Source organism: Salvelinus fontinalis, chromosome 31 (assembly GCF_029448725.1).
Source record: "Salvelinus fontinalis isolate EN_2023a chromosome 31, ASM2944872v1, whole genome shotgun sequence".
NCBI classification, from domain to species: domain Eukaryota; kingdom Metazoa; phylum Chordata; class Actinopteri; order Salmoniformes; family Salmonidae; genus Salvelinus; species Salvelinus fontinalis.
Genome location: NC_074695.1, coordinates 32,200,093 through 32,259,799, shown reverse-complemented (window position 1 = coordinate 32,259,799; position 59,707 = coordinate 32,200,093). Strand labels below are relative to the sequence as shown.

The 59,707-nt window shown below is 44.5% G+C and overlaps 2 protein-coding genes across 7 annotated transcripts; one reads left to right on the top strand and one right to left on the bottom strand.

Moving 5' to 3' along the window:
• The first annotated feature begins 2,667 nt into the window (after positions 1-2,667).
• On the top strand, positions 2,668-15,959 carry LOC129830049 (syntenin-1-like). The gene is made up of 9 exons (XM_055892226.1): positions 2,668-2,848; positions 7,280-7,331; positions 7,836-7,929; positions 9,890-9,990; positions 11,791-11,955; positions 13,369-13,544; positions 14,671-14,842; positions 14,936-15,027; positions 15,145-15,959. The coding sequence occupies exons 2-9, from the start codon at positions 7,281-7,283 to the stop codon at positions 15,197-15,199; spliced, it is 906 nt and encodes a 301-aa protein (XP_055748201.1). The 5' UTR covers positions 2,668-2,848; position 7,280; the 3' UTR covers positions 15,200-15,959.
• Positions 15,960-16,365: 406 nt separating this feature from the next.
• LOC129830048 (syntaphilin-like) lies at positions 16,366-58,728 on the bottom strand. Of its 6 annotated transcripts, XR_008755487.1 has the most exons (8): positions 58,394-58,727; positions 29,439-29,578; positions 27,917-28,015; positions 26,335-26,454; positions 24,067-24,177; positions 21,822-21,974; positions 17,121-21,442; positions 16,366-17,077 (listed from the first exon to the last, which is right to left on the bottom strand). XR_008755487.1 is itself a non-coding variant. In XM_055892221.1 (7 exons), the coding sequence occupies exons 2-7, from the start codon at positions 29,486-29,488 to the stop codon at positions 19,726-19,728; spliced, it is 2,250 nt and encodes a 749-aa protein (XP_055748196.1). In that variant the 5' UTR covers positions 29,489-29,578; positions 58,394-58,727; the 3' UTR covers positions 16,366-19,725. The 6 variants fall into 6 exon arrangements, 5 of the variants coding, with proteins under 5 accessions (XP_055748196.1, XP_055748197.1, XP_055748199.1 ...); XM_055892221.1 differs by having other exon boundaries at positions 16,366-21,442; XM_055892222.1 differs by lacking the exon at positions 58,394-58,727 and adding an exon at positions 58,032-58,134 and having other exon boundaries at positions 16,366-21,442.
• Between the last annotated feature and the right edge of the window lie 979 nt (positions 58,729-59,707).

The window sequence follows — 59,707 nt, the reverse complement described above, 5'->3', positions numbered from 1 at the left end:
TTTTGAATGCTGGCGGTGCTCTCACTCTAGTGGTAGCATGAGACGGAGTCTACAACCTACACAAGTGGCTCAGGTAGTGCAGTTCATCCAGGATGGCACATCAATGTGAACTGTGGCAAAAAGGTTTGCTGTGTCTGTCAGCGTAGTGTCCAGAGCATGCAGGCGCTACCAGGAGACAGGCCAGTACATCAGGAGACGTGGAGGAGGCTGTAGGAGGGCAACAACCCAGCAGCAGGACCGCTACCTCCGCCTTTGTGCAAGGAGGTGCACTGCCAGCGCCCTGCAAAATGACCTCCAGCAGGCCACAAATGTGCATGTGTCAGCATATGGTCTCACAAGGGGTCTGAGGATCTCATCTCGGTACCTAATGGCAGTCAGGCTACCTCTGGCGAGCACATGGAGGGCTGTGCGGCCCCACAAAGAAATGCCACCCCACACCATGACTGACCCATCGCCAAACCGGTCATGCTGGAGGATGTTGCAGGCAGCAGAACGTTCTCCACGGCGTCTCCAGACTCTGTCACGTCTGTCACATGTGCTCATGTGCTCAGTGTGAACCTGCTTTCATCTGTGAAGAGCACAGGGCGCCAGTGGCGAATTTGCCAATCTTGGTGTTCTCTGGCAAATGCCAAACGTCCTGCACGGTGTTGGGCTGTAAGCACAACCCCCACCTGTGGACGTCGGGCCCTCATACCACCCTCATGGAGTCTGTTTCTGACCGTTTGAGCAGACACATGCACATTTGTGGCCTGCTGGAGGTCATTTTGCAGGGCGCTGGCAGTGCACCTCCTTGCACAAAGGCGGAGGTAGCGGTCCTGCTGCTGGGTTGTTGCCCTCCTACAGCCTCCTCCACGTCTCCTGATGTACTGGCCTGTCTCCTGGTAGCGCCTGCATGCTCTGGACACTACGCTGACAGACACAGCAAACCTTTTTGCCACAGTTCACATTGATGTGCCATCCTGGATGAACTGCACTACCTGAGCCACTTGTGTAGGTTGTAGACTCCGTCTCATGCTACCACTAGAGTGAGAGCACCGCCAGCATTCAAAAGTGACCAAAACATCAGCCAGGAAGCATAGGAACTGAGAAGTGGTCTGTGGTCACCACCTGCAGAATCACTCCTGTTTTGGGGGGTGTCTTGCTAATTGCCTATAATTTCCACCTTTTGTCTATTCCATTTGCACAACAGCATGTGAAATTTAATGTCAATCAGTGTTGCTTCCTAAGTGGACAGTTTGATTTCACAGAAGTGTGATTGACTTGGAGTTACATTGTGTTGTTTAAGTGTTCCCTTTATTTTTTTGAGCAGTGTATATTGAAGTAGGTGCTTCCTGAGTTAATTAAGCAATTAACATCCCATCATGCTTAGGGTCATGTATAAAAATGCCCAGTTGCCCATTATTTTGGCTACCATGGCTAAAAGAGAGTGTGCGTGCACAGATCTTAACCCAATTGAACATTTATGGTATATTCTGGAGCAGTGCCTAAAACAGTGTTTTCCATCAACAAAACACCAAATTATGGAATTTCTAGTGGAAGAATGGTGTCACATCCCTCCAATAGAGTTACAGACAGACTGGTGTCTCCTGGTGGCTCAATGCTCTATTACGGCACTTTATGTTGGTGTTCCCTTTATTGTGGCAGTTACCTGTATAAACTTTCAGTCATAGCAAGCCTACGGCTACACAGGCAGCCCAATTCTGATCTTTTGCCCAATTACTGGCAACATTTCTGATCTGATTGGTCAAAAGAACAATTCTTGGCAAAATATGAGAATTAGACTGCCTGTGTAAACGCAGCCATAGAGGAGTGGCATCATTTCCCCACTGTCTGCACTACTCAATTGTCATACTTGAGTAAAATTAAAGATGCCTTAATATAAAATTACTAAAGCGAAAGTCATCCAGTAAAATACTACTTGAGTAAATGCAGGCTATCTGGTTTTAAATGTACTTAAGTACAGTGGTGGAAAAAGTACTCAATTGGCGTACTTGAGTAAAAGTAAATGCTATACATCAAATTCCTTATATTAAGCAAACCAGACGGCACAATGTTCTAGTTTTTTTAATTTTACGGACAGCCAGGGGCACTCCAACACTCAGACATAATTGACAAACGCAGTATTTGTGTAAAGTGAGTCTGCCAGATTGGAGGCAGTAGGGATGACAATGTGTAATATTGATATGTGTGTGAATTGGACCATATTGCTGTCCTGCCTAAGCGTTCGAAATGCAACATGTACTTTTGGGTGTCAGGGAAAAGGCATGGGTGTAAACAGTATATATATTCTTTAGTAATATAGTGGAGTAAAAGTAATTGTTGTCAAAAATATAAATAGTAAAGTACAGATACCCCCAAAAACTATTGAAGTAGTACTTCAATGTATTTTTGCTTAGCTAGTTACTTTACACCACTGATTACCTAGCCAATGCTCATATTTTTCACCCATTTATAGTTCCTGTCTGAGCCATTTATAGTTCCTGTCTGAGAACTAAATGCACATATTCTGTCTATAACCACCCCAGATTTCTCAATTTCAACATGCTGTACTTGCAAAGAAATTCATCATACATTCATTATGTAGCTAGCTATGCGTTGAGTAAGTAATAATCTTGTGACAAAATCAACAGCAGCTGCTAGGCGGTCATTGGTTTACGTCACAAGTGATTGACTTGCGTTTCTCGACCAGGAAATGAGCGGTGAGGTGACTCAGAATATCACTCTATAGCTCAGTAATATCACTTCTCAGCAGCAGTGGTGTCGTCCAAAATTCACAGCAGAAAAGGAGAAGTGTATTGGAACTATATTCGGAGATTTTTCTAATATATTGACAACCAAAACGTTTAAGGTGAGTTTACATATTTCCAACCACATCTCCCGTTTGCTAGCGTATCTAATTTAGTTAGCTAATGTAATTGCAATCGAATTTAAGTAATGAATAAGGGATATAGCGAGCTACGTTTGTAATTTTACCTGTTATCGAAGCAAGGTTGTGATTGGTGAAGCCAAGTTAGTGTTCACCAGCGATGTGTTAGCCAAGATTAGATGAACAAAGAATGTTGTCTTGATACGTTGATTTAGCTAGCTAACTGTCAAACCTAGCTAGTTACTACTAGTTATCGTTTACCCACAACTTTGTTTTCTTAGCTGATTAAGTCCTATATATTAGCTAGCTAACTAACGTATATGCTAACTAGCTAGCTAATATATGTGCCGTCAATATGGTGTCAAATTGTTAGTCATATTAAGTAATGATATTAAAGTTCGCCTAGCCAGTGAAGTACCTAACTAGCTAGCTAATGAACTAGATAACTAGCTAGTTAGCTAACGATAACTGTCGTTGTTTACAACTGTTCAACTCAATGTTTCAAACCTCTACTCGTGATATTATCTGATTTCTTGACACATTTTGGAGAATACAAAATGTCACACTAGAGATCTGTGTAGAGCTATCAGCTGTAACCTAGCTCCAGGGCCATATATTTAACGTTAAGAGACTTAGGCCAACTTTTAGAATGTTGGATATTGCTCAAATTCTAGACATTCAGTTACATAGCATTGTTTACATATTCCCCATGTAATGTTAATGGGGAGCTAACATGGTTGCCATAAAATGTTGAAATGTATCATCCAGAAACCGCATTGGCCCAACTCTAAATACATATCCATATATTACAGGGATCTAACTAGTGCTAGCTGTAACCAGGCTTACGAAAATGTGGTCAATAATAGGTTCAAGTTTGGCACAATGTCTACCTTCTGTTTTAGAATAATATCAGTCAACCTCTAGACACTGAAACAGGTTTATTAATATGTTTATGCTATAGTGCAGTAGGACTTTGAAGGAGAAGATTTTGAATGGGCAGCTAGGCCTATATCTTAAACGACTTGGTATATACTGGTTGAAAAAGAGGGTAAGTGCTGCCATAGTGGTGCACTGGCCATAACACAGTTCAAACATAGGTTATAACAGACATTGTGATCATTGTCATAGTTTTCCTCCTCCCCCACCATCCCTGCTCTCTAACCATGATTACCACAGCTCCCTTTCTCAAGCATGCCAATAGACCAGAATACGTTGCCAAGGGGATACCATTCCTCATGTATCTTGCCAATTCGTTCATGCTCAAGGAAGTGCTGAAATTTACCCCTCTGTTTGTTGCTGCTGCTGGACATATCGGGGTAGTGGCTAGACCAAAAGCCAGTTTACAAAAATGTGTGTTGGTATTTCCTGCAGAGCGACAGAAGTTGCATCACTCAGGATATTTTTGTCAGAAACACATTGTTCAAGACACACATCTTGTGTCCCTATTTGAGTCTTAAAGTTAGTCTATTCTTGTTAAGGAATTCCACCCACATCAGTCCTAAAAAAAACCTGTAGATCCTAGTTGAGGATGAAAATAATGTCATTTTCCAAGCTTACCCGGGAATAACCCAGCCCATGTTCCTGAATGGTGGAGATAAAAGGAACAGTTGAAATGAAAACCTGGAAAGTGCCTTGGTGCTCAATGACATAATGAAGTGTTTGTCTCCCTGGTCTGTGAATGGGATGCGTAGTGTTGTCTGGGCCTGAGCATGAAGTTTCCCAGTAATGTAATTGTGGTCGGCATGTTTAGATTGGCTCTGGGATTGTGCTGAATGTTCACATTGTTGTGCTTATTTTTATCCGTATTACTGTGTAGTAGGGTTATGTCTTTTCACAAGTGTGTGGTTGTTTTGTATGATGGTCTTTTAGCGGAACAAGGATTTGGTTGTATTCATTTGGCAGTGTTATGCATGTAGGAGTAAGTGTAATTTGCATCAATGTTGTGGGAGAGGGTTTATACATGTGTAGGAGTGTTTTTTTCATATTTTTCATTTAGTCATGTGTGTGTGATCTGTGGTCATGGTAAGTGTATCATTGCCTACCTCTAAGTTCCCATTTCCTGTTCCTAGCATACAGCAGATCTTGTGATCTTTTCACAAAAGATGGTGTCACTGTCAGTAATAGAGAAGTGACAAAGGAACAGCACTTTTTGGACTTTTCCTTTCTCAACCATATTCTAAAGAATAAGTTGTTCAATGTACGCATACACCAACACCTTCATCAGAAAAGCACAATAGTTAATCAATCAATAAAATGTATTTATAAAGCCCTTTTTACATCAGGTGATGTCACAAAGTGCTGTATAGAAACCTAGACTAAAACCCCAAAAAGCAAGAAATGCAGGTGTAGAAGCACGGTGGCTAGGAAAAACTCCATAGAAAGGCCGAAACCTAGAGAGGAACCAGGCTATGAGGGGTGGCCAGTCCTCTTCTGGCTGTGCTGGGTGGAGATTATAACAGAACATGGCCAGATGTTCAAATGTTCTTTGATGACCAGCAGGGTCAAATAATAATCACAGTGGTTGTAGAGGGTGCAATAGGTCAGCACCTCAGGAGTAAATGTCAGTTGGCTTTTCATAGCCGATCATTCAGAGTATCTCTACCGCTCCTGCTGTCTCTAGAGAGTTGAAAACAGCAGGTCTGGGACAAGGTAGCACGTCCGGTGAACATGTCAGGGTTCCATAGCTGCAGGCAGAACAGTTGAAACTGGAAGCAGCAGCACGACCAGGTGGACTTGGGACAGCAAGGAGTCATCAGGCCAGGTAGTCCTGAGGCATGGTCCTAGGGCTCAGGTCCTCAGAGAGAGCGAGATAATACTTTAATTCACACAGGACACCAGATAAGACAGGAGAAATACTCCAGATATGACAGACTGACCCTAGCCCCCCGACAAACTATTGCAGTATAAATACTGGAGGCTGTATCACATCAGGCCGTGATTGGGAGTCCCATAGGGCGTCGCACAATTGGCCCAGCGTTAAGCCTTTGTCCTTAAAGGCAAGGTGTGTTGAGTTGCATGATGATTAGTCATTCATAAGTGACAGGGCTCACACTCTTGGGCATGGTATCTACTTTAAACTCAGGTTTTGTTGAGTTTCTGCTGTGCCCTGTGCTACAGCTGATCTCTATTTACTCTGTATACTGAAAGTGTGTACTCAGTCGTGATGTCATTCCCTCTTTCTCTGCGTTTCATGTCCCACCTTTCCCTTTCTTTCTAAGGAGTGTAATATAAGTGAGCTCTTAGTTGTGCATTACCTCTGGCTGTACCACTTCTAGGAAAAGGGAATTTGCACTGTCATCCTGTTTCCCTCGCTATTCAATTAGGCCTAGATCCATTAGTTTTGCTCCGTCAGCCATGTGATGGTAGTTTTCCATGTTCATTATTTCTGTTTTATTTGTTTTCCAGCTTTGAGAGCGCAAGTACTTGTCTTTATTCACTCTCAGTATGTTGCATCACAGACTATACATATCAGGCCTGTCACATACCAAGCAGATACCACAAGCTTCCTCATATTTTTCATTGTTTGCTAATAGGTTTCAGTTTACCTTTCTTGGTTTTAGTACAGTTGCTATCAACTTTTTTTATGCCCGTCAATGTTTTTTCCTTGATAGTAGACAACCAGAGATCAAACCCGGCTCATTGAGATATTTTGGCTGTGTGCTCGTTCAGTGGGGACAAGGCAGAAAGCAGGTTGAGGCTTGCATAACATGTTTTATAACCAATGAAGTGCCTGAGGGATGGCTGTGTGTGAACGATGACACATTCTGCCTGCTGTGTGTGTTTTGACTGTTAGCTTTAGCCTAAGCTTTTAGGCTACAGTCAGTTTCTAAATGGTTAGTTGTAGAACTCGCCTAGCCTATGTGGATAATAAGGGTTTCTCTGACTTGTTTGTTTGGTCTTGTAGGCTGTGATGTTTCTGACCACCCACCTACTCCTTAGCCTACATCACATCTTTCTGTTACCATTAGCTACCTTTCTCTCTCTTTTTCATCTCACAATAATGAAAGGATGTGCAATGATGAAGGAAGGGTGCTGGATGGGCAGAAACGGCTCATGGTGGATTAGTGGTGAAACACTTAATTGAGAAACAGGAATCTCATTAAGAGCTTTATGGTACTGGAGTCCCAATGCCATTCCATGTCTGTCACACGGTCAGAGCTGTGTATGGTCACGGTCTATCGGCAGACAGACCAACTGCTGTGCCCTCCAACAAGCTGGCTGTGTGGTCGAGACTCCATCGGGCTGTTATCTCAAATAGGATTTCCCCCTCTGGACCTGTCCTCACCCTAAATTTCAGCTATTGATTCTCATCAAAGGTTAGCAGTTGATGAGTGAGCTCCCATTTGTATTGATGCAGTTTTTACTCTTCACATGCCAACACTTAAACAGTTTATTTTGTTTTTTCCCCCACAGAATGTCACTGTATCCATCTCTCGAGGATCTTAAGGTGGACAAGGTCATGAAGGTAAGGCAAACCAAGTATCAGACAGAATATTCAACCATTTTGAAGTAGGCTACTCTGAGTTCCTCTTGGCTGATCAAGTACTCTTCCTGATAACAATGAAGCTAGCGGGAGGCTAAAACCAAAATGAACATTTAAATGAAATCTCTTTGTTGAAAAAAGAGAGGAAGACAAATTGGAGCAGTACTCTGAAGCATACGCCAAGGTGTTCTAGGGTCCGTTACACTCTCTAGTGACGTTTTGTCTTCCAAATGTTCTAATGGATATCAGTCCAGCTGCATATTATTGTAAGGTGTGACAACGTTATTACCTTTCCTGTTTTTTCACTTCCAAGAAGAATGAAGCGGCTGTTCTTAATAAGATTTGTACTTATTTGCATGTGCTAGCTTAATGGTATTGTGTGTGTGTGTATAGATAGCCGGGGGAGAAGTCCTCTTATACTGTAAGAGTTGTATTGAGTTTCAGTATGACAACTTAATACACTGCTCTACTGTCTTTCTATTTTAGGCCCAAGCCCAATTTGCCCATACCACTGCTACGCCAGCCATCGCTGAGGGGACCTACCAGCCACAGGCTGCTGGCCTGGGGATACCATCAACAAGTAGGTCCCTGGCTCTGTGAGGCCTGTATCACACGTTAAAGATCACATACCATATTTGATAGATTCCCTGTTTGTTGTCTTCCTGCAGACCAGGACCCATATTCACAAAGCATCTCAGAGTAGGAGTGCTTATTTAGCATCTGTTTGGTCTTTTAAATCATAAGAACGGGACCTGATCCTTGATCAGCTCTCTGAGATGCTTTGTGAACACAGGCCCTGATCTCTCACTTTCTCCCTACTCTTCCTTTTGGCACTTGGTTTCCCTCTCCATCTTTGTCTCTGTTGGCAGTCTTCCCTGAATCAGTCTATCCTTAGAGGGCAAATTCCTGCCTGCTCTATCGTGTTTTGTGGTATTGAGGGGAGATAGATAAATGCATAGCGAGAGGATGGGAGTGAGATGGGGTCTTGGGCCTACCAGGGCAGTGAATGTCATTTCCCTCTGCTCCTACTCCGTGGCGCTCACTCTCCTCTCAGCCTCAGGGTCTTTGAGTGAGGGTGAAATGGGCAGGGAGACCGCAGTGAACAGTCCCTCAATGCACGGAGTCCGATTGGGGGAGGATGATGCAGAAGTACAAGATAAAAGGAAAGTAGAAGATGGACAGGGGGCCCAGGGGGAGGAAAATGTGTTTTTCTGCTCTTTTTCACTTGTTCTCCTCTTTCACTCTTGCTCTCTCTCACCGGTTCTCTCTCAGGATGGGATGTCCTCTGGGCTTTTGTTTTCTTCCAGTGGAGCTAGTTTAGGGTTGCCATGGAGAAGGCTGGCCTAGCAGCAGGGCTGAGGAGGGGGGAAGGGTGTTTTTTCTCAGGCCTGAAGGGGACAGACCGGAAAGGAGGTGAAGGAAATGGCCCTGGCATCATCACTGGACTACAGCTCAAACACAGCTCCCACTCCTGCCCCCCCTCTTCCCCTCCCCCTTCATAGGAAGAGGTTGTAATGATGCGTGTAGGCGGTGGTTGGGTGAATCACTGTCTGCAAATCCTTCTCACATACAGCATCTGTGGTCTGTGTGGGTGGTGGTCTCTGTGTGTCAATCATGTGTTCCTTTGCTTGAACCAAAAATAGTGCCCTATAGCCAGTATGACTTGTATGTTTATTGCTTGTGTTCTGTTTGACTGTCTCTGTCTTATCATATCAGTCTACCATGTCTTTGCATCTGTGTACCTTTTGCATGCATTTCCTTTCCACCCTTCCCACTGTGCTCTGTGTGTGGGTTTGACATAGCACAGGTCTCCTGTTCACTGGGCAGGTGTAATACTCTGAGGGCAAGAGCCAAAACATGTTGGTTTTACTTAATAAATAAGATTTTTTTTAAATTTACTTCCATTGTCCTCCAAGAGTTGCTGAATCTCCCCTCTACTTCAGTTTTCTCCTCAATTCATGCACCTTATTTGGAGAGAGAGAGGTAGCGGCATTGCGGGCACTCCAGCCCAGCCTACTCCTGCCAGAAAAGTGGAACAGGGAAACAGCCTTTTCTTTCAGAGCCATGAAGAGAGGGAGTTATGTCAGGAAGTGATAGCTGTGCTAAAGCACAACAGCCATGTTATTAGCAGCCTTCCTCCAGAGCAGAGCAGCTCAAGACTAACCCTGCTCCAGTGGTCAGTGTGACTGTGAATACAACTCATGATGTACTCCCCTGGACCCCACCCATCACAATGTATGAGCGTTCAATGCGTCTTATTGCTCATTATGTAAATATTGTAACACGGACTGAAGAGACATACAGTAATGTTCTTTTGTGTCAGTATTATGTTCTGATTTGTTGACTTCTGAATATCGCATGTTTATTTTAAGGGGATAGTTAATGCAAAATGTATATTGAGACAAATTCCCCTGACCTTGAGTTGTCTGAAGGCCCATAGGGACAAAATCCACATTAATCCATTGTTTACTTTTGCCACAGCCAGGAGTCATAATTAGCATCGTCCAAATGCATTAATGTATTCATGTGTTCTCTTCTAGCCCTGTACCCTAACCTGGAGGATCTGGGAGAGTACATGGGCCTGAGCCTCAACAGTGATGAGGTGCAGAGGAGCATGGCCCTGGTGCCCATGGCAGACAATGTAAGTATTGTGGGTAGTTTTAATCCACCAAGCACTACGAGAGAGAGCCCACCTCTTGTTGGTGTATGTCAGATGGTGTGTTTGTGTGAAGGATGTCAGTGGTGATCTCAGTCAGAAGTGTTTTCTCCTCATTGGCTGAGTGAGGGGTAAGAGGAGTTGTCTGTGGATGCCTGAATATTATGTAAGGTCTATATCTATTGCTTCTATCTGATGCTTAGATGTCAGACAGAATACCCCAGTGCCATCAGACCAGCTCACACAACACATCCTGTTTGTCTCTAGTGAAGACAGCACGGCCCTGACTGAAGCTTCCTCCGCCTCACAGAATAGGTTGCATTCAAAAGGGTATTCGGAAGTGCAGCTAGTAATTCAGAGGATGTAGTTAGTAAATGCAAACCATAAGGCTTCAACAAGAGATGTATGGTACGATTTCCCCCACCCGTACATATTTTGTCAAGAGTTGTATAAGAATGAGACATGTAGCCTAGTTTTTGGGGGGATGAGGGGGAGGCAGGAGGGACATTGGTTTTGGAGGCGCTATGAGACTGAGTCATAGAAGACTCTTTAGAAACCAGAGTGCTGTGTAGCACTGTGTTCCAAGAGCACCACTGACTCACTCAGCAGCAGCCTGGAGTGTGAGTGGGTATATGTGAGGCCTCTGCTCCCCCTCAGTGTGTAGGCCAGTGTGGGTGAGCTCTCATAGTGCCCTGAATTATGTCCACTCACATTTAGTTCTCTCATTCACTTTAGAACACCAAAAAGAAGATTCAAGAAAATGCCAAATAAACAATGCAGATTTAGTCTTCTAACATATGAGTGAGAGAACAAAAAGTAATGTCAAAAGCAAGTCTTATCATCTTTATTAAGTTCTAGGTGGTTTAATCCTCCTGGCTTAGCAAGTGGAAGTTCTCCAGGTGATGCTGGGAATTGAATCTACACTTAAAAAATATTTAAATGCAACATGTAAAGTGTTTGTCCCATGTTTCATGAGCTGAATAAAAGAGCCCCAACATTTTCCATATGTACACCAAGCTTATTTCTCTCAAATGTTGTGTACAACATTTACATTGAGTTTACCTCCCTGTTAATTAGCATTTCTCCTTTGCCAAGATAATCCATCCACTTGACAGGTGTGGCATATCAACAAGCAGATTAAAATGCATGCTCATTACACAGGTGCACCTTGTGCTGGGGACAATAAAAGGCCACTCTAAAATGAGCAGTTTTCACACAGCACAATGCTACACATGTCCCAAGTTTTGAGGGAGAGTGCAATTTGCATGCTGACTGCAGGAATGTCCATTAGAGCTGTTGCCAGAAAATCTCATGTTAATTTCTCTACCAACGTCGTTTTACAGAATTTGGCACTATGTCCAACTGGACTCAGACCACAACCGCAGACCACGTGTATGGCGTTGTGTGGGCGAGCGGTTTGCTGATGTCAATGTTGTGAACAGAATTCCCCATGGTGGCGGTGACTGTTTTTCTGATCAACTCCCCTACCTTGTTTTTTTTTAAGGTATCTGTGACCAACAGATGCATATCTGTATTCCCAGTCATGTGAAATCCATAGATTGGGGCCTAATTTATTTCAATTGAAAGATTTTCTTATATGAACTCTAACTCAGTAAAATCGTGTAAATTGTTGGTTGCGTTTTTATATTTTTGTTCAGTATACCTCCCATGGACATTCCATTCCAACTGCTTATTAATGTAGCATTCAATTATACACCTGCCATCTCTCTTCCAATCTCTGAACTCTCAATATTATCTGCCTGTCTCTTTCCCCACCCTCTACAGCAGGTGGCAGTGCCCTCAGGCATGGGCATCGGTGGCATGGTGAGTCCTGTGACTGGGTCAGACGTGGGGATCAGGAGGGCAGAGATCCGACCCGGCCTGCGGGAGATCATCCTCTGTAAGGACCAGGATAAGAAGGTCGGCCTGAGGCTGAGGGCCATCGACAATGTGAGTCGTCATGATAGCCTTACTTACCACCAGACTGAAGCTTGGGGTTATCTATCCTCAGGCCAGTCTATATCTGGGGTGCAGGCACTTGTTCTAAATCTGTCTAAGAAACTTAAATCCCCCCTAAAGCATCGCTGAATATTTATTAAATAAGCAGTCTAGCCTATATAAATGTACAGTGCATTCGGAAAGTATTCAGACCCCTTGACTTTGTCCACATTTTGATACGTTACAGCCTTATTCTAAAATGGATTAAATGGTTTTCTTCCCTCATCAATCTACACACAATACCCAATAATGACAAAGCAAAAACAGTTTTTTTTGTTGAAAATATCACATTTACGTAAGTATTCACACCCTTTACTCAGTACTTTGTTGGAGTAGCTTTGGCAGTGATTACAACCTTAAGTCTTCTTGGGTATGACGCTACAAGCTTGGCACACCTATATTTGGGGAGTTTCTCCCAAAGAGTTCAATCTTGGTTTCATCAGACCAGATAATCTTGTTTCTCATGGTCTGAGAGTCCTTTAGGTGCCTTTTGGCAAACTCCAAGCAGGCTGTCATGTTCCTTTTACTGAGGAGTGGCTTCCGTCTGGCCACTCTACCATAAAGGCCTGATTGGTGGAGTGCTGCAGATAGTTGTCCTTCTGAAAGATTATCCCATCTCCACAGAGGAACTCTGGAGCTCCGTCAGTGACCATCAGTTTCTTGGTCACCTCCCTGACCAAGGCCCTTCTCGCCCGATTGCTCAGTTTGACCGGGCGGCCAGCTCTATGAAGAGTCTTGGTGGTTCCAAACTTCTTCCATTTAAGAATGATGAAGGCCACTGTTCTTGAGGACCTTCAATGCTGCAGATTTATTTTGGTACCCTTCCCCAGATCTGTGTCTCGACACAATTCCTTTGACCTCATGGCTTTGTTTTTTTCTCTGACAAGGCACTGTCAACTGTGGGATCTTACATAGACAGGTGTGTGCCTTTCCAAATCATGTCCAATCAATTTAATTTACCACAGGTGGACTTCAATCAAGTTGTAGAAACATCTCAAGGATGATCAATGGAAACAGGATGCACCTGAGCTCAAATTCGAGTTTCATAGCAAACGGTCTGAATACAAATGAATACAAATATTTTTGTTTTAAATACATTTGCTAAAATGTCTAAACCGGTTTTCGCTTTGTCATAATGGGATATTGTGTGTAGATTGAGGGGGAATTTTAATTTAATCAATTTTAGATTAAGGCTGTAAAGTAAAAATGTGAATAAAGGGAAGGGGTCTGAATTCTTTACGAATGCACTGTATCTAATTTCCACTGCAGACCTAAGAGGAATGTTATTCCACTAGGGGGAGACTATGCAGTGTGTTGATGATTGATAACTCCAGTGGAACATGTTGTATTTCCTCTCCTCCTCAGGGAGTGTTTATCCAGTTGGTTCAAGCCAACTCCCCGGCCGCCCTGGGGGGTCTGCGCTTCGGGGACCAGGTCCTCCAGATCAATGGGCAGAACTGTGCTGGCTGGACCCTGGACAAGGCCCACAAAGTCCTGAAGGCTGCGGCCGAGACCCGCATCGAGCTCATCGTCCGGGACAGGTAAGGAGATGAAGCAGCACGTGTTGCACTTAGATGTAGACAGCGGGAAAGTGTCAGTAACATGCATGTCAGTCTCTCTTGGGTCTTTGTGCGTGGTATTGTTGTTTTGACGGTACTGAACTGTCTGTTCAATCAGTTGGCACACAGTTTGGACACTCATCGGTACAACACAAGACATGCAACCAGAGGTGTCTTCACAGTCCCCAGGTCTGTATTAACTACATGGAACTCTCTGCCACCCCGGGTAACTCAATCTAGCAATAAAACCAGTTTAAAAAAAATAACACAAACTACACAAAGGGGACTGTGAAGAGACACATATCTTGTATTATAATTTGCACTGTACTATGTATTAGACCTAGATATTGTGTTTATGTACTGACATGTAGGCTGTGTGACGTTTTAAATGTATGCATTTCAGTCCTTGACTAATAATGTTCTGCACTATGTATGATGTCATGTTTCATGTGGACCCCAGGAAGAGTAGCTGATGCTTTTACAGCGACTAATGGGAATCCTAATGAATACCGACCAACATTTTAATCAATCAAATGTATTTTATAAAGCCATTTTTACATCAGCAGTTGTCACAAAGTGCTTTACAGATACCCGGTCTGAACACCGAAACAGCTGAAGCAGAAGCACAATGGCTAGGATCAACTCCCTAGAAAGACCTCCAGAGAGGAACCAGTGTAGTCCAGTTTGATCAGTTTCCTGGATTATGTCATGGGGTTTTGGTGTTTATCAGTATGTCTAGCCATTAGGGGGAATGCTAATAGATGAGGAGATGGAGTGTAAAATGTCCTTAGTTGCTCTGTGCTGTGAAAATCTGACACTGTAGCTCTGGCCCCTCCTGCTGGACATATCACCACACTTGATATACTTTTTTGCTGTTAGGCTAATTTGTATGCAGTTTTTCAAAACATCATTCTGATCAAAGGACATGGGGGGGGAAAAAAGGCCAAAAGTCTAAAGCCGGAAAATAAAAGAATGGGCCTTGATAGAAAAGCAGCTTTAGGCCACTACCAACCCTAACCCATTTGAGACATTTTAGGAGGAAGTGGACTGCACTACTACTCTTGAGCATTGAGTACCTAATTTGTCTTTGTTTGTGGTATGACTTCAGGCCGTTCCAGCGTACTGTCACCATGCACAAAGACAGCTCGGGTCACGTTGGGTTCATCTTCAAGTCGGGCAACATCACTTCGCTGGTCAAGGATGGTTCGGCCGCTCGCAATGGCCTTCTGACCGACCACTGCATCTGTGAGATCAACGGCCAAAATGTTATCGGCCTCAAGGTGAGTTTTGACTTGTAACTGTTGACGGAGACTTCTCCATAACGATGAATGTGTCAAAATTGTCTAATGTATGCTAATACTCTGTATGGGCAGGACGCTCAGATCAAGGACATCCTGACCACCTCCCCTACAGCCATGACCATCACCATCATGCCCAAGTTCATCTACGAACACATGATCAAGAGGTAACCAGTCAGGCAGGAGCTGAGTGTCTAAGGAATAGCATTACACTGTTTCCTCAGATCAGTAACACTGGTAAAATACTTAAGTCATTTAGATTAATAGAATGTGTTTGTTTTTAGAATGTCCAGCGGTCTCCTGCGATCAGCCATGGACCACTCTGTGCCAGAGGTGTGAGGACCAGAACGTGACCACGTTCTCCTGTAGGAGGCCTACAATGTCCAGAGTTCCCATTGGGCCCCTAAACGTCCAATGGAGTTCTTTCTCTTTGGAAAAAACCTGTTGTATCAATCACCTTCAATGTAGTTCCTTTTCTACTTCATCCCTCTGTCTAGATTTACATTTCATCTTTTTATATGATAATTCTTGTAGTCAAATATTACATTGTATGTGGCATTGCATTGACCTTTATTTTAAAGACATGAACGTTACGAGTCCATAGCTTCCTTAAATATAGCATGGAAATGGATCATTGGCTCGTGAACTTTCACCCTTTGTGTCAAAATGCTGTAAAAGCCAATGACCCCCATGGTTGTTGATCATGACCCTGTTCCCCTATGCATCTGGGGTATTACGCTGGGTGGATCCACTAAGTGCACTTTCCACTTCCTGTTAGAGGTAGTCTTTCCTCTAACCATTTCAGTGTTTTGTTATTGTTCAAGTGGAGTCAAAATGAACTAGGAAATATGGAGAAGTTAACTCTGGGAATTGATTTGTTTGATGCACAAAGTAATCAACAAATAAAACACATCTAGGGTTCAATCATGTTTAGTGCATATATTCTGTGATTGATGTGCACAGCGTTTCTCTGAATGTTCGTTTGGTTGCATTTTTTTTGTAATCTTTGATAAATCACACAGCCATCATTCTGAATGCTAGAATCTAAAAGTTTATATACAAAATAACTAAAACAAATAAATAATCCTTCATTCTGCTATATCAGTGTGTGCCCTCCCTTTACTCAGAAGATATGTCCTTCACCATATCAACCTGTCTACTCTAGTTTAGAACACCCATCTTCTGCCTTGGACTACTGGAGGGATTAAATCACCTAAAATTGTACATAGGCCAATTTAATAACCAGCCATAATGCTTAAGTAATCTTGACAGTATTGCTCTAACGTATGGATGGACTCAGGGGCCACATACTTTCTCAACAGGTGATGTTATCCTTTAAAGGCTGCCAGAACACAATAGTGGAATGCCCATGAGACTCAACAAAAACCTAAAACTAATTTTACAACAACTTGGTTAAATTCCTTTTCCACAGCGATTTTAAAATTACCTCCATTCAGTGAAAACATTTGAAAGTACTTTGTGGATAATTGAACAGAAACACAGTGTCAGTTTTACATCATGCACTTTAATATGGGGCCTTTTGGTTTTGCTTTATACAGTATGGTGGGAGTGAAAATGCATTTGTACTCATGAACTGTGATGTCTGCACTGTACACACTATTGCCATTAAGATAATTGATCTATAGCTATTAATAATGATGGCTACTTGATCCCCATACAAGGCATTTAGGAGGGAAAATGTCCTTCAGGTAAAGATATGTCTCATAACCATCTTTGATATAGATCCCTTTACATCCAACATTATCTGACAATTAGACAAACAAAAAATATGATACTGCACATTCAATACAATACCCTCAGAGAAAACGTCATGATTTCCACCAAGATTGTACTGTATATCCCAGAGAAACCCACACAATCTCACATGACTATATCCTAACACATCCCAAATTAATGCACATGTACTGTCACAACCTCTGACCAACAATACAGTGCACCAGGTCTCCTTGGACTGAATGTATAAAAAACTATTTCTGAGGTACTACGATATCTTCCAATCACATTGTAAAATAAAGATGAGTGACATGGATGTAGGATACAGTAACAACCCTGTTAAAACACTGCTTTCCAAACAAAACACTCTAGACTACCTTTTTATGCTATATATATATAGCAATGACTTACAGGTATGTCCAAATGCGAGGTCTAGTGACCTAGCGTAAGCTCCAATGACTCCCAATGACCTACAGATATGACCTAGAGTAAGCTCCAATGACTCCCAATGACCTACAGATATGACCTAGCGTAAGCTCCAATGACCTACAGATATGTCCAAACTCAAAGTCCAATGACGCCCAATGTGATTTGGGTAGTTCTTTTGAGCTATAAATAAACCCATCACCCTGATCCTCTTTGTAGATGCTTAAAGCATTTCACACAAAAATAGTACACTTTGGGGAAAGGGAATTATCCCAAAAGACAGATACACTTTAACATCATAGCAGTGCATTACCAAATCAAATCAAGCATCCGATGGAGAGAGCTGGGCTTGTTAAAGTACTATGGTGGCAAGACCAGAACACCAGAAATCTAGTTATGCTTCAAAACCCAGGAAAATACAAAGACATGGGGCAATAACAAACAATTAGCATACGGTAACTATAACATAAGATTGACCCGTTAGCCTTTAGTAATTCACTTAACATCACACATTACACATTACTGTTTTGTTGTGCGTAGAGGTACATAATGAAGGGGTGTTGTTTTACTGTTCAAACACCAATGAAATTGCTTGAGAAATATAAAATAGTCCAGTACAGGTTTAACAAGCAATGGCTTTGTTTACACATGTAGCCAAATTCTGATATATTGCCACTAATTTGTAATTTGACCAATCAGATCAGATGTTTTTCCAATTATTGGCCAAAACATCAAAAAGGGTCTGCCACAAACAGGGGGGGGGGGATCTACACGCCATGTACTGTTGGGGAGACTTCAGGTGAGTCATCTATAAATGCATATCAATATGAATATCAATCACACTCTATTTTCATCATTGTGTTTCTGCTAGAGACATTCTCAAACACATTCACCTTACAGGAAGGAGTATGGCTTTTAATAAAAAATGCAGCGGCTTCCTGAACCACTTACACCAAGCAGGCTTTATAAACGGCAGGGGGACCATTCACAGGTCATGATGATGAAACATGAAGGGGAAGAACTACAGCAACGCACAATATCAAGACACTTTACAAATTCCAACAGGGTTGTGGAAAGTGTTCAAATCTAAAGCACATGACAACAGTGAAAGGTGTGTAAGACAACTCCAAGCATTTCATTAATTCACCACTCAATCTATTTTGTCAGTGCTGCTCGTGTGTTTCACTATTCATAGGTGCTGGAAGTCATTGTGAAGAGGTTAAATAAGCAAAAACACACACAGAAGGGATTGTCAAACAGCAGAAATGAAGAGGAATAGAGAAACAACACCACAAATGCACATCCAGCGCACATTCCAGAAAGCAGCAACACATTTTGAGAAACATATTCCCTATGGCTAAAACACTGTACAGGAAAATAAAGTTATGGACGGAAGGCAACAGTTTTCAGTGTTCAAAGGAAAATTGCACCTTTCCTTTGAAACATATTCTAGTATACAGTTATATCTGTTAGAAAGTATATTGAACACAAAAAAGCCTCAGAAGCAAAACTGTGGCCGCATTCGACTTCGTTAATACACAAACTTGACTTCAAGTAATTGCTTAACCTCATAAAGTGAATAATAGTGCAAAACATTGTTAAGAAATTACTAAAGAAATAAGATATATCCTGTTTCTTCTCTAAAGAACTCAATATACTTCAACTCAAAAAGACTGTTCTTGTTGGTCGCATCAATCTTGTGGACATCAGCTAGCACTTGTTTGGCTCAGAAATTGCTAACAAAGACTTATATTTAAACATTACAGTACAGACCTTGCTCAGCCTTTCAACTATTACACATCAATGACTACATCCATTACAGCCCAAAACAATAAGACACTCAGATTCTTCCAACTCAGGCATAACACTGCAAACACCCCAATAACAAGAAATTACCATCACAATCCTCAAAGTCCATAATCCCTTTCCTATTTTTGAAGGAAAAAGAAACTTAGTTTCAATTATTATATCTCTATTTGCTTCCTTCTTGAGATGTTTCTGGTTCATGGATCTGGAATGACTAACTCTTGGACGATGGACATGGACTTAATGCTACAAGAGTGATTGTTAATCTAGGACACCAGTGAAAGGAAGCAGAAATGTACAGCAGCAGCTTGCCTGGTACCTTTAGGTGGTAACTGCCATGTGTCAAGACTCGTCATTCACTCGTAAATGAGCATACCAACTACTGCACAGCTATGGCTGCGATTGCCTCTAGACATCTATGTGCTTTGGCTACACAACGCAATACAACACAGAGAAGAACACACATGCTGCACACTCACAACACACATGTCGTGTGATCACACACACACGAGTCAAAATGGAACTGGACCAATAAAGAGAGCCACAGTGACATACAGACCTTTCAGTCTCCCTGCACACAAGAGAGAGTGGTTACAATCACCATCAGTCACACTCAGGTCATTCAGTATCCATTGAATCGTTCAGTTCTACCATTTAGTGTCAGTTCAACACATCCTGGTGTCCCTTCTCAGTCTAGCAGAAGTGGAAGAGGCCACCACCAGAGAGGGTTATATGGTTTGCTGGGGCTGTCCTGTCTTCAGAATAATTTATTCAAAATCATCGCTCCCCTCCTTTCTTTACCCAGTACTTCAGGTGGAGGACGAGAACAAACCCAGGACCCAGGACCAGAGAGGGCAGTGCTGTGTGTGTGCAGTTCCCATGCTGTCATGGGGCCTGTCTCAGATCTCTGTGCCCCCCATGGCTCCCCCACCTGTGCCCGCGGGGTAGTGCCTGACTCCCCCGCCCCTGCGCAGGGAGGAGAGGGCCACTGTGCAGCAGCCACGCAGCAGTGAGCCGAAGTGGTAAATTGGCAGTCCATCGCGCCGTGCCCCCTGGCACAGCCATGCCACCGTGGGAACCACAGGCACTGCCACTGCCAGCAGGTCCACCAGGAAGTGGCGGCTCCAGTAGCTCTTCACTGCGGGTCCAGACTCAGAAGAGGTAGACTCCTCTGCCCCCCCTACTGCTCCCTGAACCTCAGCCTCTTCATCATCATCATCATCATCAACCTCCACCACTGTCACCCCAGCTATCTTCTGTAGCGAGCTGCTCCTGGGCTGGGAGGTGTGGGGCCGCTCCTCCACTGACCTCACCTCCTCTCTCTGATTCTTCACCTCCAAAACCTCCTCCCTCTGATTATATAGATCTAACTCCCTGACTTCCCTCTGCTTCCCCTCCCCCACCAACCCCAGCACCTTTACCTCCTCCTGCTTACACAACTGTACCAACCCCACCTCCTCCTGCTGCTTGCCTACCTCTACCATCCCCACTGCGCCCTCCACCACTACCTCTATATGCCTCTCCAACTCTCCCACCATCTTCCCATCGTCCTTCACTGGTAGGGAGGCCATATCCACTGCACAGGAGACAGAGGCAGAGCTAGGTAAAGGAGTACCAGGAGCGGGCTCAGCTGTTGTAGCTGTGAGGGTTGTCATGGTGACTGACGTCATGGTAACCGAGTCTAGGTCGTCTCCCTCGTCTGAGACCCAGGTGGAGGTGGGGCTGCAGGCCTGAGAGCGGAAGGTTCGCTCGGCGATGGTGTCCAGGTCAGAGGCATAGCCCAACCCCACCGGGACGGGGCAGCTCTCTGTCTGGACGGCCTGCTCCCTGAGGTGGTGCAGGTACAGGTGGTGGTGGGAAAGACAGGAGTGGTTGGTGCTGCCCGTCCCACCCATGGCACAGCGCAGGGGCACCACCCTGTCCTGCCCGGTGCACAGCTTCTCGTAGGTGGAGGAGGGTGACAAGTGGGAGTAGGTGCTGAGCAGTGAGGCTGTCTCCTCAGATAGGAAGGCTGCCTCCAGGAGTAAGTCTGCCCTGTGACTGCTGGCTGCACTGTGACTCTCCCCACAGCACACAAAGCCGCTGTCATGGTTCTCCTCCCCTGACAGGCCATTCCCGTTCTTATCCCCCAGCGCATGGTCGCTTAGCTTGGTGTAGGTAGAGCTATGGGTCAGAGAACGGGCGGGGGAGCCGTCACAGGACCCACACAGACTCTTGGAGCCACCCCCTCCAGTCCCTGATGCAGCGGGACTACTCCCAGGCCATGATCCCGCAGTCCCAGGCCTCCCAGCCCGGGACCCCCCTGCCACTCCTCTTGCTGCAGCAGCCTCCTGCTCCTTGGCCACCCCGTTCTGAGCCAGCTCCATGCTGAGCAGCAGGGTCTCCAGCTTGTGGTTCTGGACGTTGATGTCCTGGAAGTATTTCTGGATACCGGTGTCGGTGGAGTCACTGGAGCTGAGGTTGGTGCGCACTACGTCCACCACTTCCTTGAGCTGCTGGATCTCCCTGTGCGCCTCTTTCAGAGCCAGCTGGGCCTCCACGCGGTGACACTCCTCTTCAACCCAGTCCTCCTGCATCCGACACAGCTGGGTCTTCAACGCATCGATCTCAGAGTCCCTGAGACAGACAGAGAAGAGGAGGAGGAGTGAGTGAACAAGGGAGGTTGAGAGAGAGAGGCAGGGAGTGAACAAGGGAGGTTTAAAGAGAGAGATTTAGTTATAATGTTTGGCGATTTAGTAATTTGCCTCAAAAATGATGTTTATATATCAACATAATTACGAAATGAAAGCATTATGAGGGTAATTTGATGGAAATGGGGTAGCAGTTGACATTAAAATCTATATTTCAAAGAGCATAATATTTCCAAAACAAAAAATGCTCAAATGAAAATGTACTTGTTTGAACGAGACCAGAGTAAATGGGAAAATGTAATGGTTCGAGTCCAGATCTTCCTTTTGGCTAGAGAATCATTCCAGTGTGTCCTTTTGTGTCTCACCTGTCCTGCAGCCTGTCGACTGACTCCTTGAGGCGGGCCCGCAGGTGTCTGATACACACCTCCTTCTGCTGCAGGGGTGTGAGGTACTGCTCTGGGGGAGGTGGGCGGATGCCATGGTTATCTGTACATGAGGCGTATGCCTTCATGTGACGCCTTGGAGAGAGAGAGAGAGCGGAAACAGGAGAAACAAAGATGTATTGGAATCCATTATCTTCTATAAGCTGAATAATAAGACATTATTAAAACCCCTTACACTCGTTGGAATTGGCCTATATGGATAGCGATAAATTGAAATCTTTCTGGTTGGAGTCTGTTTGAGTGTGTGGACAGGTGTCTTTTATACAGGTAACGAGTTCAAACAGGTGCAGTTAATACAGGTAATGGAGTGGAGAACAGAAGGGCTTCTTAAAGAAAAACTAACAGGTCTGTGAGAGCCGGGATTCTTACTGGTTGGTAGGTGATCAAATACTTATGTCATGCAATAAAATGCAAATGAATTACTTAAAAATCATACAATGTGATTTTCTGGATTTTTGTTTTAGATTTCGTCTCTCACAGTTGAAGTGTACCTATGATAAAAATTACAGACCTCTACATGCTTTGTAGAGTAAGAAAACCTGCAAAATCGGCAGTGTATCAAATACTTGTTCTCCCCACTGTACATATGAGATGAGTAATGTAGGGTATGTAAACATTATATAAAGTGGCATTGTTTAAAGTGGCTAGTGATACATTTATTACATCCATTTTTCATTATTAAAGTGGCTAGAGATTTGAGTCAGTATGTTGGCAGGAGCCACTCAATGTTAGTGATGGCTGTTTAACAGTCTGATGGCCTAGTAGCTGTTTTTCAGTCTCTCGGTTCCAGCTTTGATGCACCTGTACCGAGCTCGCGTTCTGGATGATAGTGGGGTGAACAGGCAGTGGCTTAGGTGGTTGTTGTCCTTGATGATCTTTTTGGCCTTCTTGTGACATCGGGTGCTGTAGGTGTCCTGGAGGGCAGGTAGTTTGCCCCCGGTGATGCGTTGTGCAGACCTCACTACCCTCTGGAGAGCCTTACGGTTGTGGGCGGAGGAGTTGCCGTACCAGGCGGTGATACAGCCCGACAGGATGCTCTCGATTGTGCATCTGTAAAAGTTTGAGTGTTTTTGATGACAAGCCAAATTTCTTCAGCATCCTGAGGTTGAAGAGGCGCTGCTGCGCCTTCTATACCACGCTGTCTGTGTGGGTGGACCAATTCAGTTTGTCCGGGATGTGTACGCCGAGGAACTTAAAACTTTCCACCTTCTCCACTACTGTCCCGTCGAAATACGATCTTACAGTGTTAGGTTTTCACAAGGCAATTAAGAGAAGCGGATCGTAATTTTGGTGCAAATAGAATAGAGTCATGAGTGTATTCAGATGCGTGGTCCACGGCAGATTTTCTTCACAATACATCAAACATAGGCTCATTCTGTTTAGGACAACCCAGGGTATAACGCCATGTCACCTTGTAACTGTACATCAAACATAGTGATCATAAACGTTGACACTGTATACGACATGAGTGTTATGATATGTAAATGTGGAGTGCACATTTGGACTCACGTGTGTTTAGCTTGTATGACATCAAAGTGGTATTTATTATAATCTTCAACATCTCATCTTTCAAAATACAGAGAGTCCTTGTAATTTACACCTTCTCTCACTCAGACAACAAAAATCTTTCAGAAGTTGTCCAATTAGCGGGAGGCATGGGGGCAACTCCTTGTCATGCGTGGTGCTCAAGTTCAGAACGGCTGTCAGTCAAAACCCATACAGAGCTGTGAAGTGGAGACCCTGAGCTCTGACGTCATGTACAGCCACTGCGTTCCAATTTAGGCACTGACCAGTGTCAAGGGCTACGGCTCATACATTCTTCTGACAAGTTATAAGACCTTTTAATAACATGTCCTTATAATACAAAACATAACACTTTGTAGGCTACTTTGCAGTAGGCACTCATTCCCCCTAGTAGGAGAATGGTACTGACATGGGGCATAGCAGGCTAGCCATAGGGTTCTATTCAATCTCTATCGCTGAAGAAATGTAAAGGTAAGTTCCTATTAAGCGGAACATCGGCAGCGTTTACCTTGAATGCAGTCTCAGCTAATGCGGGAACATTGCCTTTAAATTTCAATCACACTGGGACGCTGAATTTCCTCGATACGGATTGAATAGAGCCCTTAGTCTTATAGATTGATGGGGTAGCCAATTTTTGTCTTACCCCTTGGTGGGGCTGCAATCACTGCCCTTGCAGGAGCCAGAGTTAGTGCTGCTGCTGCTGAGAGAGGCGTTGCCATAGGGATCTCTGTTGCTGACTGGGGCAGCTGTCCTTCTGTACCAGAGTGAGAGGGGCCGTTAATACATCAGGCAATATAGACAGACAGAGTACTATTAACTGACATTATCAAACACCAGAACAAATCCTGCCTCAATAAAACTCAACCAACATTAAAATCATGCCCAAAACTCACCCATAAACATGCCCACTAAAAAACACAGACTCAGAACGTGCCAAGACAGACACATACATTAAAAAGGCCATGATGAAGGACATACAGTATGATCTGTAACACAGATGATATCACACAATGGCTCAAAGATGCCATGCACTTTGAGTAGATGAAAGCTGTCAAGAAAACCAAAAGCCAAGACAAAGTACAACTTCAAATCATGTCTGCAACGCCTATCAATAAATGAGAATGCCAAAGGTGAAAGGTTACTCCCAGCCAACAACAGATCAGCTTGCACGTGATGGTTTAGAAAGTACCTGAATTCAATCTACATGCCATGGACTTTGTACCATAACGCTCTAACACCCCACATCTAGTGATGCTCAACAACAGAACAAGTTATCAAAAGTTCCAATTAAGACTTTAAAACGCCTATTGAATGACAATATACATTTGTCATTCAATATATTGGCATTAAGACTAAATACAGTGCATTCGGAAAGTATTCAGACCCCTTGATTTTTTTCCAGATCTTGTTACAGCCTTATTCTAAAATGTATTACATTGTTTTTTCCCTCAATCTACACAGAATACAAAAAAACAGGTTTTTAGAAATGTTAGCAGAAAAATTTATGAAATATCACATTTACATAAGTATTCAGACCTTTTACTCAGTACTTTATTGAAGCACCTCTGGCCGCGATTACAGCTTTGAGTCTTCTTGGGTATGACGCTACAAGCTTAGCACACCTGTATTTGGGGAGTTTCTCCCATTCTTCTCTGCAGATCCTTTCAAGCTCTGTCAGGTTGGATGGGGAGCGTCGCTGCACAGCTATTTTCAGGTCTCTCCAGAGATGTTCGATCGGGTTCAAGTCTGGGATCTGGCTGGGCCATTCAGAGACTTGTCCCGAAGCCCCTTCTGCGTTGTCTTGGCTGTGTGCTTAGGGCTGTTGTCCTGTTGGAAGGTGAACCTTTGCTTCAGAGCAGGTTTTCATCATGGATTCCTTTGTACTTTGCTCGGTTCATCGTTCCATCGATCCTAACTCGTCTCCCAGTCCCTGCTGCTGAAAAACATCCCCACAGTATGATCCAGCCAACACCATGCTTCACCGTAGGGATGGTGCCAGGTTTCCTCCAGATGTGACGCTTGGCATTCAGGCCGAAGAGTTCAATCTTGGTTTCATCAGACCAGAGAATCTTGTTTGTCATGGTCTGAGAGTCCTTTAGGTGCCATTTACTGAGCAGTAGCTTTCGTCTGGCCACTCTACCACAAAGGCCTGATTTGTGGAGTGCTGTAGAGATGGTCATCCTTCTGGAAGGTTCTCTCATCTCCACAGAGCTCTGTCAAAGTAACCATTGACCCTTCTCCCCCGATTGCTCAGTTTGGCTGGGCGGCCAGCTCTAGGAAGAGTCTTGGTGGTTCCAAACTTCTTCCATTTAAGAATGATGGAGGCCACTTTGTTCTTGGGGACCTTCAATGCTGCAGAATTCTTTTGGTACCCTTCCCCAGATCTGTGCCTCAACACAATCCTCTCTCGGAGCTCTACTGACAATTCCTTGGACCTCATGGCTTGGTTTTTGCTCTGACATGCACTGTCAACTGTGGGACCTTATATAGAAAGGTGTGTGCCTTTCCAAATCATGTCCAATCAATTGAATTTACCACAGGTGGACTCCAATCAAGTTGTAGAAACATCCCAAGGATGATCAATGGAAACAGGATGCACCTGAGCTCAAATTCAAGTCTCATAGCAAAGATTCTGAATACTTATGTAAATAAGGTATTTCTGTTTTTATTTTTTATACATTTGCTAAAATTTCTGAAAACCTGTTTTCACTTTGTCAGTATGGAGTATTGTGTGTAGAATGATGAGGTAAAAAACTATTAAAGCCATTCTAGAATAAGTAAAAATGTAGAAAAAGGGAAGGGGTCTGAATACTTTCTGAATGCACTGCACATGCCTAGGGAACGAAGTCAGAGAGATACAACAACAAAAAAATGGACGGAGAGAGAGGGATAACGGGAGAGTTGTGCTGACCGACAGTGCCGCTCCGGAGACTTGGTAGTGAGATATCCTCGATCCGTTGGGCGCATTGAAACCATATAGTCTGTCTCCATTGGAATGTAGTCTAGCTCTATGAACCTGCAATAGTCAAACCTAGCCAAAGACAACAAGCTATTACAGTGAGGAGACAGTGATGTCTGTCAGACTAGAACCCAGTGACAAACATCAATAGTACTTAGGGCTTATACCCTGTGTTGGCCAAATACATCAACAATGGTCATCATGGGATAAGTAAAGTGAGTACCTATCTAGTTTGATAGTGAGACTGTTTAAAGTAAAATAAAAACCGTAGCCTGGATTGTTTAGAGCAGAAACACTGGCTAATGATGAATTAGAAATACATTTAGAATGAAATGGATTAAAGTAATCCTTCTCCTTAAAAACTGTCTCATTAGAACTTAATCCTTGACTCTGGGAGATTCCTCTACACTGATGTGTGCAAATACAGCAGATTTGTTCTTTAATGAGAGAGAGCATAGGCAGATTACAACTACTAACGAGACATGAACTTGCCCTGTCGAGGTCTGCTATAGGTTAACAGAGCATCTGAAGATGACTTCATCTAAACATTATTCTCCTAAACAAAGAAATGATTAAACCATGATTAAGGTGCTGACATGTGGACCAGACACATCTCTGCCTTCTTACTCTGTCCCCCTCCTGTCCTCCTCAGGACGAAAGGTGAACAGTGGCATCAGAGCCCACACCAAAAATATGCACAATTACAACCTGCAATTTGGGGAAATTACTACCTCACATAACCCTTAAAAACAACATCAGAGCAAGAAACCAAAAAAAGTCAGTAGAATTAACAACTGGGAAAGGAAGACAAATAAAGAAAGTAGAATGAAATTCTGTGGAAATCATATTCATGTAGTTTCTACATTTTATTAGTGAAGGAATGGGGAAGGGGCACTGTGATGGGCAACTCCTGTCCTGTACTAGTCTGTGACTGTTGACAAATTGGTAAATTTACTAATGACAGGCAATTAAACAAAGCAATCCAATTCTGGCAGTTATCCAGGAGGACAGTAGTGTTGCCCAATCACTGGCTTCCAGACTGGGTAGAAGGAAATAAGCAGTGCCAAACAGATAGAACCAGCTGTTGGGAGCAGTTTTATTTTAGGAAGGGTTATGTCAGGTTATGACAATGGCCAACAGCATACAAACAGAAAAGGGTCAAGCTGAGAAATGCAAGAAGTGAGACGAGAATGTGGTGGGACAGAGAGACTGCTATTATAAACTATCACACAATAACTCCGGTCAGTTTTGAAGATGGTTTGCGAGATTGTCCAGCGTGACTGACCAGCCAGCACTACTACTTTAACAGCTGTACTCTTCAGTAAATTCACTGTTAAATCAGTCAATCACCTCATCAAGCTATTGGCTATAATATTGGCATATGTCAGTGTACCACCAATTCTGTTTGGTGCATCTGGAGGGTTTATCAGTGAATGTCAAAGATCAATGGATCTCTGTCTGTGCCGGTCTGTCCAGCTATGACTATGGCACATGAGCATGCTCTCTGGGACAGTATAACTGAAGGGTGTCTCACGCAGGGGGCGCGGGCACGGGTACAGGCACGGGCGAGGAGGAGGACGGCAGCATTTGCTGCAAGCGCCGTTTGGGCTGCAGAGCCTTCAGAGGGTTGAATCTAGGGAGAGAGACGACAGAAAGTACCAGAGCTGGGTTCTATCTTTGCTCCAGTTTTCCAAGCCTAATAGAATTCATGCTACTCTTGCGCTGTAGCTAGGACATTGGACATGAGTAATTAATTTAAGTGAAATACAGTATCAACATAAAGACAACTTTAAATAGACAGAGTGCAAGTTCACAATATAGTTGCAGTGTGTTAAATAAACTGAGATCCAATCATTCACTCCACACCACTGCATTCATTTTTAGCTGACAAAGCAGTTACATGGTCAAACCAACCATGTTGGAAAAAAAGAGAGAAAAGCAAAGCTCTAAAGTGCTGACAACTGTGACGAGAGAGAGAGAGAGCACGAGAGAGAGAGAGCATGAGAGAGAGAGAGCACGAGAGAGAGAGAGCATGAGAGAGAGAGCACGAGAGAGAGAGAGAGCACGAGAGAGAGAGAGAGAGCACGAGAGAGAGAGCATGAGAGAGAGAGAGAGAGCGCGCGAGAGAGAGAGCACGAGAGAGAGAGCACGAGAGAGAGCGAGAGAGAGAGCGAGAGCGAGAGAAAATTGGCCTGTAACCGCTTGTGGAGCTCAGCAGCGGATGGGACTGAAGCAAAACTGAGCCTTAGCTCTCCCAGGAGATTATGAGCCCCTGTAGCAATAAAGACAAACACAAGTTCACACACAGCATTCAATACTCAGCGAGACATCACATCATTAAACGTGTTCTCTGGGAGGGACATACCCACATTCTTTACCCCTGACCATTTCTTGTGGGTGATAATAAGAAGACAAAATGGATGAAGTAGGGAGAACAAAATAGAGAGATGCGAGAGAGAGAGAGAGGCTGACTAAGAGGTTGACTGAAAAAGTTAAAAGGAGAAGCATTTAGAGGAAAATAGGGCTGTTCAATAGAAAAGGGAGATTAGTAAAACGGAGTACGAGGGATTTTAAAAGGATGAGTCAAAAATAAATGAGGGTGTACTTATATAAGAGACGGGGTTAAGTGGAGAACATAAGAGAGTGTGAAGGTAATCTAAAAAGAAGATGAAAGGAGAGCGATAGAGGATGAATTAGAGAAATGAGGACAGATGGACCCACTGGTTGAATCAACATTGTTCCCATGTTTTTTACTGTCACATACACCCCATAGGTGCAGTGAAACGTGTTGTTTTACAGGGTCAGCCATAGACGTACAGCGCCACGGGAGCAAATTAGGGTTAAGTGCCTTGCTAAAGGACACATCGGTAGATTCTTCATCTTGGCGGCTCGAGTATTCGAACCAGTGACCTTTCGGTTATTGGCCCAACGCACCAACCGCTAGGCAACCTGCAACCCACGTTAAACCAACGTGGAATAGACGTTCAATTGACGTCTGCACCCAGTGGGGAGAGAGTAGGAGTTTCAGATGTGTAGGTGTGTATGCAGTGATGTACCTGCGTGAGCCTGACACAGACCTCCGGGTGGAAGGCGCAGGGGCAGACATGGAGCCAGACAGCCTCTCTCGCCCTCTCTTTTCCTATTTCTCTGTGTCTCTCTCTCACTCTGCAGCTTCAGCTCTGCAGTGACGGCCAGCCTGAGAGAGGAAAACAGACAAATGAACACAGTGAGTTCTATACAAACACACAAACAGGCACTGACTCTGTGGCACTGTGGACCAGGCATGACACACTCTTTTGAACCAACAAATCATGCAATTGTTTTCAAGTATGAATAAGTCAGTGAGGTCACACACGTTTTGTTTTTCTATCCTCGTGGGGACCTAACATTTATTTCAATTCAAAATCCTATTTTCCTTAAACCCTAACCCTTCCCCTAATTCTAACCCTTAAACTTAAAATAGCCTTTGTCCTCATGTGAATGTGGGAAATGTCCCCACGAGGGAGAATTTTCTTTGTTTTACTATCCTTGTGGCTAGTAAATCACACACACACACACACTTCTGCTGACTTCCTTGGTGATAACTATAGATGTTTCAGCTTCGTGCTTTGTGCTGACAAGCTGGCAGGAGCCAGGGATGGCCATATCTGGGACCAGCCCAGCCAGACAGAGCAGCAGGGAGAGTCAGCCAATCACCACTTACTAGTCTGGCCACAGGCCTGAGACGGTAGAGAGCAGTGTTTGTGCTTCAACAGCAAATGGTTTATGGATTTGATTCAGTGATAAATAACAATCTAAGTCAGGCAAGCCCTGTGACAGTTGTTGCGGTCTTTCGAAACGATCTAATTAACATGCTATCAAAGCTCAAGTTTAAATATATTGCAATGTTGGGCAAATGCCGATTGCAAAATAAGATATGGGTCTCAAGGTCAACAATGTGCCAAGTATGTCTATTCCTCATAATCTCTTGGCCATGCACAGTCAGTGGAGATAAGCAGTGATGATTGAGAGAGACAGACCTGATTGGGGAGGTAGAAAGAGAGCGATAAGCAGCAGGTATAATAGGAGAGGTAGATGAGGAGAGACAGAGAGTACATGAAGGGAATGAGGGGATTAATCCCATTAATAATAGAACACAGGATTTAGTGAGTTCAGGAGCCAAGTGTGCACCATAAGCCTGGCCCCTAAACCTCCCTCAGGCTTCTCCATAAACCCACCCATCCTTCTGTCTGTGTGGGCACAGAGCTACCTCCTTGACCTCCTCCTCCTCCTGTCACCCCCTCTCCTAAAATACACTCCCATATAGTTATTCCTTTACTTTTCCTCTGTCCCTCTGCCTTGTGTTTCTGATCATGAAAAATGACCCTACCATTATGTGAGAAAAGCCAGTCCTTCAGACTCTCAAAGACAATGCTACACTGTACACACTGTAGTTCGCTGTCCCCATTTCCTCTGTCCTTGCCTGACAGGGTTGGGCAGTAGTGTACTTTTTGTCCCAACCCTGCAGTGTAGAGTGAGTAACCATGTTGAATCACCCCTCAGCAGCCAGCCAGCCAGCTGGCCAGACAGACACCCACTCAGCCTGCAATGCTATTTATTTATTTATTTATTATTATTTTCATTTTTTTTTACCTTTATTTAACTAGGCAAGTCATATAGACAGACAGACAGACAGCCTGAGACAGATACCCACTCAGTGTCCACTGTGACAGACAGACAGCCTGTAAGACAGACAGATACCCACTCAGTGTCCAATGCGACAGACAGACAGACAGACAGACAGACAGACAGACAGACAGACAGACAGACAGACAGACACCTGTCTCATTGCTACAGATAGACAGCTACAGAGAGACAAAGTGACTGCTACAAAGAGACAGAGAGACTGCTACAGAGAGACAAAGAGACTGCTACAAAGAGACAGAGAGACTGCTACAGGGAGACAGAGAGACTGCTACAGGGAGACTGCTACAGAGAGACAGAGAGACTGCTACAGAGAGACTGCTACAGAGACACTGCTACAGAGAGACAGCTACAGAGAGACAGAGACAGAGAGACTGCTACAGGGAGACTGCTACAGAGAGACTGCTAAAGGGAGACAGAGAGACTGCTAAAGGGAGACAGAGAGACTGCTAAAGGGAGACAGAGAGACTGCAACAGGGAGACAGAGAGACTGCTACAGAGAGACTGCTACAGAGAGACAGAGAGACTGCTACAGAGAGACAGCTACAGAGAGACAGAGAGACTGCTACAGAGAGACAGAGATACAGCTACAGAGAGACAGCTACAGAGAGACAGAGACAGAGAGACTGCTACAGAGAGACTGCTACAGAGAGACAGAGACAGAAAGACTGCTACAGGGACACAGAGAGACTGCTACAGAGAGACTGCTACAGAGAGACTGCTAGAGAGAGACAGAGAGACTGCTACAGAGAGACAGCTACAGAGAGACGGAGAGACTGCCACAGGGAGACAGAGACAGAGAGACTGCTACAGAGAGACATAGACTGCTACAGGGAGACAGAGAGACTGCTACAGAGAGACAGAGAGACTGCTACAGAGAGACAGAGACAGAGAGACTGCTACAGAGAGACAGAGAGACTGCTACAGCGAGACAGAGACAGAGAGACAGCTACAGAGAGATGAGAGACTGCTACAGAGAGACATAGACTGCTACAGAGAGACAGCTACAGAGAGACTGCTACAGAGAGACAGCTACAGAGAGAGAGAGACTGCTACAGAGAGACAGAGACAGAGAGACTGCTACAGAGAGACTGCTACAGGGAGACATAGAGACTGCTACAGAGAGACTGCTACAGAGAGACAGAGAGACTGCTACACATAGACAGAGAGACTGCTACAGAGAGACAGAGACAGAGAGACTGCTACAGGGAGACAGAGAGACTGCTACAGAGAGACAGAGACAGAGAGACAGAGAGACTGCTACAGGGAGACGGAGAGACTGCTACAGGGAGACGGAGAGACTGCTACAGGGAGACGGAGAGACTGCTACAGGGAGACGGAGAGACTGCTACAGGGAGACAGAGACAGAGAGACTGCTACAGAGAGACATAGACTGGTACAGGGAGACAGAGACTGCTACAGAGAGACAGAGAGACTGCTACAGAGAGACAGCTACAGGGAGACAGAGAGACTGCTACAGAGAGACAGAGAGACTGCTACAGGGAGACAGAGACTGCTACAGGGAGACAGAGAGACAGCTACAGAGAGACAGAGACACAGAGAGACTGCTAGAGAGAGACAGAGAGACTGCTACAGAGAGACAGAGACAGAGAGACTGCTACAGGGAGACAGAGAGACTGCTACAGGGAGACAGAGAGACTGCTACAGGGAGACTGCTACAGAGAGACAGAGAGACTGCTACAGAGAGACAGAGACAGAGAGACTGCTACAGGGAGACAGAGAGACTGCTACAGAGAGACAGAGAGACAGCTGCAGAGAGACAGCTACAGAGAGACAACTACAGAGAGACAGAGAGACTGCTACAGGGAGACAGAGACAGAGAGACTGCTACAGATAGACTGCTACAGGGAGACAGAGAGACTGCTACAGAGAGACAGCTACAGAGAGATGGAGAGACTGCTACAGGGAGACAGAGAGACAGAGACAGAGAGACAGAGACAGAGAGACAGAGACAGAGAGACAGAGAGACTGCTACAGAGAGACAGAGAGACAGCTACAAAGAGACTGCTACAGAGAGACAGAGAGACTGCTACAGAGAGACAGAGACAGAGAGACTGCTACAGGGAGACAGAGAGACTGCTACAGAGAGACAGAGAGACAGCTGCAGAGAGACAGCTACAGAGAGACAACTACAGAGAGACAGAGAGACTGCTACAGGGAGACAGAGACAGAGAGACTGCTACAGATAGACTGCTACAGGGAGACAGAGAGACTGCTACAGAGAGACAGCTACAGAGAGATGGAGAGACTGCTACAGGGAGACAGAGAGACAGAGACAGAGAGACAGAGACAGAGAGACAGAGACAGAGAGACAGAGAGACTGCTACAGAGAGACAGAGACAGAGAGACTGCTACAGAGAGACAGAGACAGAGAGACAGCTACAGAGAAACTGCTACAGAGAGACAGAGAGACTGCTACAGAGAGACAGAGAGACTGCTACAGAGAGACTGCTACAGGGAGACAGAGAGACTGCTACAGGGAGACAGAGAGACTGCTACAGAGAGACAGAGAGACTGCTACAGGGAGACAGAGATACTGCTACAGAGAGACAGAGAGACAGCTACAGAGAGACTGCTACAGGGAGACTGCTACAGAGAGACAGAGAGACAGAGAGATTGCTACAGAGACAGAGAGACTGCTACAGAGAGACAGAGACAGAGAGACAGAGAGACTGCTACAGAGAGACAGAGACAGAGAGACTGCTACAGAGAGACAGAGAGACTGCTACAGAGAGACTGCTTCAGAGAGACAGCTACAGAGAGACAGAGAGACAGCTGCAGAGAGACAGCTACAGAGAGACAACTACAGAGAGACAGAGAGACTGCTACAGGGAGACAGAGACAGAGAGACTGCTACAGATAGACTGCTACAGGGAGACAGAGAGACTGCTACAGAGAGACAGCTACAGAGAGATGGAGAGACTGCTACAGGGAGACAGAGAGACAGAGAGACTGCTACAGAGAGACAGAGACAGAGAGACTGCTACAGAGAGACAGAGACAGAGAGACAGCTACAGAGAAACTGCTACAGAGAGACAGAGAGACTGCTACAGAGAGACAGAGAGACTGCTACAGAGAGACTGCTACAGGGAGACAGAGAGACTGCTACAGGGAGACAGAGAGACTGCTACAGAGAGACTGCTACAGAGAGACAGAGAGACTGCTACAGGGAGACAGAGATACTGCTACAGAGAGACAGAGAGACAGCTACAGAGAGACTGCTACAGGGAGACTGCTACAGAGAGACAGAGAGACAGAGAGATTGCTACAGAGACAGAGAGACTGCTACAGAGAGACAGAGACAGAGAGACAGAGAGACTGCTACAGAGAGACTGCTACAGAGAGACAGAGACAGAGAGACTGCTACAGAGAGAGACAGAGAGACTGCTACAGAGAGACTGCTTCAGAGAGACAGCTACAGAGAGACAGAGAGACTGCTACAGAGAGACAGAGAGACTGCTACAGAGATACTGAGAGACAGAGAGATTGCTACAGAGAGACAGAGAGACTGCTACAGAGAGACAGAGACACTGCTACAGAGAGACTGCTACAGAGAGACAGAGACACTGCTACAGAGAGACAGAGGCAGAGAGACAGCTACAGAGAAACTGCTAAAGAGAGACTGCTACAGAGAGACAGAGACACTGTTACAGAGAGACAGAGACACTGCTACAGAGACACTGCTACAGAGAGACAGAGAGACTGCTACAGAGAGACTGCTACAGGGAGACAGAGAGACTGCTACAGAGAGACAGAGACAGAGAGACAGCTAAAGAGAGACTGCTACAGAGAGACAGAGAGACTGCTACAGAGAGACAGAGAGACTGCTACAGAGAGACTGCTACAGAGAGACAGAGACAGAGAGACTGCTACAGAGAGACAGAGACACTGCTACAGAGAGACAAAGAGACTGCTACAGAGAGAGAGACACTCCTACAGAGAGACTGCTACAGAGAGACAGCTACAGAGAGACAGAGACAGAGAGACTGCTACAGAGAGACAGAGAGACTGCTAAAGAGAGACTGCTACAGAGAGACAGCTAAAGAGAGACTGCTACAGAGAGACAGCTACAGAGAGACAGAGACAGAGAGACTGCTACAGAGAGACAGAGAGACTGCTACAGAGAGACTGCTACAGAGAGACAGAGAGACTGCTACTTAGAGACAGAGAGACAGCTACAGAGAGACAGAGAGACTGCTACAGAGAGAGACCCAGCTGGTTATCACCTCACCTCACCTCATCACTCATAACCCATCTACACCCACAGGGTGTGACGTAGCATGGTTAAAACAGCTGTTAACTCTTATGAATACAGTTAATACACACGTAGGAGAGCAGCACGCAACATAGAAAGAAGACAACAATTTCACTTAAGCCGCTGCCTAACCAGGTACTTACATCAAACAGTGCAGTTACGCAAACATTTATTACATTTGAGTCATTTAGGGGCGGCAGGTAGCTTAGTGGTTAGAGTGTTGGGCCAGTAACCGAATGTTTGCTAGATCGAATCCCCGAGCTGACAAGGTAAAAATCTGTCGTTCTGCCCCTGACCAAGGCAGTTAACCCACTGTTCCTAGGCCGTCATTGTAAATAAGAATTTGTTCTTAACTGACTTGCCTAGTTAAATAAATGAAAAAAAAACCTACATTTTTTGCAGATGCTCTTATCCAACTTACAGGAGCAATTAGCTTTACGTGCCATGCTCACAGTGAAAGATTTTTCACCAAGTTGACTCGGGGATTCGAACTAGTGACCTTTTGGTTACTGGCCTAATGCGATGCATTTGAATTATCTGTTGCACCAAGCATTGATCTAACAAGGTCCTTGTGTCACATGTTAATTATGTGGCATTCAATAGAGAACTACAAATCGCTATTTCATCCATTCATTTGTTGTGTAAATAAGAGTAGCCCTATAAAAGTAAAGCTGAAATGAAAACAACAGACAAACAACAATCACACAACAATCACACAATCAAATCGTAGAAACAAAGGAAGAAATGAATCAGTGCCACCCAGATGGGAGACACACCTGTGTCCATGATGGCTTTCCTGTTAATGGCTGTCACTAAGCAACATCAAACCCTCTGGGGCAATCAAGGCCTTCTGATGTGGAAAACAGGGGAACATGATTAAATATGGAAACACACACACACACACACACACACACACACACACACACACACACACACACACACAAAATAATAGAGCAAAGATAATGGTTCCAGACTAGAAAAGCCTTTCCTATCCTCTTCCTCTCTGATACTGTAACGCTCGTTGTTGGAAGGATTGGACCAAGGTGCAGCGTGGAAGGCGTTCATCATGATTTATTCATGTGAACCAGCAACAAAACAATAAAGAGTAACAAACGAAATGTACAGCTTTGTAGGGCTAAAAAGCAACAATACAAAATCAAGATCCCACACACAACAGGTGGAAAAAGGCTGCCTAAATATGATCCCCAATCAGAGACAACAATAGACAGCTGCCTCTGATTGGGAACCATACCAGACCAACATAGAAATACAAAAACTAGAGTACTCACCCTAGTCACACCCTGACCGAACCAAAATAGAGAATAAAAATGCTCTCTAAGGTCAGGGCGTGACAGTACCCCCCCCCCCCCCCCAAAGGTGCGGACTCCGGCCGCAAAACCTGACTCTATGGGGGAGGATCCGGGTGGGCATCTAGCCTCGGTGAAGGCTCCGGACGTAGACCCCGCTCCGCTCGCGGATCTCTCCGCTTCCGTGGAACCGGACCGTGGATCGTCGCCGGAGGAACCGGACCGTAGATCGTCGCCGGGGACTCCGGATCATCGCCGGAGGCTCCGGACCGTGGATCGTCGCCGGAGGCTCCGGAACGCAGACCGTCGCCGGAGGCTCTGGACCGCAGACCGTCACCGGAGGCCTGGTGCGTGGAGCTGGCACAGGACGTACCGGGCTGGGGAGACGCACAGGAGGCCTGGTGCTTGGAGCCGGCACTTGGAACGGCACTTGGAACCGGCCTGGGGAGGTGCACTGGAGGCCTGATGCGTGGGGCTGGTACAGGTGGCATCGGACTGGTGACACGCACTTCAGGGCGAGTGCGGGGAGAGGGCACAGGACATACCGGACTGGTGACACGCACTTCAGGGCGAGTGCGGGGAGAGGGCACAGGACATACCGGACTGGGGACACGCACTTCAGGGCGAGTGCGAGGAGGAGACACAGGACGTACCAGACTAGGGAGGTGCACTGGAGGCCTGATGCGTGGGACCGGTACAGATTGCACCGGACTGGTGACATGCTCCTCCAAACGCCTGCGTTGCCGCATACTTACCGCCAACTCCATTCTCCGGTATCCTTCCTCGCACTGTTTCATCGACTCCCAGACGGGCTCTGGCACTCTCCCTGGGCCGACCGACCACCTCTCTATCTCCTCCCAGGTCATCTCTGGTTCACACCTCGGCTCCGCCGACCACCCCGTGTGCCCCTCCCCCCCAAAAATTCGGGCTGTCTTTTGGGCTCTCCTTGTGGCCGCGAACCCCGGCGTCGTCGCTGTCCTCCCTTCGCTGCTTCCGTCTGCTCTCATGGAAGGCAATCCTTTCCGGACAGGATTTCCTCCCACGTCCAGGATGTCTGCTCCTCCTGGGCATGCTGCTTGGTCCTGGGGTGTTGGGATCTTCTGTAACGCTCGATGTTGGAAGGATTGGACCAAGGTGCAGTGTGGAAGGCGTTCATCATGATTTATTCATGTGAACCAGCAACAAAACAATAAAAGAGTAACAAACGAAACGTTCAGCTTTGTCGGGCTAAAAAGCAACAATACAAAATCAAGATCCCACACACAACAGGTGGAAAAGGGCTGCCTAAATATGATCCCCAATCAGAAACAACGATAGACAGATGCCTCTGATTGGGAACCATACCAGGCCAACATAGAAAGACAAAAACTAGAGTACACACACCCAGGGCGTGACAGATACAGCCTAGACCTATCCCTGGTTTGACAGGAGCAGGTAGACCGGGAGGGAGGCAGATGCAATATTTCCTACTACAGATATAGGATCTTAATTGTCCTGCAATGCAGGAAATTAAAAACTTGTGTATTTGAGTTTGAAAAAAGGCTTCTGAAGTTTGTGATTTCCACTTTGAAATTTCAGACTTGACTTTCCCTTACATTTTTCGTACCAACCCCTAACTTTTTCCCCCATTAATTATAATCCACATAATAGTTAACATTTCCTGTTGCTGCAGGATTATTTTCCTGCTGTAGCAAACTGGCTCAAACTAAGATCCTACACTACTTGACCAAAAGTATGTGGACATCTTCTTGTCTCATTCCAAAATCATGGGCGTAAATATGGACTTAGGTCTCCCCTTTGCTGCTATAAAAGCCCACTCATCTGGCTTTCCACTAGATGTTGGAACATTGCTGCGGGGACTTGCTTCCATTCAGCCACTAGATCATTAGGGAGGTTGGTCACTGATGTTGGGCAATTAGGTCTGTCTGGCATTCAGCGTACCAATTCATCCCAAAAGTGTTCGATGGGGTTGAGGTCAGGGCTCTGTGCAGGTCAATCAAGTTCTTCCACACCGATCTTGATAAATTATTTTTGTATGGACTTCAAATCAAATTTGATTGGTCACATACCCATGGTTAGCAGATGTTAATGCGAGTGTAGCAAAATGCTTCTGTTTCTAGTTCCAACCATGCAGTAATATCTAACAAGAAATCTAACAATTTCACAACAACTACCTTATACACGCAAGTGTAAAGGAATGAATAAGAATATGTACATATAAATATATGGATGAGCGATGGCCGAACGGCATAGGCAAGATGCAGTAGATGGTATAGAGTACAGTATATACATATGAGATGTGTAATGTAGGGTATGTAAACATTATATAAAGTGGCATTGTTTAAAGTGACTAGTGATACATTTATCCAATACATTTACATCCAATTTTTAATTATTAAAGTGGCTAGATATTTGAGTCAGTATGTTGGCAGCAGCCACTCAATGTTAGTGATGGCTGTTTAACAGTCGGTCCCAGCTTTGATGCACCTGTACTGACCTCGCCTTCTGGATGATAGCGGGGTGAACAGACAGTGGCTCGATTGGTTGTTGTCCTTGATGATCTTTTTGGCCTTCCTGTGACATCGGGTGGTGTAGGTGTCCTGGAGGGCAGGTAGTTTGCCACCGGTGATGCGTTGTGCAGACCTCACTACCCTCTGGAGAGCCTTGCGGTTGTGGGCGGAGCAGTTGCCGTACCAGGCGGTGATACAGCCCGACAGGACGCTCTCGATTGTGCATCTGTAAAAGTTTGTGAGTGTTTTTGGTGACAAGCCAAATTTCTTCAGCCTCCTGAGGTTGAAAAGGCGCTGTTGTGCCTTCTTCGCCATGCTGTCTGTGTGGGTGGACCATTTCAGTTTGTCCGTGATGTGTACGCCGAGGAACATAAAACTTTCCACCTTCTCCACTACTGTCCCGTCGATGTGGATAGGGAGGTGCTCTCTCTGCTGTTTCCTGAAGTCCACGATCATCTCCTTTGTCTTGTTGACGTTGAGTGTGAGGTTATTTTCCTGACACCACACTCCGAGGGCCCTCACCTCCTCCCTGTAGGCCATCTCGTCGTTGTTGGTAATCAGCCTACCACTGTAGTATAGTCTGCAAACTTGATGATTGAGTTGGAGGCATGCATGGCCACGCAGTCATGGGTGAACAGGAGAGGGCTGAGAACGCACCCTTGTGGGGCCCCCAGTGTTGAGGATCAGCTGAGTGGAGATGTTTCCTACCCTCATCACCTGGGGGCGGCCCGTCAGAAAGTCCAGGACCCAGTTGCACAGGGCGGGGTTGAGACCCAGGGTCTGAGCCGTTGTTGCTCCTAGACGTTTCCACTTCACAAATACAGCACTCACAGTTGACCGGGGTAGCTCTAGCAGGGCAAACATTTGAACACTGACTTGTTGGAAAGGTGGCATCCTATGATGGTGCCACACAATGTTCCCTCAAATCTTTTTCATCACTGAGCAAATTTCAGGTCTGCTGAGTGCAAACTTGAGCTTTGTGAAAATTCTGTGCAACTTCCGGTGTGCGTTTACTGTGAACACTGAGGCTCTACCCGCTTTTAGTTAGTTTTAACAGTTGGCTACTGTGGCTATTTGATCATAATGTAGGCCTACAAGATTGGCCTACCATCAGAAACAATGGAGAAAATGCATCCCATAACATTTTAACATGGAAATAGCTGTTCTATTGTCCAGCCTACAGTAGCAGCCAATGTGTGGTGTTCAATGGAGGCCTACATTCCATGAGACTTTTGTAAAAAAACATGCAGGGTTTGACATTAACCTGTTCATCCACTTGTCCTTCAGACAGGGAGGTGACTGAAAATGTTGTTGTGTTGTTTGATGCAAGAAACCACTTTACAAAATAAAATGCATCATTATCCCATACCATTATTACAGAGAATCAGACAAATTATACTACCCTCTGCCTATTGGTCACTTAGCTTATTCAAGCCTATCTCAAAATACAACACTGCCCCTTTAAAGACAAAAAAAGCTCTTTACCTGACTCACTTTTCAAAGATATCTAGAAATACACACGTTTTGTGCCCTCGTAAGAAGCAATCACTCTTCTATTGCTGACTACAAGTAGTCTATAACTTGGCTAATAATTCACTAGCAAAGGATATGAACAAATGTGCACGTCGCTACATGTAGCTCTAGCTTTGATCTCAAAACAAGCGCATCTCCTCATGACCGCTCATGCTGTAAACACAGTCCAGTTCAAAGTGAATGACACAGATCCATATATGGCAATGGTCTAGTTGCATATACAGTAGGCCTACTTCAGCTCTGATTGGTTATGGCGCACCGGTCTGTGTAGAGTACGGGTCTGAGTCGTGCCTGTCAATGCAATAGAATCCTAATCCGATGCGTTCTGCCTTTAACAAAATCTCTTGCATAGTTAGTTTTGCATACTAAGTCTGGCATTGTTTGCTTTGTTTCAGTATTTTACATTGAAAGTGGCTAATATTGTATTGATTCAATCACAATTCCCACAGTAAAGGGAAATGTTGATTGTGTTGACTAACGGGGAAAACTCTAGAAATTTAGTAAATTCAATCTCGTGCTTCTCTGCGCGAGCTGATATTTCTTCTGCACGGCAGTCCAGCACGTTTAGAGGGAACATTGGTGCCACGTTGAAAGTCGCTGAGCTCTTCAGCAAGGCTATTCTACTGCCAATGTTTGTCTATGGAGATTGCATGACTGTGCGTTCAATTTTGTACACCTGTCAGCAACGGGTGTGGCTGAAACAGCCGAATCCACTCACTTGAAGGGGTGTCCACATACTTAAAAAAAATATATATAGTGTATATCTGTATGTACATCACAAGGCATTCATACAGGATTTATTAAGCCCTATTATATAACACCATCCCCAGCCAAAAGTACGGGCAGCATCAGACGGGTACAGCAGCACGCAAGCAGCTTCAAAGCTGATGAAAGAGACAATGACGTACCGCAATTTCATGAGGTCCCCCCCCAATAATTCTACATATTTTGCCATGGGGCAAAGATAAAATATTGCCGTTTTAAAGCGAATTTCCTGTAATTCTAAACATTTTGCCATGGCTTATGATGTGTTCATATGCTATCCGGGGGGGAGAGCCCCCCAAACCTTGCTATGATACACAAGTGGACAGAGACTTGTGGACAAAGGGGGAAGAGAGGGAGAAAGGGAGCGCAGAGATGGAGTGTGAGCGAGAGAGGAAGCTAGACAGAGAAGTAGGGAAAACCTTAATCTACCATCAAGCCTCATATGCTTATCTATCCTTCTCATGTCTAGCATCTGTAGTGACCGCCTGTATAAATTTGCACCTTCGTGGGAGTCACAGTAAAAGCTCTTTACATCCTTGATGGAATCTAACACCTTGGACACACCCACACACCCCATGGTTATGTTTATCACGCACACACCGGTACAGCCGCACATGCACACACTGTCACACCTCAGCATGGTCTCTCGCTCACACACACACTCCGGAAACAGAATGTCCCTGCTCTCTCAAGGAAAGGTGACCTTGACTAATCTTATATACAGGAATTCCATGTACAGGACACTGCAGCATGTGTTAAAGGAAGAAAGATAAGAGACTGTGTCTTTCCTGCGTCACTCACTAGTATTTATGTTGTTGTACATCAAGTGAGAGTCTGAGAAGTGTGTTAAAAGTGTGTGCTGCCGAGCATACAAACATGCGTATATTAATGTATTTGAACAAGAAACAGTGAAAATCTCTGGGATTCTGACTCACAACTTACATTACACCCTATGGCTGGGATAGAGACACAGAAAAAGACACACCAGTTAAGTGACAGTAACACTGTCCCTGGGCGCACGCACACGCGCGCACACACACACACACACACACTTTCTCAATCACAGTCTATATACTCATAATCATTGTTTTAAGAATGTGAGTCTGGTATTTATGAACCTGTATGAATTTACTTTATTAAATGTAGTTTTACAGGGACAGTGCACATGAAATCAACATTACTGTAAATGAATGAATATTTGAGCAGTGGTGGCTGCAACAAACGCTGTGGAATAGGATATTTGCATATTAGGCCCAACGGTTGATCTGACAGTTTTTCTGCATAGCCATGGATTCTCTTAAGCAGTTTGTATACAGGGCCTTCAGAAGGTATTCACAGCCTTGACTTTTTCACCATTTCTTGTGTTACAACCTGAATTTATACCCCATAAAAAGTGGAATTATGTATATATATATTTTTTTATGAAAAGCTGAAAAATCTAGTCAATAGGTATTCAACCCCTTTGTTATAGCAAGCCTAAATAAGTTCAGGAGTAAACATTTTGCTTAACAAGTCACATAATAACTTACATGGATTCACTCTGTGTGCAATAATAGTGTTTAACATGATTTTTGAATGACTACCTCATCTCTGTACTCCACACATACAATTGTCTGTAATGTCCCTCAGTCGAGTAGTGAATTTCAAACACAGATTCAACCACAAAGATCTGAGAGGTTTTCCAATGCCTCGCAAAGAAGGGCACCTCTATTGGTAGATGGTAAAATAAAATAAAAAGTAGACATTGAACATTATTTTGCGTAAAGTGAAGTTATTAATTACACTTTGGATGGTGTATAAATACACCCAGTTACTACAAAGATACAGGCGCCCTTCCTAACTCAGTTGTCGGAGAGGAAGGAAACCACTCAGGGGTTTCACCATGAGGCCAATGGTGACTTTAAACCAGTTACAGAGTTTAATGGCTGTCATAGGAGAAAACTGAGGATGGTTCAACAACATTGTAGTTACTCCACAATGCTAACCTAGTTAAAGGAAGCCTGTACAGAATAAAAATATTTCAAAACACGCATCCTGTTTGCGTACCACTGTTCATATTTCCAAGCATGGTGGTGGCTGCATCATATTATGGGTATGCTTGTAATTGTTAAGGACTGGGGAGTTTTTCCAGGATAAATAATAAACGTAATGGAGGTAAGCATAGACAAAATCCTAGAGGAAAACCTGGTTCAGTATGCTTTCCACCAGACACTGAGAGATGAATTCACCTGTCAGCAGGACAATAACCTAAAACACAAGGCCAAATCTACACTGGGGTTGGTTAACAAGACTACATTGAATGTTCCTGAGTGGCCGAGTTACAGTTTAGACTTAAATCTACTTGGAAATCTATGGCAAAGACCTGAAAATGTTTGTCTAGCAATGATCAACAACCAATTTGACAGAGCTTGAAGAATTTAGAAAAAATGTAAATATAGCACAATCCAGGTGTGCAAAGCTCTTAGAGACTTAATCACTGCCAAAGGTGAATACTTATGTAAATTGGATATTTCTGTATTTCACTTTCAATACATTTGCTAACATTTCTAAAAACATATTTTCACTTCTGGGGTATTGTGTGTAGATGGGTCAGAAAAAAAATGATATTTAATCCATGTTGAATGCAGTCTAACACAACAACATGTGAAATAAGTCAAGGTGTATGAATACTTTGACAGCACTGTATCTTGTAACAGTAGCTCTACAACAGAATGTTCAGTATCCAAGGCCCTAGATGTCCTCCCATTCCCCATGAACAACACAGTGGAATAATTATCCACTGAGTTAGTTAAATAATAGATATATGAGTCTGTTGGTTTGCAGCAGTTTATGACTATCTTTTCAGGCCACCCCTCTTAGTCAGAAGCTAGGGAAATGGCTCCATGCACTCACAACCTCAGCCCAGAACTGCTCAAAACGTGACAAATACTAACATAATTACCACACTGACAAAATTGATAAATGTGTGAGAGGAGTGTATACTCCTAACCAAATTATCAAAATAACTTTAATAAGGACCCCCATCTCCTCTACAATCCTACAGGCAAGGTTCAGCACCGACAATATGACTGCACAGGACACAACAGATCCAATGCAGAACTTGTAACTGGTTCCAGGTATGCCCAATGAAAAACATACTTTTTTTTCTCCATAAATTGTGCTCCAAAAGGGTTAACAAATAATCTAAATTATGATTTCGTAACTAAATATTATTATTTTTTTTTTTTAAGAACATTTAGTTTTTGGTTTACATGATAACCACCAAAAGGCAACTATATCCTCTATAGATACGAAAGTAAATACAAAACACTTGTTCAGTTTACCTTCTTAGGTACAACTTAAACATGTGTCTAAGGCAGTGGATAAGAATGCAGAAGTGTTTGTGTTGAAGCATCACAAGCACACTAATAAACAAGAATGGCTGAATGAATTCAACTTAGTCTCAAAGTAAATCTGAAACTGCAGCGTCGACAACTTCACAAACTATGCAGCTGAAATGCAGTAAGATGCAGTTTGTAATGTCCCCACTAGATATCAGCATCTGTATTTAACTGTGTTATTTTTGTATCAAGGATGAGTCAGTGTTTACTTTGGCGCCAGTCCAGTATTCGCACAAAAGTAGCACAGATTGCTAGCTCACTAGATAGCCTAACTATCTTGCTGGCTAGCTAGTCAGATAACGTTAACTAAGTAAGCATACGATCAGGACAGGGCTGCTTGCTTGCTGAAGTGTACGTTTGATTATTTACTTGTTCAAATATGCTGTCGCTGGCTGTGGCAAGCTACTCACCGTCAAACCACCATGCTCACTATCTCACGCCGTGACTTACGGGCTGAATGATGTTCAATAAGCAGCTCGTACATGGCCCTACTCAGGTAATCATTGAACCAAAAAAATGACAGCGCTTTATCTGTGAAGGATCTATGAGGCTTCTTTCACAAGAGGCTTCTTTCACAGGCAAAGGCTGTGCCATCTAGAGGAGGACAAAGGTAACAAATAGATATTGTACTAGGCCTAGGAGCCTGAAAGGGTCACAGAGGCATCTATATTTACCTCACAAATGACAATATCATCAGTACCATTATCATAGTCATTAACCATTCATAACCAGGCCAAAGGCCTAGTTTCGGCACCACAACTGCGACAACCGTGCTTTATCTGTGAAATAAAATATTTCAGTGAGAGGCTAATATCAGCCGATAATATCGGTCAACCGATTTATCTGTCGGCCTCTAGACAGGACAACATTTCATTACCAAGAATCTCAAAATCCTGCCTAGTCACTGCACTGCAGAGCAGCTTACAGCAGCAGAGCTCTGTCCATTTAATCAATCAGTCCAACTATCCACATAATCCTGCGAAAGATGCCAAACAGTGTAGCGAGAGAAGGAGAGGGAAGGAGGGATACAGAAGCAGAGCACTGCATCTGCCACAACACTGAGCAGTGAGGATCTGTGAGGCATCTTTCACGAGATGTGTCCACATGCGAAGGCTGTGCCATCTAGAGGAGGACAAAGGTAACAAATAGATATTGTACTAGGCCTAGGGGCCTGAAAGGGTCACAGAGGCATCTATATTTACCTCACCAATGACAATATCATCAGTACCATTATCATATTCATTAACCATTCATAACCAGGCCAAAGGCCTAGTTTCAGCACCACAACTGCGACAACATCACCATCATCAAAATCATTATCGTCATAATGACCTTTCATGTCAGAAAACTGCAGCATCATCTCCACCGTCCCAGGCAGTGGAGGTGTCCTTAACAGAGGGCCTTTACCCGGGAGTGTGAGGGGAGGAGACATTGAGGAGAGGTTGAGGCATGCTGGACTGACATCTGGATATCACAGGTCAGGAGCCAGCACCCGTCCCTCTCCCCTCCTGAGATGCAGCAAGAGCACCTCCACTTTAGCTACTCGACGAGCTAAACACCTTCTTCGCCGTCTTTGTGCAAAACAGAGCCGCCGACATGGGTGCCCGAGTCACATGAGGACTGTGCGCTCATGTTCTCCGTAGCCAACCTAAGAATGAGTATTAACCCTCGCAAGGCTGCCGGCCCAGATGGCATCCCAAGCTGTGTCCTCAGAGCATGTACAGACCAGCTGGCTGGAGTGTTTAGGGACATATTCAATCTCTCCATATCCCAGTCTGTTGTCCCCACTTGCTTCAAGATGTCCACCACTCTTCCTGGACCCAAGAAAGCGAAGGGAACTGAACTAAATGACTATCGCCCCATAGCACCTACCTTCATGAAACGCTTTAAGAGGCTAGTTAAAGACCATATCACCTCTACCTTACCTGACAGCCTATTCACATATCGCCACAACAGATTCTAGGACGACGCAATCGCAATTGCACTGCACACTGCCCTATCCCACCTACGTAAGAATGCTGTTCATTGACTACAGCTCAGCCTTCAACACCATAGTGCCCTTCAAGCTCATCACTAAGCTCAGGGCCCTGGGTCCGAACCCCTCACCTGTGCAACCTGATCCTGGACTTCCTGACGGACTGACCTCAAGTGGTGAAGGTAGGCAACAACACCTCCGCCACACTGATCCTCAACAAGGGTGCGTGCTCAGCCCTGTCCAGTACTCCCTGTTCACCCATGACTGCGTGACGTCTCCAAATTCCAACTCAATCATCAAGGTTGCTGACGTCACAACAGAGATAGGACCTGATTACCAAAAACTACGAGACAGCCTACAAGTTTTACGTTGTTCATTTCACGTGGACAAGTAAAGCGAAATACCTTTCTTGCAAGCTGAAAAACCCAACAATGCAGTAATCAATATCAATGTAGTACTAAAATAAAACATAAGCTAGAACAAAAACACACAAGAAATACAAATAAGAAGAACATGAGAAGTAAGTAAGCTATATACAGGGTCACTTCCAATATCATATTTACAATGTGCAGGGATACTGGAGTGATGGAGGTAGATATGTATAGGGGTAAGGTGACAGGGATACTGGAGTAATGGAGGTAGATATGTATAGGGGTAAGGTGACAGGGATACTGGTGTAATGGAGGTAGATATGTATAGGGGTAAGGTGACTAGATACCAGGGTATATGATACACAGAGTAGCAGTAGTGTATATGATGATTGTATGTGAGTGTGCGTGTGTGTAGAGTCAGTATAAATGTGTGTGCATGTTAAGTGTGTATGAACAAAAGAAGTGAGTGAGTGAGTGAGTGAGTGAGTGAGTGAGTGAGTGAGTGAGTGTGAGTGTGAGTGTGAGTTGGAGTGTGAGTGTGAGTTGGAGTGTCAGTGTGTGGAGTCCTGTGAGTGTGCTTTGAGACAGTGCAAAAATAAATATACAATACAGGGAGGAGGTGAGAGCTGTGGTGGAGTGGTGCCAGGAAAATAGCCTCTCTCTTAACATCAACCAAACGAAAAAGCTGATCGTGGAATACAGGAGACAGCAGAGAGAGCATGCCCCCATCCACGTTGACGGGGCTGCAGTGGAGAGGGTCAAAAGCTTCAAGCTCTTTGGCGTGCACATCACTGACAACCTGAAATAGTCCCACAGTGCCTCTTAGATTTGTCTCGGCTCCTAAAAACCTCACAAACGTCTACAGATGCAATATCGAGCGCATCCTGTTGGTACGGCAATTGCACCGTCCGCAACCGCAGGGCTCTCCAGAGGGTGGTGTGGTCAGTCTAACGCATCAACAGGGGCACACTGCCCGCCCTCCAGGACTTCTACAGCACCCGGTGTCACAGGAAGGCCAAGAAGATCATCAAGGACCTCATCCACCCAAGCCACAGTCTGTTCACCCCTCTAGAAGGCGGAGACAGTACAGGTGCATCAAAGCTGAGAAACAGCTTCTATCTTCAGGCCATCAGACTGTTAAACAGTCAACACTAACCGGCCTCTGCCCTGAACCTTAGTCACTGTTACTAGCCAGCTACCACTCGGTACTCTACCCTGCACCTTAGAGACTGCTTCCCTAAGTACATCGAGTCATTGAACACTGGTCAAGTGTTTGCATACTGTTTGACCCATTTTATATGTATACAGTGCATTTGGAAAGTATACAGACTCCTTCACTTTTTGTTACGTTACAGCCTTATTCTAAAATGTAATATTTTTTATCCCCTCATCAAATCTACACACAATACCCCAGGTTTTTAGATATGTCAACAAAAAAAGTATTTATGTAAGTATTCAGACCCTACGCTTTGAGACTCGAAATTGAGCCCAGGTGCATCCTGTTTCCATTGATTATTCTTGAGATGTTACTACAACTTGATTGGAGTCCATCTGTGGTAAATTCAATTGATTGGACATGATTTGAAAGGGCATGAGTTAAGGAATTGTCCGTAGAGCTCTGAGACAGGATTGTGTCGAGGCACAGATCTGGGGAAGGGTACCACATTTGTTTTGCAGCATGGAAGCTCCCCAAGAACAGTGGCCTCCATCATTCTTAAATGGAAGAAGTTTGGAACAAATACGCCTCTTACTAGAGCTGCCCACCTGGCCAAACTGAGCAATCGGGGGAGAAGGGCCTTGGTCAGGGAGGTGACCAAGAACCAGCTGGTCACTCTGACAGAGCTCTAGTTCCTCTGTGGAGTTGGGAGAACCTAACAGAAGGACAACCATTTCTGCAGCACTCCACCAATCAGGCCTTTATGGTAGAGTGGCCAGACGGAAGCCACTCCTCAGTAAAAAGCACATGACAGCCCGCTTAGTTTGCCAAAAGGCACCTAAAGACTCTCAGACCATGAGAAACAAGATTCTCTGGTCTGATGAAACCAGAACTCTTGAACCTGGCACCATCCCTACGGTGAAGCATGGTGGTGGCAGTATCATGCTGTGGGGATGTTTTTCAGCGGCAGGGACTGGGAGACTAGTCAGGATCGAGGGAAAGGTGAACGGAGCAAAGTACTGAGAGATTCTTGATGAAAACCTGCTCCAGAGCGCTCAGGACCTCAGACTGTGGCGAAGGTTCACCTTCCAACAGGACAACGACCCTAAGCACACAGCCAAGACAATGCAAGAGTGGCTTCGGGACAAGTCTCAGAATGTCCTTGAGTGGCCCGGCCAGAGCCCGGACTTGAACCCGATTGAACATCTTTGGAGAAACCTAAAAATAGCTGTGCAGCGATGCTCTCCATCCAACCTGACAGAGCTTGAGAGGATCTGCAGAGAAGAATGGGAGAAACTCCCCAAATACAGGTGTGCCAAGCTTGTAGCGTCATACCCAATAAGAATCGAGGCTGTAATCGCTGCCAAAGGTGCTTCAACAAAGTACTGAGTAAAGGGTCTGAATACTTATGTAAATATGATATTTCAGTTTTGGATAACATTTCTAAAAACCTGTTATTGCTTTGTCATTATGGGGTATTGTGTGTACATTGATGAGGGGGAAAAACGTACCAAAATGTGTAAAACTTCAAGGGGTCTGAATACTTTTCGAATGCACTGTCTTCTAGTAATGGCTCATCCAATATAACTTATTTTTTTATTTTAAATTTGGATTATGTGTGTGTTATTATTATTTTTTTATTGCAAGTTATTACTGCACTGTTGGAGCTATAAACACAAGCATTTGGCTGCAACTGCAATAACATCTGCAAATCGGTGTACTCGACCAATAAACTTTAATTTTGATTTGACAAAGATCATCATAACAAATGCAGCCACATGCAATATTTAACTGTGTTGCCATCTTTGTAAAGATATTCAGGAATTAGCATGTTCTTTGTTTACATTGTTCTATTTCAAAATGTATAAATATACTTCAAATATACCTCCCCCTCGAATTATGGTTTTAGTGAGCAGGCTATGTAACAATGCATACCTACACTGTAATTACATTATATGCCTATTTAACTTCCATATGTGTTTATTTTATTTCTTCACGTAAGGTTGTGTTTTGAAATCACCCAAAACACTTTGGTTTGGAGAAGGAAATTCCAACAATTGGACAGAAGAAGAGAAGAGGAGAAGATCCTAAGCAGATGAGTCACAGCCAACATTTGTATTGCAAACCATGATTTGCACCAATCTATAGGGTCCAGGCTTAGTCTTTCAATTTGAGTGCTCTCAAGAAAGGTCATGAAAACCAGTAACAGCAGCATTCTGCCCCTAACTGACCAGAGTTACTTTTCCACGAGGAGTCTAGCTAGCTGTGATCTTATCAGGACCTCTAAAAACCCTGCTGATCCAAAAAGACAGGTTCACGGGAAATGTCAAAATGAACAAATCTGGAATACTGTGAAAAAGTGTAAAAATATCCAATGTTGAAACAAACCAAATAAGTGATAATAGTAGCGATCAGCGGTTCAGCACCATGGACAGCTATAGGATCGGAATTCCGGAGTTCAGCACATTGACTGTGGACAGCGACTGACTCACAGGAGTAATGACAAAGTAGGCTTATCCAGGAGGGAAGAAGTCTGGTAGGGGAAGGCTCCCCTAACTAGAAACTCTGTTTGCTATTCCATTTCAGCCATATTAACTTTGATCAAACTTTAGAATTGTAAATATTAGAGAAAAATAGACTTCTTCATTATTTATTTGGGATCTGGATCCACAAATGCAGAACTTCCAGATACTATGAGTGTGGTTCAGTGGTTAGAGTAGTACAGTACATGACTGAGGCTCAGATGACATAATTTTGCCCTTCAGCATGTTTGCATTATAGTTGGATATCATTGCATGCAAATCCCCACTGAAACAAAGACCAAAGAATCCATCATATAATGATTATGAAATCAACCATCGGTCAGTAATTTGGACTGCTATAATTTAGCATGAAATGTCATCCCCTTTCCTGGAGTCAAATCAAATCACATTTTATTTGTCACATGCAGGTGTAGACATTACCGTGGAATGCTTACTTACAAGCCCAACAATGCAGTTCAAGAAATAGAGTTAAGAAAACATTTACTAAATAAACTAAAGTAAAAAATAAAATAAAAAAATATACAGAGGGTACCGGTACCGAGTGAATGTGCAGGGGTACAGGTTAGTCGAGGTAGTTTGTACATGTAGGTAAGGGTAAAGTGTCTATGCATAGATAAAAACAGTGAGTAGCATCAGTGTAAAAACAAAGGGGAGAGGGAGGGGTCAATGTAAATAGTCCAGGTGGCCATTTGATTAATTGTTCAGCAGCCTTGTGGCTTGCAGGTAGAAGCTGTTAAGGAACCTTTTGGACCTAGACTTGGCGCTCCGGTACCGCTTGCGAGGCATTAGCCGAGAGAATAGTCTATTACTTGTTTGGCCTTCCTCTGACACCGCCTAGTAAATAGGCCCTGGATGGTAGGAAACTTGACCCCAGTGATGTACTTGTCCGTACGCACTACCCTCTGTAGCACCTTACGGTCAGATGCCGAGCAGTTGCCATACCAGGTGGTGATGCAACTGGTCAGGATGCTCTCGATGGTGCACCTGTACAACTTTTTGAAACTTGACCCCAGTGATGTACTGGTCAGTTGCCATACCAGGTGGTGATGCAACTGGTCAGGATGCTCTCGATGGTGCACCTGTACAACTTTTTGAAACTTGACCCCAGTGATGTACTGGTCCGTACGCACTACCCTCTGTAGCACCTTACGGTCAGATGCCGAGCAGTTGCCATACCAGGTGGTGATGCAACTGGTCAGGATGCTCTCGATGGTGCACCTGTACAACTTTTTGAGGATCTGGGGACCCATGCCAAATCTTTTCAGTCTGGGGAGGGGGAAAAGGTGTGGTTGTGCCCGCTTCACAACTGTCTTGGTGAGTCACTGCAGTAAATGTGCTAAATGCTGTTATTATAGTCAGCAGTTTCAAGGCGAATGCTAAGAGCACATTGTGAAAATAAGACCTGTGGAAAAGAAAACTGCATGTGGACTGGCAAAGGGGCTTGTGGGTCTAGAAGGAGCAGGGTTGTAGTGCTGCTGCAGGGTTGTGCAGCTGCGCTCCCTCACTTTTTAAATTTGAGTATACACAGAGCTGGTAAAACTATTTCCGCCTCCCGGGTGGCGCAGTGGTCTAGGGCACTGCATCGCAGTGCTAACTGCGCCACCAGAGTCTCTGGGTTCGCCCCCAGGCTCTGTCGCAGCCGGCCGCGACCGGGAGGTCCGTGGGGCGACGCACAATTGGGCTAGCGTCGTCCGGGTTAGGGAGGGTTTGGCCGGTAGGGATTTCCTTGTCTCATCGCGCTCCAGCGACTCCTGTGGCGGGCTGGGCGCAGTGCGCGCTAACCAAGGGGGGCCAGGTGCACGGTGTTTCCTCCGACACATTGGTGCGGCTGGCTTCCGGGTTGGAGGCGCGCTGTGTTAAAGAAGCAGTGCGGCTTGGTTGGGTTGTGCTTCGGAGGACGCATGACTTTCGACCTTCGTCTCTCCCGAGCCCGTACGGGAGTTGTAGCGATGAGACAAGATAGTAATTACTAGCGATTGGATACCACGAAAATTGGGGGAAAAGGGGAGAATTTTTTTTTTTTAAATAAAATAAATATTTCCGGAAAATTCTTTCTGATTAATTCTAAATAAATAATATTTAGTTACCACAAAAATTCCATTACGAACGATAGAATGACAACCAAAATAAATATGTATAGCAGCCTAGAGGTAGGTAAATGGTGGTTTCTTCCCTGTCTTCTCTCTGGTGGTGGTGGGAATGATGAAGAACTATAGGCTACGTGTGTGAACTGCGGAGGCCCGTCGGAGGCTTGACCACTTTGGCCAATCAGAACGTTGATAAAAAAAATCTGCTGCTCAGCAGAGTGTGAGGGAGTTCAGCGACATTATCATCACACCAACGAGATCGAGGAAACAAATTCACTGTGTGTCTGCCTTGATGTTCATGAAACTCCACGGACGTTCTCTTGCGCAGTGGAACCAGAGCAATACGTGACCACTTGGTTACGACACCATTCTACCGCGGACACCTAAACCAGAGTGGCCACCGCAAAGCCCAAGGAGCCTGTCCCTCTCTGGAAGTTGCTGTAGCCCTGCTTGGAATATTTAGCCTACATTGGATATTGGTTGAGACACAGGGCCTATTCTAGTTTGGTATGTCAGGGTGGGCAATTGTAAATATTAATTGGGCCAGTTGGAGATAATAATGTGTTTATTGAGATGCATGAATAAACCACACCAAAAGCTTGATTTTATGGCTGTTTGAAAACAAATTTCCTGCAATTCTACTTAGCTTAGTAATGATTTATGTTCACTACTTGGTCAATTGATTTGATTGCATGTTTAATCTATGTAAATCAATTATATGAATTGATAGTTCACCTCTGTTTTATTTTATTCTGTAATAGGGAAGGCCTACATTGAAACCATGTGTTCAAGCTAATCAAATCAAAGTTTATTTATGATACAGTGTAGTGTAAGATACACAACACAATGAAATGCCTACTCACAACTAAAGCTCTTCTCGCAAACAGTGCAATGATATTAAGCTATATGTACACTGCTCAAAAAAATAAAGGGAACACTTAAACAACACAATGTAACTCCAAGTCAATCACACTTCTGTGAAATCAAACTGTCCACTTGGGCAATTAGCAAGACACCCCCAATAAAGGAGTGATTCTGCAGGTGGTGACCACAGACCACTTCTCAGTTCCTATGCTTCCTGGCTGATGTTTTGGTCACTTTTGAATACTGGCGGTGCTCTCACTCTAGTGGTAGCATGAGACAGAGTCTACAACCCACACAAGTGGCTCAGGTAGTGCAGCTCATCCAGGATGGCACATCAATGCGAGCTGTGGCAAGAAGGTTTGCTGTGTCTGTCAGCGTAGTGTCCAGAGCATGGAGGCGCTATCAGGAGACAGGCCAGTACATCAGAAGACGTGGAGGAGGCCGTAGGAGGGCAACAACCCAGCAGCAGGACCGCTACCTCCGGTTTTGAGCAGGAGGAACACTGCCAGAGCCCTGCAAAATGACCTCCAGCAGGCCACAAATGTGCATGTGTCTGCTCAAACGGTCAGAAACAGACTCCATGAGGGTGGTATGAGGGTCCGACGTCCACAGGTGGGGGTTGTGCTTACAGCCCAACACCGTGCAGGACGTTTGGCATTTGCCAGAGAACACCAAGATTGGCAAATTCGCCACTGGCGCCCTGTGCTCTTCACAGATGAAAACAGGTTCACACTGAGCACATGAGCACATGTGACAGACGTGACAGAGTCTGGAGACGCCGTGGAGAACGTTCTGCTGCCTGCAACATCCTCCAGAATGACCGGTTTGGCGATGGGTCAGTCATGGTGTGGGGTGGCATTTCTTTGTGGGGCCGCACAGCCCTCCATGTGCTCGCCAGAGGTAGCCTGACTGCCATTAGGTACCGAGGTGAGATCCTCAGAGCCCTTGTGAGACCATATGCTGACACATGCACATTTGTGGCCTGCTGGAGGTCATTTTGCAGGGCTCTGGCATTGCTCCTCCTGCTCAAAGGCGGAGGTAGCGGTCCTGCTGCTGGGTTGTTGCCCTCCTACGGCCTCCTCCACGTCTCCTGATGTACTGGCCTGTCTCCTGGTAGCGCCTCCATGCTCTGGACACTACGCTGACAGACACAGCAAACCTTCTTGCCACAGCTCGCATTGATGTGCCATCCTGGATGAGCTGCACTATCTGAGCCACTTGTGTGTGTTGTAGACTCCGTCTCGTGCTACCACTAGAGTGAGAGCACCGCCAGCATTCCAAAGTGACCAAAACATCAGCCAGGAAGCATAGGAACTGAGAAGTGGTCTGTGGTCACCCCCTGCAGAATCACTCCTTTATTGGGGGTGTCTTGCTAATTGCCTATAATTTCCACCTTTTGTCTATTCCATTTGCACAACAGCATGTGAAATGTATTGTCAATCAGTGTTGCTTCCTAAGTGGACAGTTTGATTTCACAGAAGTGTGATTGACTTGGAGATACATTGTGTTGTTTAAGTGTTCCCTTTATTTTTTTGAGCAGTGTATTTACATTAGGCTATAGCCTACAAATAGCTATACCATGTAGTCGTAGGACTATTAAGCTATACCGCAAATGATAGTTTTTGCTTTTCTTAAACTGGCCGAATGGCAGAGCTATCCTTCAGTTATCCGTCAGCAACCAAAGTTGGTTCAACTTCTTTAAAAGGACATAAAACATGTCAACCTCATATTGATTATCTCCAGAGCCACCCCAACATATGTGAAAATGGTGCGTTTCTATGTCTAATGGAAAAAACGATAAAGGAAGTGTTTCCAATGACGTCGTTGTGCATCATGTGATTTGAACCAATCATGAGTAGGCATTGCCTACTAACTGGTTGATGAAGTCATTGGAAACATCATCTTCCGCTATCTTTTTTACTACTAGACATAGAAACGCGCCATTTTCACATATGTTGATGTTGGGATGGTGCTGGAGATGAGGAATATGAAGTTAGCATTTTTTCAATTTCCCTTTAACATGACTGTGCGATCCTGGCGTTGTCCTTTTAGCACCATAAAGGGATCTCCAATCGTTTAAAATAACACTCATCAAGATGTTGCCTAATAGTCCTACTCATCACTTTATTACGAACAGAAGATTATCACTTCTCACAATGGTGTTCGTAGTAGTAAAATTAGATCAAAGCTGAATCAATGTCTCGCAATATCACATAATGATTCATTTGCATTTTACATAACAGAACCGAATATAATAGCACAGCATAGCAGGCCTATAACGTTACACCAAAAACAACTCATTTCTAATGAGATTTTAAGATGGTTAGCTGAAGCTGAATAGTATTTTTCTCATGCGCCAAAACTCAATATAGCACACCACGAGGCAGGATAAATGCTTTGATTCAAAATACAAGATAGGCTAATAGCTTGTTACCACCATCTACTCTTATTTGCTCACAAAACACTAATTCAATAAGAATGACAGTGATGATGGCCTATTTTGAAATTAGGTATGCCTAACTTGATGTTTGAGGGTATTAAAAATAAAAAATAAATGTATTGAGACAATATGTGTCGGCATAGGCAGACGTTTTTATGCATATTCTATATTGATATGCTATTCAATAGGCCACATCTGTCGGTACAAACTTAGATTGAGGATATGACGATGTCATTAACATGATTTGTTTAGCTCTATCTCACCTATATACTGCATCTCGGTGCTAGAGGCATCACTACAGACCCTGGTTCCATTCTAGGCTGTATAACAACCGTCCGTGATTGCGAGTCCCATAGGGCGGCGCATAATTGGCCCAGCGTCGTCCGGGTTTGGGTTTGGTCGGCGCAGCCTGTCATTGTAAATAAGAATTTGTTCTTAACTAAACTTTTTAAAAACCTATAAAAAGAGCACTTTTTAGAGGAGGAGATGAAAGGAGGAATTGGAGAGAAAGATTTGCACAATGGGGACTGACAGGAAACAGCATGCTATGACAGTGATCACCATGGAGATGGTCAATCTGCCAATTTTCCAGAACGTGAGCTGCTGATATGTGTAACAGGCTGGCTCAGGGGTGGGATTTGAATATTAGAATGTGTGTAGCTAGCGAATATAAGACTGGCTTTGTCATTCGTTCACTGGGATGGTCAGCAAAATGGTCCGTGCTGACCAAAATGCTAAGGATACAGCTGAGGTACCTGGTCCAGTAGGCCTAACAACCTCTAGCCCCTACCCCTTTTGTATTTGCACGTTTGAATGGAAAGCATTCATTTTTCAATAAGACAGAGGCTTGCTTTATCCAACTGAAGGCTATAGATCAGGGGTGTCAAACATACGGCCTGCGGGCCAGAGCCGACCCATGAGGGGGTTCAATCCGGGCAGTGGGTGGATTGAGTAAAGAAATTATAATACCAAAAATATGTTTTTCCCAAAAAATTACTTTGGGGTGGAAACAAACTCAGTATACTTTAAAATTACTAAACCCCAAAATTGGTTGTATCAACCAATTTTCAGTGCGGCCCCCTGAATCTTGTTGCAGACCGAAAATTAGACATCCCTGATTTAGGTGGAGCAATGACCAGTTTGCTGATATCAGTCCTCTACAATCTGCAAACACTGAAGAGGAGGCGGCTAGAGAAAAAGGCTGATCTAGCTGTTGTTGTGGGACCAGGCAATGTGGGGTGCATGTGCTCTCAATTGGGCAGAACCGGGCCTTTGAAACCCATAGGCAAAGACCATAAATACACACTTAGGCCTATATCTATAATGCAAAGCTGAACCACTGCAGATTCCTGGGAAAACAACATCTATTTCTAGAGGACATTTGGAGAGAGTGTGAGTAGGGTATGCTACCTACAATCTAAAATCCCCAGACCAACAAACACAAAGTCAAAAGCTCTTTTACAAGACAGATGGTTATATTTCTGACATATGCCGTCAGATTGACTGTTTTACTGAAAATAGCAAACTGCTGCAAGGTCGAATTTGCATGCCAGAAGACCAGTCACGTTATAGGGTACCAACATTGCAGGTGCTTGTTTGGCTTGATATTATTGTGCATTTTCCCAACGCTTAATGAACCCGCCCTCCATATGCGTCATCTCTATCAAAAGCTTACCAAATACATTGCGGCAATAGCATAATAATGTTTCAAGCCAATTCGCAAAAAAATCGACGTGCAATTTGTAAGGGTTGTGATCACCTGGCCGAAGAATAGTCTACCGCTACCGAGAAAGATGACATTGTACACAAACATCTGCCGTGCATCCTTGGAACAGCAGGCTCCTGCTGGACAGCGACACACACACACACACACACAAACATCAACAACAACCATCATCATGACATCTGATATGTGCTATATGTGCGTGCGTAACTCTTTATAAACAAAATCATATTTTAGGTTTCGCTACATTTTGCAGCTCCCCCTGCATGTCTCAATTTCTAGAATCCTCCATTCTTACTTATTCACAGTGCTTCATGTGGAGCATCCTTTGCAAAATTACAGTTAAGCCAAATGACATTAGGCTACAACGTCTTAAATCTAAAAAGATTGAGGTTTACCTGTTCCCCCCTTCCGTATTTATTTTACAGTTCCATCGTTATACCGGAGATGGTTTACCGCCTCCTTTCTTGATTACACCGCGATTCCAGTCTCTGGTTAGGACTCCGCCAGAGCGGTGTGCCTTTGCTCGCGTGCACGGGGCTGGTCTGAGATGCATGAGATCCGTTTGAGAGCAGCCGCGTGAGGAAAGACAAGTGCATTGATGAAAGCTGATGCATGGTGCTACTTTGGTTCTTAAAGGGAAACACCAATCTTCAAAAAGACAATTAATGAATCATTCGTGGATTCATGTGTCTGCACTTGATGCAGTTCTTATGATTAGTTATGGTCTGGATTCGAATTAATAATCTGTTCACGAGCCACAAACACACACACACACACACACACACACACACACACACACACACACACACACACACACACACACACACACACACACACACACACACACACACACACTGAAACTGAGACCACCTTCTTTTCCAGTCGTGAATTCAAGTCAGTAACTCAATAAAGTATAATATTTTACTACATAAGTCTGAAAATGTTGCATTTCCTTACTGTCTCCCCTGGGAGCACTTCTGTTACAGTGTGTGTGTGTGTGTGTGTGTGTGTGTGTGTGTGTGTGTGTGTGTGTGTGTGTGTGTGTGTGTGTGTGTGTGTGTGTGTGTGTGTGTGTGTGTGTGTGTGTGTGTGTGTGTGTGTGTGTGTGTGTGTGTGAAATTTAGCAGTCTCAGCCATGTACACAGGCTTGCAGTGTGTGGCCTCCAGATTGCAGGCCTGACAAAAACTATGGCAAAGCAGTTGTCTAGGTACTGCTCTGTTTCAGCTGTCATGGGCAGCCTAGCTGTTTGGAGAAGGAGATGCTTTCTGTACCCTTGAGGGCCATTCATACAGGGACCTTTGAAATGTGTTTGGATCCTTTTTTTGTACATTTGATTGGTAGATTCAAATAAAGTATTTAATTTGTGATCCACATATCCTCTAATAAATAAATGTGCACTAAATGCTCTCAAAGCTCCTTATCTTTGACCCCCAGAATGTGACATTTAAATACAACACAGTATAATGTGTTGTATCTATAAATAAAGGTTAAATATATATATATATATATATATATATATATATTTTATTATAATTTATCAAGCTTTGATGTAGGCTATATATATGTTCTCTAAAATAATAATATCAGGACTAAGGTTAAAATCATGTAATCCAAATGAGCAGCATGACAGTGTTTGTTCACAATCCACACTAGCTTTGGTTGATGAATAATAGACAGTGGTCTACGCTTTAAATTCCTTTCACCTTGT

What these genes read in the sequence shown, in the direction of transcription:
- LOC129830048 (XM_055892221.1), bottom strand. Translation starts at nt 29,488, where the DNA reads ATGTCTGCCCCTGCGCCTTCCACCCGGAGGTCTGTGTCAGGCTCACGC. An exon ending in TCTGTGTCAGGCTCACGCAG is followed by an intron (nt 28,016 to 29,438) that starts GTACATCACTGC and finishes CTCTCTCCCTAG; the next exon opens with ATTCAACCCTCTGAAGGCTC. An exon ending in TCTCCGGAGCGGCACTGTCG is followed by an intron (nt 24,178 to 26,334) that starts GTCAGCACAACT and finishes ACTCTGGTACAG; the next exon opens with AAGGACAGCTGCCCCAGTCA.
- LOC129830049 (XM_055892226.1), top strand. Translation starts at nt 7,281, where the DNA reads ATGTCACTGTATCCATCTCTCGAGGATCTTAAGGTGGACAAGGTCATG. An exon ending in CCTGGGGATACCATCAACAA is followed by an intron (nt 7,930 to 9,889) that starts GTAGGTCCCTGG and finishes GTTCTCTTCTAG; the next exon opens with CCCTGTACCCTAACCTGGAG. An exon ending in AAAATGTTATCGGCCTCAAG is followed by an intron (nt 14,843 to 14,935) that starts GTGAGTTTTGAC and finishes CTGTATGGGCAG; the next exon opens with GACGCTCAGATCAAGGACAT.